Below are 72089 nucleotides of genomic sequence, written 5' to 3' on the forward strand. Positions count from 1 at the left end.
GTCAGATTCGCTATCGGATGCAGGCAGAGCCGATAGAGAAATAACTTGTGCCCTGAACGGGGTACCAATCGCTTTTGGGACATAACCATGTCTAGGTTTGAGAACGACTAAGGAGTCATTGGGCCCAAACTCGAGACAGGAAGCGCTAATGGACAGCGCGTGAAGGTCTCCCACACGTTTTACTGACGCGAGCGCGAGCAGAAAAACTGTTTTGAGCGAAAGGTATTTGAGGTCCACAATATTTAGCGGTTCGAATGGGGGAGCTTTCATAGATTCGAGAACTATGGAAAGGTCCCAAATCGGCACCGAAGGGGAGCGTGGGGGGTTCATCTTTCTAGCTCCCCTGAGGAAGCAGATGACCAAGCCATCTTTGCCCAGTGACTGGCCACGCCGGGGTTCAACGAACGCTGCGACGGCTGCCACATACACCTTGAGAGTGGACGGGGACCTGCCCTTGTCCAACATCTCTTGGAGAAAAACTAGCAAGGAAGGAACCTCGCATGACCGTGGTTCCAAGTTTCTCTCGGTGCACCATTTAGAGAACACAGACCATTTAGACGCATAGAGCCTTCTATTATGAAGCCGCTCTAGCCTGCATGATCGTGTTTAACACTCCCTCTGGCAAGGCAACAGGTAGTTGTTGATCACCCACGCATGTAGCGCCCAGCGCTCTGGGTGGGGCTGCCAGATCGTGCCGCGAGCTTGGGAGAGGAGATCTGCTCTGACTGGAATGGGCCACGGGGCTGTCTGTGACAGCTGAGTGAGCTCCGGAAACCAAGTCTGACCCTCCCAACACGGGGCTATGAGGAGCACCGAGTGGCGTGTTTCCCTGATTCTCTGAAGCACCTGTGGTAGCAGAGAAACTGGAGGGAATGCATAAAGCGGGCGGCTGGGCCAGGTCTGGGCTAGCGCGTCCTCGCTCTTTGAGAAAAATATTGGGCAGTGGGTGTTCTCTTCTGAGGCGAAGAGGTCCACTTCTGCTCTGCCGAATATTCGCCACAGCTTTTGGACTGTAAGAGTGTGCAAGGACCATTCCCCGGGGGGAATGGGGTTCCTGGACAGACTGTCTGGACCGTTGTTCAGATGGCCCGGCACGTGCGTCGCTCTGAGCGAGAGCAGGTGACACTGAGACCAAACTAAGATGCGTTCTGTCAGCCGGAAGAGATTCTTGGATCTGACTCCGCCCTGACGGTTTAGATAGGAGACCACGGCTATATTGTCCGAACGGATCAGCACGTGGTGACCGTGAATGCGCGGAAGAAAGCGCGTGAGCGCGTTCTCGACCGCCAGCTCTCCTGAGCTGACCAGGGGCCGAAGGCCGGTGAGCCCTCGCAGACCGCACCCCAACCCGAGTTGGATGCGTCTGTCGAGATGACTTTTCGGCGAGAAAAGGTCCCCATGGAAACGCCCCGCTGAAACCATTCTGCCACAGTCCATGGCTGCAGAGCTGTGATACAGGTCTGCGTTACTTTTATCAGCTGGCGGCACGTGGTCCACGCACGGTGAGACACACGGCTCTTCAACCAGAGCTGAAGCGGGCGCATGCGCAGTAACCCCACCTGGAGCACCGCGGAGGCTGAGGCCATGTAACCCAACGCCTTCTGAAAAGTTTTCAGAGGTGTGAGTCTGTTCATCTGAAAAGATGCGGCGAGACGCTGAACACGGCGCGCGCGCTGTGTTGACAGACGAGCCGTCATCGTGACCGAATCTAGCTCTATACCCAAGAAGGAGATAGTCTGACTGGGTTGTAGTGCGCTCTTTGTCCAGTTGACAGAGAGGCCCAAAGCTTTCAGATGGTCGAGGAGAACTGTATGATGAGACAGTAGCTCTCTCTGTGATTGTGCCAAAATCAGCCAGTCATCCAAATAGTTCAGTATTCGCAGCCCCTGACTCCGCAGGGGGGCGAGCGCCGCATCCATGCACTTCGTGAACGTACGGGGTGCTAGGGATAGGCCGAACGGAAGGACGGTGTATTGATAAACCTGGCCTTCGAAGGCGAAACGTATGAATGGCCTGTGAAGGGGATTTATCTGAATCTGAAAGTAAGCATCTTTCAGATCTAGTGAAATGAACCAGTCCCCCTGGCGCACATGCGCGAGGAGTTTTCTGATAGTGAGCATTTTGAACGGTCTCTTCATGAGAACTTTGTTCAGAAATCTGAGGTCTAAGATTGGTCTGAGGCCGCCGTCTTTCTTGGGAACCAGAAAATAATGGCCGTAAAACCCCGACTCGCTCATAGACAGAGGAACTCTCTCTATAGCCCTTTTGCACAATAGCTTTGCTATCTTTGAACGGAGCAGCGTCACTGCTTCTGGGTACACAATAGTTTTTAGCCGCGCTCGAAAACGTGGAGGGCGGCGGTGAAACTGTAAGCGATAGCCTAACTTTATTGTGTTTAGCACCCACTGGGAAATTCCCGGAATAGCTTCCCACGCTTTGAAGCGTAAGGCTAGAGGGTGAATGGCTATATGGTTCCCGTCGCTGCACATAGCGGGCTGCGTGTGCGCGCTCATAGTGTTTATAACAGCGGGACTTACACTCGGAGAGGAGTTTATGGGCCGTGTAACCGAGTAAGCAGAGGTGGGACGCGCCCACGGGCTCATGGGCGCGCTTATGCACTCTGAAACTCGAGCGGGTTGGAACCACTTTATGAGAGTGGACTCTGTGTGGGACACGGGAGCTGCAGTGTTTTTGTGTATGAGTGAACACAGTGTTGTGGGCACATTTTCTACACAAGAGGCTTTTATGCTCTTTTTGAGATATCTCTGGGTCGCTGTGAAAACGGCGTTTGTGCACATGCAAGCGGGAAAAGAGACCGGCTTGTTGATGGCGGTGTACACTGCTGCAGTAGCCGTGTGAACGGCGACGGACAGAGGGCGAAACTTTGATGGCGGTTCGGCCGTGGCGAGAAATAGCCGTCCTTTTCTCAGCTGAGGCTGGTCACGTGAGCGGCCTGCAGCGGGATATATATATATAGCCTGAAATCGGCTGCACTTGTGACGCGCGTCGCGTGCAAGTGCGTGTTAGAAACGTGAGCGCTGCAAGTGGGCACGAGCCTGCAGAGGCTGGACTTGTGATGCGCGCGGCATAAAAATTATCTGCGAGAGCCGGAATCGAACGCGGGTCTCTGGCGCGAAAAGCTTTGTGATACACCACTGAGCCACAGGGGTAATGACACAAGCACAGTAGCGCGAGCAGATAAGAGGGCGTGATAGCAGTAACAGGTTCGGCCTCAGCGGAACTAACACACTATAACCCATTTGTCCAGCTTCATGCTCGGAAATGAGAACGTTTCTCATGAGCGCGGGAGAGCGCGGCCGCTTTCTGTCACGTAAGAGAGCTGGGCGCGAGCTCAGAGCTGCATACAGATTATCTGCGAGAGCCGGAATCGAACACGGATCCCTGGCGCGAAAAGCTTTGTGTTCCACCACTGAGCCATGGGGACAAAAAACATAACAGTGCGAGCAGATAAGAGGGCGTGATAGTAGAAACAGGTTCGGCCTCAGCGGAACTGATCCACTATAAACGCTTTATGTAGCGCCGTTATATGCAGGCGGGAGAGCGTGGCCGCTTTCTGTAACGTAAGAAAGCTAGCCGAGAGCTCAGAGCTGCATAAAAAATTATCTGCGAGAGCCGGAATCGAACACGGGTCTCTGGCGCGAAAAGCTTTGTGTTCCACCACTGAGCTAGGGGGAAGACACAGACTTAATAGCGCGAGCAGATAAGAGGGCGTGATAGCAGCGACTAGTTCGGCATCGACGGAACTAACGCACTATAAACCCACTTGCCGGTGACGCGTATGCACGGGGCCGGGCTAGCTCTCTTGTAAAGTAAAGAAAGCTAGCCGCGGTTGGCACAGCTGTAAGCGGCTCGTCCCCCATTCAGCGCTCGTGGGCGGTGAGAGGGGGAGGCGGCTTAACGCTTCGAGTCGAGCCCGCAGGGTCGACAACAGAAGCCCATTCGCAGAGGAAACATCCGCCGTCGGCGAGAGAAAGCTCTGCGTGTTCCAGTCCCAGGCAGAGAGCGCAGAAGAAGGCGGGCTCTGGCGCTGACATGAGCCGCAGGTGTGCGAGGCATCTTAAAAAAGACGCTCGCTGCTCTTTTGTGAAGGTACACAAACAAAATACAATTGTAAAGGATACGTCGTCGGATGGCGCTAGCTTGCAGGACGGCTGAAGGTGGTGAAGACGGCCGGCTTCCTCAGTCTCCCAGATGCTCGCTAGAAGGTGCCTTTTCAACGACGGCGGCTTCTCTCAGGATCAGCAGATGCGTGTAGCCTCGCTGAAGAGATGAAAGAGTCTCAGAGTTTACGGCCTAGGACGCCAGTAATATACTCTGACCACGCCCGTTTCGGCGGGCTCTGACTGAGAGCATGTCAGACTCTCATTGGCCGAGAGTTCATTCGCGTCTCCTCATAGGCTTAAGCAGTTCTCTGTGAGCGAACCAATGAGCTGCTAGCTAGCCCGCTCATGGTCTGCTGCAGCTGAACTGCGTTGACAATGGATACAAAATTATAGGATCATTTTTTGGCTTCAATTTCTCAGAAAAGATTAATCTTTCCCGTAGCGTAAGCTAGCTTACGCAATACGAGAGAACCTCTCGTAAGAGAACCACAGTTTACCTAAGTGAAATGTTTGGCAACTATGGTAAATAGCTGTTGTTAGTACAGATTTTACATTGAGCTATGTTTGTTTGCTTGATTCAATTTAGCATATAGGCCTACCACAAATTCTGTAATGTGACCAGCAATATTAACTTTAACCTATACCTATGATATTAGGGCCTTAATATTGAGATGATAAAAATGTACCGAGACCAAGCAAAAAAAAAGTTAAGGCGCACTTTCTTGTATATCGCTGACATGGTTTTCATGTTACTTGAAAGTAACTTGATTAATTGCCACCCCAGATACTTCGTCTGGACTTTGAGCAGCTTGAGCACATAGAGCTGCATCATGGCCTGCTTGACCTTCAGCGCCCTCTTCAGGATGGGAGGTGATTTGAACACCACCAACATCTGGAAATAAGCTAAATTTGAATTGATCACTAATGGATGGCTCTCTCCAGCTACATTAGATGTTCTTGGTTTGCATGCTTGGTTTGTGTGGTGTCTCACCATGGTCCTGGAGTGCTTCCATTTGGTGAGTTTGAGGATGCTCAAAAGATTAATACAGGAGAACAAGTTCCTCCAGCAGAACTGATTATTATCACCAGCTTCCTGTAATCAAAACTCATCAAACTGATGAAAGACGCAGTGTGAGGGAACATCCAGAGCCCAGATACTGCCGAAGAGAGATGCATGATGTCATATTTCTAATCCCATATCAAATTAACACAAATGACGTGAAGAGAGAAGTGCAATCTTCACACACTTGGTCATTTTGTGAATCTGAAACGAATAGAGGTTGAGTTGAAGTTTCAACTGTTTTTAGCAGACATGATGTTCTGGTTGAAGAACTTCAGGATCAGGATCACGATCAGTTGGGATGCAGTTACCAGATATTTTGCTCAGCATACTCGCATAGTGCTTTTAATTATAGCTGTGTTACTATAATTGTGAAAGTTAAAATGACAATACCCATACTCAGAATTGTTCCTCTGCATTTAGCCCATCAATGTCAGTGCGCATAGATTAGGAGTAGTGAACACACACACACACACGGAGCAGTGGCCAGCCGTTTTTGCTGTGCGATTGGGGGTTAGGTATTGACTTGCTCAAGGACACCTCAGTCATTTCCTGCCAGTATTAAAGGGATAGTTCACTTTGAAATAAATGTTTGATATGTTTTAGCTTACCTCAAGGGCATCCAAGATGTAGGTGTCTTTGTTTCCGCAGTAGTTTCAATTTTGATATTATTTTTAGGTCAAACCGTTCTTGTCTGTCAGTCATATAATGCAGGTCTATGGTCACCACCTCAAAGAGCATGCACAGAGAAGTCCAAATTAAACATGATTTAATGACTCGTAAATGTAAGTACACATTGATGGCCTAAGACACGAAACGAGCGGTTTGTGTGAGAAAACGAACAGTATTTATATCGTTTTATATCGTTTTTTACCTCTTGTAACCACAGCCACGTCCAAGTGTTCTGAGGGCGCGGGCACTTCGGTTTGCACAAGATCGGTCACGGCGGTCACGGTCACGTGACCGATCTGCGAACGATGGACAACAGGCGGATGCTAGACCGGGGTATAAGCAGAGACTGCAGGCTTTTAGGAGGACGCCGGAGGCAAATGACTGATCCAGGGGTTTCCAGGACTTCCTTTTTTTTTCTTTTTTTTCTTCATGTTTTCTTCATGTTTTAATAACAGTTTCTTGTTGAATCCGTCATTGAATTCGTGGAGATTCTGGAAGCTGTCTTCCGTAAAATGCGCAGCACAGAGAGCTAAATTACGATTGTAATTTTCAGGAACATAATCAAACATAAATTTTAGCCATTGTTGACGAACTGCAGCGTCCGTGGTAAGCCCGAACACAGAAGACCTGACAGCTGGGTGAAAATAACACACTTTCGACGGCATAAATGGCTACAGCTCTCCACTATAACTCTTCCTCTTCGACAAAGCCGCAGAAATATGGCCATGCCCCCTTTTTTTTGCATATTCTGGAGGGAGGGTTGATGTAAATGTATGGGTTAGTTACGTATAAAACCCGGGAAGTATCTCGTTGTAGTCCCATTCGAGTCGTTTTTGTAGGCATTAAACTTCCTGATTTTTAAAAGACAATATCTCTGCTTATGTTGAACTTTCAGCACAGCAACTTTGCAGATGCACCAACAGCAACATTACACACTATTTAAAATGAAAAAAGTGAAATCGCAATTAACCACCCCTTTAAAACACTTCAAGGATGCTGTTTTGATAATGTTACTCTTTTATTAGGGAACATTATGCCAATATTTTATAGGTTAAAATAAATCTACAATCTGTTACCTAATCAGCTTCCCTAAAATATTCTTAAAATGTTATGAGCTTTTATTAACACATCATATTATGAGATTGTGTCATCTCAGGCCAATAATGTCCTCAAAACATTTGATGAATGTTGCTTTGATAATGTTCCTCCTTTGTTATTGTGCCAATGATTTATAAAAGATAACAACATCCCTAAAAAATCCTCAAAATGTTTCATGCAAAATGTTCTACTTCTGTTAAAAAGTCAATTGAAAGGAATGTTTTATTAAAAATATTTTATCATCTCAGGACTAAATAATATCCTCAAAACATTTTACGAACGTTGATTTGATAATGTTCCTCCTCTGTCATTATGGAACATTGTGCCAATGTTTTTTTGAGAACATTGTATTATCTGTTATCTCAACAACATGCTCAAAATGTTACATTTAAAATGTTCTTGCTTTGTTAACACGTCACATTACAAGAACGTTTTATAAAAAACATTCCATCATCTCAGGCCTCAATGATATCCTCATAACATTTTGCCAACGTTGATTTGATAATGTTCCTCCACTGTTTTTATGGGACATTGTACCAATGTTTTATTAAGAACATTGTATTATCTGTTAACTCAACAACATTCCCAAAACATCCTGAAAATGTTACATTTAAAATGTTCTTGCTTTGTTAACACGTCACATTACAAGAACGTTTTATAAAAAACACTCCATCATCTCAGGCCTCAATGATATCCTCAAAACATTTTGCAAACGTTGATTTGATAATGTTCCTCTGTTATTATGAAACATTGTACCAATGTTTTATTGAGAACATCGTATAATCTGTTATCTCAACAACATTCCCAAAACAACCTCAAAATGTTACAGTTATAATGTTCTAGTTTTGTCACATTACAAGAACGTTTTATAAAAAACACTATCATCTCAGGCCTCAATGATATCCTCAAAACATTTTGCAAACGTTGATTTGATAATGTTCCTCCTCTGTTACAGTATTTCTGAATTGCTAAAACACTAAAAATCCATTTGCAAAACCAAAGTTGCAAGTGTACAAACCACTTTATTGATTGAATCACACAGTTTGCAGAACTTTAAACACTTCTCATGTGGTTAGACACAACTAGCAAATCGGAATCACTCTTTGTGCAAAACTGTAAACACATTGTCATTCACAAAGCACATGTAGCATTGTGGTGCACTTCAACTCAGAATGCACAACCCAGCCCTCAAAAGTGAAACACAAGCAACACACTGTTGTCATCGGTAACACACAAGCACTCAAAATTTAACACACCTGTTTCAAATCAGTAATGGATATATCTGGATATAAAGCCATGTCAAATCCAAATGGCATGTGTGATTTTCACAATGGAGGGCATGAGAGAAGGAGGAAGTGGAAGTGGAAGAGGAAAAGGAGGAGGAGGAAGAGGAAGAGACAGAGGAGGAAGAGATGGAGTAGGAGGAAGAGACAGAGGAGGAAGAGATGGAGGAGGAGGAGGAAGAAACAGAGGAGGAAGAGACAGAGGAGGAGGAGGAGGAAGAGACAGAGGAGGAGGAAGAGGAAGAGACAGAGGAGGAGGAGGAGGTAGAGACAGAGGAGGAAGAGACAGAGGAGGAAGAGATGGAGGGGGAGGAAGAGGAAGAAACAGGAGGAAGAGACAGAGGAAGAGGAAGAGATGGAGGAGGAGGAAGAGATGGAGGAGGAAGAGACAGGAGGAAGAGATGGAGGAGGAGGAGGAAGAGACAGAGGAGGAGGAAGAGACAGAGGAGGAAGAGATGGAGGAGGAGGAGGAAGAGACAGAGGAGGAAGAGATGGAGGAGGAGGAGGAAGAGACAGAGGAGGAGGAGGAAGAGATGGAGGAGGAGGAGGAAGAGACAGAGGAGGAAGAGATGGAGGAGGAGGAGGAGGAAGAGACAGAGGAGGAGGAGGAGGAAGAGACAGAGGAGGAGGAAGAGGAAGAGACAGAGGAGGAGGAGGAAGAACAAGAGCCATCATTTCCAATGAAATTAAAGAAACAATCATACACCATGTTCTGGTTCATGGAATGAGTAGTTCACGGAATGAGGGAAGCAGGACTCCGTGTTCAACCAAATATAAGCAGGTTCTCTGTGGCCTCTATTGTCAGGACATTTAGAGAAGAGAACAGGGAAGTGTACTATCATTTGTGCTCCCTCAAACTTACAGTACAGTATGTACAGTTGTGGAACGTCTCAGTAAATTACTGTAACATATCTAAAAAAAATGGCCCTTTTCTTGCAGTATTACATTCAAACTAATAGTAGTATTACATAAAAATAATAGTTTTTAATGTATTGTACATATTTGGTGACATTTCAATTTACATAAAAATAATAGTATTTTATGTATTGTATATATTTGGTGACATTTCAATGCATTAGGCCTGTCTGTACAATTCTAACAAGAGGTTTTATTTGCTAGAATTGAAAGACTGCCACATGCCGGTGGAAGGAGAGGTATGTTCTCACAACAGCAGGAGACCATTATTGTCAATATGGTCCTTCATTTGAGAGAAATTTGATTCCAAAACATTGCTTGCTATTGATCTGCTGCATATTTTGTTTGTGACTACATTTATATGTGTGCAGGATTGTGCAAGTACTTCATAATAATTTTTTTTTTTTTAATGCTCTGCCCTGAGTGCAGTGTTTTGCATTTATCTCTGTAGTGTGTAATGACTGCTGTGTAGTGTTTATGCATTAGCTGGATGTGTGTGTTATCTGAAAACAGTGTTTGGTTTTGGGTAAAGATAACATAGTTCTGAAGCAATTGTTTGATATAGCAAGACAAGTCAAAGGTTTTGACAGTGTAGCTTACGTTTGGAGATTTGTGTTTAAGGTTTTGAGAAAGCGAGAGAAACATTCAAAAAATGTGCTTTAGCAATTCAGAAATACTGTATTATGGAACATTGTACCAATGTTTTATTGAGAACATTAAATTATCTGTTATCTCAACAACATTCCAAAAACAACCTCAAAATGTTACAGTTATAATGTTCTAGTTTTGTCACATTACAAGAACGTTTTATAAAAAACACTATCATCTCAGGCCTCAATAATATCCTCAAAACATTTTGCGAACGTTGATTTGATAATGTTCCTCCTCTGTTATTATGGAACATTGTGCCAATGTTTTATTGAGAACATTGTATAATCTGTTATCTCAACAACATTCCAAAAACATCTTTAAAATGTTACAGTTAAAACGTTATATCTTAGTTTACATTTAACCTTATAGGAACATTATTTGAATTGAGAAAACATCCTTAAAACATTCTTTGAACATTACATTCAAATGTTTTTTTAAAAACATTAACCAAACTTGTAGGGAATGTTAGCCGAAGTTCCGAGAACGTTCCCTGCTAGCTGTGGATACTCTGTCTTTCTGTTTTCATTCAGACAAAGAAGCTGAAGCAATCTAATGATAATGAATCAAAACCAACACAGCTGACTTTTCTAAAATCAAATGAATAATGAACAAACATGTTTTTGGAACTATAGTTAAGAGGCCATAGAAAATAATTAGATAGAAGCTATAGGAATATGCAGGGTTTAAAATATCATTTAAACTGTAAAATCTTTTTAGAGAAAAGATAAGAATAAGAAATATGAGCGGTTCATATTTAGATGTATTTGATGGTGATTGCACCTTATATCTTGGTAAGTGCGAGTTTAGATGAGCTATTTCTGTCCGAATAGTGTGTGTGTCATTAACCTCTGGAAAAAGTTTAATCATTACAGATGAGTTAAGGCGAATGACAAATTTGAGAGAGGTTGATAATTCTGAGTCAATTTAATAATCAAGCTTTGTCTGATAATAATACTTTTGTCATATATGATGCAGATTTGAAGTACCTTTTGCATCAGTTGTACTGATGCAAGTTGAAGTCGAAGATGTACGTCAGTAATGGGTTGAGACAAACGAAAAAGTTATAGATTTTATGGCAACAACAAAGCGTCAAATTGGCTAAGTCAAATATCGAATTATCAAGAGAGCCCTTAACACTTATGATTATTGTAAACAAAGGGAGAAAATGATTGACTGACATGGACCAAGTCTGTACAGCACGACCTGAATTGACAGAAACAATTGATGACTTTGGATAGAATGTAAGACTGAGGGCTATTAACCTTCAAATGCTCTGATGAGAGGGCACTATTGTGTTAAATTGATGCAAGAGTGGATTCATGCATCAAAAGGGGGATGATAACAATGGCCAAATATGGCAAAAATATGGTTTACTAGGGGTGTGGTTTTCTCCATAACAAAATTACAGGACTGTTTCGATGGGAAGCGCCAGGGCGAAAATAAACTATGTGTACTTAACCTCGAAATTTGTTTTTCTTTACAGAGCATGCTGATTTTGATACAGGAATGTGCCCAATAAAATAATGACTATGTTGAATTTGCTTGTTTCCTTGGTGGAAAACTCTGCTATTTTCAATATAGCTATAAGACCAGATAAAGGAGCATAGAATGGCCACGTGACTACAATGTGCTTCACAATTGCATTAACCATGAAAATGCTTTCCTCACAACAGGATTCAGTAACTCTGTACTTTGCACTTTTCTCATGCTTCTTAACATTGGTGTTGGAAGATTGAGCCAGATCACACCTCATACATGCTGCCTGTTACAACAACAGAACCAAATTTGCATCACAATTGTAAAAAACCCTCACCTTTGGTTAAGGCATGATGAATTTACACATAGCCACAGTTAAAATGCAGCCACATAATTTGATCTTCACGCACAAAGTCAAATCTGCAGCTGATTCTGCCTCACAAAATGTAATAATAATAATAATAATAATACATTTTATTTGGCCGACGCCTTTCTAAATACCCAAGGACATCTTACATGTTTCGGAGGACATAAAAGAAGGAAATACATTAAAATACATTAAATTCATAGTAGGCTAATACATGTTACAAATGAGACAAATCAGAAAAGTGTTAAGAACGCCAGAAGAAAGCACTATAAAAGAATGCATACAATTTCAATTAAGTCTTTACATCTAGACTGAATTATAACTGTGAATTTCATACAGTAATTGTTTGTTTTGTTTTTCTTTGGATTTACTGTCAGGATCTGGGTATCTTCTCTTTTCTCTCTCACTCTCTTACTACCACACACACTCATTTACACACCCATCTCTCTCACTCTCCAACGCACACACATACTGTCATGTTTTGACTCTGTCTTCACCTGTTGATCATTTCAATCAGCGTTGAGTATAACCAGCACACAGTCCACAGTTAGGGCGGTTATAACTTTTCTTAAAAGAAACCCAATTAGCAAGTAGAATTTAGTTAGAATTAGAATTTTTTTTTTTTTTTTTTTTTAGCTGGAGGAGCTGAACACGCAGCGCCAGCTGAAGTAGGTTTTATTTATTTAATTATTATTACAGTTTTTCTCAATTGCTAAAACACAATTTCTGAATCCTTGCTCCTTTTTCTGAAAACATTAAACACAAAACCTCATCTTCAAGCACTATTTACAAAACCTCTGACTCTTCTTGCAAAATGAAACTTTCGCCTCAAAACAGTTTTACTTGTGTTCAAAATCAAACACTGCTCTCAAATCATAGACAAAGTGATCAAAATGATATACACTATCAAGCAGTCAGTAAACAATACACCAAAAAATAGAAAACACATTGTTCAAAACATACAGTTCTCGAAAGATATCTACGGACGGCTATTCTGTTTGTAGACTTACCCGTGACACATTACTGTACCATCAAAATTTCAGTACATTTTTAATCTTAAAACAAATTTCATATTTGTCCGTCATTGTCTTTTGATGAATGAAAACATCATAGTAGCGCAAAATTGATCAGAAATTACTACTCTGCTTTGCTCTTTGCAATTTTATTTGTTCTTCCTCCTCCTTGTACCCCTATTTTTACAGTACAGTGCCCTGCATCTCACAAACTTCTCCTTTGTCAATTCTATTGTTTGATACTGTAATTCTTGTTCTTTGTTGATATGAACCTGCAAGTGCAACCAGTAAAATCTATTGAGCATTCAGTACTGTAACAAATGGTACTGTTACAGTAACGATGTTCGGGGCCATATAATTTGTTAATTGTACAGTATACAGCCTACAATGCACTGTACTACAGTATACAATACTAAAAGGGACAAAAATCAAAGGAGTAAACGTGATCAGTGTGCTTCTTCTTGTCTTTGGGCATCATTTGAAACAGGTTAAATCAATTTTGAGTGGTTGTGTTCAATCAATGACATTTGTTCTCTATTTGTATTTGATCATTGCCACTTGTGTTTACCAGTATTGATGACGTGTGCATTACAGTGCAGAATATGTTTTGAGAATGAGAATGTGTTTAGCGTTTTGCTGAAATTTGTTTTTTAACCAGCATTTGTTTCGTTTTGTTGTAATGCAATTTATTTAAATGTTTCCAGAAACAGTGTAAGAGCTTGTACGATGTTATTTTATTCTCCCTTGACCATATTTTGAAGTACATCAATTTAAGAAAATTTTAATCTGACCATATCGAACCTCTGACCAATGAAGAATGCCGTATACTTTGTTGGTTGTTGTGCTATGCTTTTTTTTAATTTCAGAATCCATGCTGCCTAAGTTAATATCAAGTGTCCTGTCTAAGAAAGAGACAGCTCCAAGTTTGCTGTCCACTGTCTCACTCGTGTGTTCCAAGATCCAGTGCCTGTTCTTGTGGAGGTGTTAGGTGTGTGATGGATGATTTGCATATCTATGAACGGTGCAACAACATTTGACGGAAGCCTCATAAAGCAGGGCTGAAAGGAAAACAAAGACTGACCAACTGGTATTACAACTGAAGACAACATCTACACAACAGAAAGCATGTCTTGGACTATGGACTGTGCCACCTTTGGACTAAATGCGTGTGGCCACCGGTGCCAAGGGCGGATTTGTAGGATTGAAAATAATCAAAGAAATTTGAAATGAGGGATTTTATTTTGTTTATATTTTTATTTTAACTATTATTTTTCTTTATTCCTACTATGCTGTAACTTATGTCTGAGATGACTGAGGGTCTGATTTTATGTCAGAAATGCGGTAACAGTGTTTACCCGTTTAGCCCGGTTTTAGACAAAGTGTTTACCTATTTGCTACAAACTTTTTATATTTATTTTTTTGTATTACTTTAAAAAAATTCGTTCCAAAATTCAAACAGAGTGATCAAGTACGAAAATCAGACATGAGGAGTACAATAGCACATTTATGGGTTTGATGTAGTGATGATTTTGATGAATATGATCATTTTATTTGATTGAATCAAATTAGTATTGATATAGATTTAATGATTTGATTGGTTCAAATGTTTACAGGAAAAGTAGAAAATCTATTGATCTACAAACTGTTTACTTTTAAAAATTTGTATTACATTGGTTAGTAGAATGGATAAAAATATAAACCCTTTTCCTGGATAGATTTCAAACTGTACTGCCAATTTCAATGTTGTAATGTTTGTTATGCATTGTGATGTGTTTCCAGCTCAGTACAGAGACTGATAGGGAGCTGGGATGTCTGTTCAATTGGATGAACATAACTGTGACGCAATGACTTGAAATTGTTGTGTTTATTAAGTAATCAAAGAGAATGATAAAAAAAGGTTGAATTGTTGTGGAATTTTTATATTCTCATTGATTTTAATTCCTTATCTGTGACTTGAGTACAGAAAATAGAGAAACCTGTTTCTATATTTATACAGTTGGAAGGTTTGTGTGAGACAGGGGGTGGTTGGGCAGTGACCTCAGACCCCCTTGGGCTAGTCATAAAGTTCCTTTGTTATAAGAACTGATAGAAGCCACTGTTCTGGGTCTCTCCAAACCTGCAGCTGGTCTGTGAGGATGGAGGGAACATTTGGGAACACCTATTCTTGCAAGAATAAACCTTTTTCTCTTTATTACAATTTGCTTCCGGAAAGTTTCTTACACTCTTTCTTACACTCTGTTTTTATTAACCTCTGAAAATTGTTATTACACGGTCAGTTCATAAAGTCCAATGTGTTCAGATCTGATGTTTCTGATGGTCAGAGATCCAGTTTGATTGTCCATCTGGAGTCTGTCTCTGAATCTTCCATCATTACTGACAAATATATAGTTCATTTGGTCCCTTTTAAAGATTTCAGCTATTCGAGTGTTTTGAGGTCCAAACGTCCACAGTTTCTGATCATCTCTCTGTACTTGAACATCAGTGTGTAGAGTGACAGAATCTCCCTCAGTCACTGACACTGACTTCACTGCATCTGTTTCACCAAACACACCTGAAACTATAGAGTGCAGTTTGAATTATAGTTTAACTCAAATTAAACAAGTCAAACACATAGAACATAGTTGAACTCCATAAATACATCAAATTAAATGAAAACCACCTACAATTTGTGACACAGACACATAGAAAGAAGACGGCAGCGTTTGACATCATATTCAAAATGTCTCTGAAAGCAACAAACTCCTCAAAGTGCTGTGGTGTGGTGAACAACAGAAATTAATGAAATATCCAACTACACACTCCAATCTCTAAAGGAAAATTAAAATCCGTGTAAAATGTAAAATCCTTCTACATCAAGAACAAAGTAAAACAAACTGAACAACTGCAAACGTCTAATAAGACACAACAAGGTTTGTCGAGTAAAAGGTTACACTGACCTAAAAAACAGACCAAAGGTTTTACCGCAGCTGTTAGCGTCAGGGCATGAAACGTGAAGTGGAAAAAACTGGTAAGACAACAGATACTTTTTCTGATTTTTGAGGTTTAAAATAATACATAATTAAATGTTTTTTAACACAGAAGTGATCTCAAGGTTCTTCAGTGTTTCTGCTTTTCTTGGATACAAAAAAAAAACTCCCCGTGAAATCAACATATATTTAACCCACTGTCAAGTTAACATAGAAACAACAGGTTCACACACCGAAAATAAGGCCCGATGCTGGGATTCATATACAATGGAATTAATATGCCCATGAATAGTCTTGCATGCACTAGATGAAGGCCAATGCGTTATCAACCCCATCCCATCTCATCCCATCTCACCTCACCTCACCTCACCTCACATCACCTCACCTCTTCTTATCTCATCTCATCCCATCTCACCTCACCTCTTCTTAGTTGACTCGCATTCTGATTGCTTAAGCAGAGAGATAGAAAACAAACTTAAAATCAAACTATTATTTGTTTTGAAAGGTGTTGTCCACCGCTTGGTGACCCGTTATGTGCTGTCTTACTGAAATCTTCAAGATAAACTAAGCTTTTCGAAACTTTGAATCAATTGAACAAATTGCTTCGGAAAATGATACACTGTTTCAAAGCGCTCGAAACTCCACACGCTGGTGACCTCTACTGATCAAACAGTATAAATGCAACGAAACCGCAGCCACATCCATCAACTTTTACAAACCAATTGCAAATGTTTTATTGAAAGTGTAATATATTCAATTTACATATCACTTAACAATATGAAATGTCTTTTAGTTGGTGTTATTTCAGCACGTTTCGAAACAGTTAGCACTTAACCAATCCTTGTTCACTGAAATCACGTGACAGGCAATTTATTTGATACACGCTCCAAATCACTGGTTCGAAACAAATGATTCGCAAACGTTTCGAAGATTTACGAAGCATTGGCGTTTCGTAAGCGCCTATTTGATAGGCTAGTTGTTAGAGGTATTTTTGTAACGTGACTCACATTTGGACACTGATTATCTTCTGGATGAAGAAGAACATTGTGAAGTCTCTGCTGAAGGCGGCAACAGGCAGACAAAAACATTAGGAAAACTAATAGCCTGTGTGATTTAAGACAACCTATTATTGATGATACATTTCTAAAGATTGTTGATCATTGAAGTTCAAATGTACAAATATGTATTAAGCCCCGCCTTGATGCAGTGATTGACAGGGCAGGAGGGGGCGTGATCGGCTCGGAATGCATTTTCAATGTGCACATTGAATTTTGCTACATTCATTGCGGGACATTTCATGAAAATGCAATCGCAAGTGTCTTGACTGTGAGTGTAAATGCAATTAAGAAAAATAACATTTGAATGATCATTTTGCCACAGTTTTTGCTTGAACATGCTACACATATCTAATCATTTCTGTAATGCATTTTCATTTTCATTTTGAAACTTATAAAGCGTTTCAATAATGCATATTAAAACTAGTGTATGAAATGGCAAATGTAAATTATGTAATTTCTTTTTCATTTTCATTTTGCACCAAACATTGCTAGAATGGTTATGTAAAATGTAAATTTAAATACAGAATGCAATGCCATTTTAGAAATTGTAATTTCCCTATCAAAATCAGGATTGCATACAATGTTCCTGGATAACAACTCAACAACTAAAATAAAAAGAAAGGGCGAAATAGGGCAACCTTGTCTAACACCCCGCTTTATATCAAATCTAGGAGATGTGTTGAACTGTACTATTACAGAGCTATTAATTCCTTTATAAAACATATCAATCATCTCTACAAATGCCGTTCCAAAACCAAACAACTTGAGACATTTTATAAGAAAGCCATGTTCAATGTTCAAAACCATCAAAATACATTTAAAGTTGTAGGTAAATGTCTAGCCACCCAGTTATACTGGCAAATATCAGCCAGAATTAACTAAAAGTGCCTATCACAATACAATATCAAATGTAAAACACAGAAATTATTTTACCATCCATAGTAAGAGGTGTAACCAGCATGAGTTTCATGTGTCTTTGACTTTGCAAACCTGAAAAATTAGGGACGTATGATTTATATAATTTGCTTACACCTGTGCTTTGGACACGAAAATAATTCTGGGGTTTGATTTAAATAAAATGTACTGGCAGAGTATAGAATAATCTATGTGCAGAATAAAGTAGAACTTATTGCACATGGTATTATTGGACTGTCTATAGTAGTAAACAGTGCACAATGGGAAATGGGAATAAATGTTAAATATTAACATTTCATTTTTGACTTGGTAAGTATAGTGCACTTAAACATCCTGTATGCCAGTGATCGGTTTTTGCAACGCTTTCTGGAAAACACTGATAATAATTATATTTATTAATAAACACCTGTAAAAAAAAAAGACACTAAACTTTAAGTAACACAAACAGACGAAAAATAAAATAGTCGCACCGACGTCATTGCGCGTGCAAGCGAGGGGGAGTTAGATTCTGGCAGGGAGTCGAAATTCGGCGACTAGTGTGGTGACGTCATTGCGCGTGCACGCGAGGGGGAGTCAGATTCTGGCAGGGAGACGAAATTCGGCACAACACCGGTCGCGCGCGCACTCTCACTGTATTCAAACTGCCTTGCTCTCCCTCCATCGCGCATATTAATCAAAAAATCTATTGAGAATTGACACTATAGTAAAAGACCAAAAGACCAAAGTTTCACGTGGAGCATTTTCAGAGATTTTTTTTCCTGAATTACCGCTGGGTGTGAATTGTAGCCTACTAAAATTGCCCTATCCTCTCTAAAAAGCGTTCCATTCAGCTGACATAAACCACATTTTCAATAAACAAAAAACCGATCCAGTGATTAAATGTTTTCTGTGTTGAGACAAATCTTGTGCGATGTCCTAATCTGCTGGGATAATCACACAACGCGTGCCGTGTGTGTCAGCTAATGGCACGTCCGATTCGCGAACTAATGACTCATTTGAACCGATTTACTTTTATGAATGGTTAAAATAACTGATCTGTCCAACATATGTCTCTTCAACAGAGATCTGAATCGGTGTATAACAAATCGATAACACCAAACTAGTTAATATTAACTATTCATAAACTGCACTTCTTAATCTTTATAAATAAATAGCATTTATTAATCTTTGGTAATGTTAATTTCACTATTTACTAGTAGCCTTATTACAATTAAAAGTTCTATTTGTTAACATTAGTTAGCCTAATGCACTGTGAAGCAGTGGCGTCATGCCCATTCAAAGTGAGGGGGCACGTGCCCCCTCAGATTTTTCCTCCCTGATAATTTTTTATTTCTTCAGTCTTGTTATAATCAGATTCAGCGCGTTGTTCATCTTCAATCCGCAGCGGTGCCGAGCAGAGCGCACGTCAGAAACAGAGGACAGTGTGTGTGTGTGTGTGTGCGTGCGTGTTCATCTGAGCCACATTGGTCTGTCACTGCTCGTCAATGTCAGAATATTTGAGATGACCAATCAAATCAAAGTAGGCGGGCTTTATGTTCACAGAAGCTGAGCGCGAATTTTAGCAGTGAGACTCGACGCTTTAGTGTACAGTCAAGTGCGAGATGTAAGTAGCTAAACTAAACATTTCATATTTGACAGTTTTTTTTTAGTTCATAAACGTTAAACGAATGACAAAAATAATCGGGCACACTAATATACTTTTGTCTAATTTCGCCATTTTGAGCTGAAAATAGGCCTATGTAACATGACTCGTAATGTAGGCTAATAATTAGTTTACTGTCATTGTGAGGGGAAAAGACGTTTTCATTGTTAGGCACAAGATTAATAATGAATGTGTACATATTGAGAATTAATATAGTACAATTTGTAGCCTTAAGTAAATTAAAAAAGCTCAGCTTTAGGAGGGGAAGGCAAGATCAGGAGACTGAGAGAAAAAGAAAGAGTGATGGATAAGAAGTGAGAGCAGGTATTGACAAATAATCTGCCCACTGACATGGTTTTAAAGCTATTTCTTATCCTTTTTTGGCCTTCAAACGTATTGAAATGCACAAATCAGAGAAATAAAAATTTTTAACCCCCTACCCACCTCAAATTTAGGACCTCTGTGATTATAAAGCCCTGTCTACGGCCCTGTATTAGGCATAAGATCAATAATGAATGTGTACTGTGAATGAATTTAATAAACTTAGTTAGGCTACCTAGCTTTCCTAGTAGCTTTCAGTAAATAAATTCGTCTGAGAAAATGATTCATAAATCAACCTATCAGTTGACAGACAAAAATGAAAAGCCTATCAGTCAAAGCTCAACTTTAGGAGTTTTTTTGGCCTTCAAAACATCTTATAATGCACATATAAGATACACATATACTTTAACTTAGTCCTCAGATAGAGGAGGGTTGCTGCTAGCTCCGTTATTTCTGTCCCTCCCAAACTGCATTGAAATGGTATGTTTCGCAGCCAGAATTAAAAAAATTTCAGGGGGAGAAACCCCCTGACCCCTCCTAACATGATCCATATCACCCGTCAGAAAACAATTGCAACGTCTCAGATTGTGCCCCCCCAGAATTTTGGCTTGCATGACGCCCCTGCTGTGAAGTAATATGAACAAACAACGAACAGCTGTATTTTTATTAACAAAGAATAATAAATACATTAACAAATGTATTGCTCATCATGGTTCATTTATATTTTACTGCCTTTTTTCTCCTTTGCCAATCCTATGATAATTATATATACAGTAAAGTGTTCATCCAAAACAACATGAACATGAACAAGAAATGTAAGAAGTGTTTAAGTAACCGTTGAAGAAGGATTGATACACAACCATTAACATTATGGTGAACAAATAACGACTAAATAAATGTATATTAAGGCATCATATATTTGATTTGGTATAATAAGAAACAAAATTATAAACTACCTTTCACATAGCCATGTATATGCTACTTATATCAACTTAGTTTAATTATACATATGAACTTAAGGTATTACTTTTAAATTTACTGACTCCTTAGGAGAACATATTGTATAAGGTTAATTAGAGAATTTCAGAACCAAACATTAGGGACAAATAATTACAAATAACCATATTGGCCACGAGCCCATATTTGGGTGAGAACCTTTAATTCGTCTCAGGACAAAAACAAAATACTCTTTTCCTTTTGTTATTTTCTATCCTTTTTTTTATTTTTAATGTAGGCTATATGGTGAGCATATTTTCACAACACTGTTGCCCTATAGCACCAAAAATGGTTTCACCTTACTTTCAAGCCATTATTACACCAGTTTCAAGTCAAAGTAATTAGGTTGTGTTATCAAAAACCTCCACTTTTCTGACAGAAGAGTTCAAAACAGCCTCCTCAGACCAGCGCCATCTTGCCCCCCCCCCCATCCCTTCTCTTTCTTACTCTTATGTGTGACAGCTAACTGCCTCACAATATTGTTAACATCATTCACGTGAACTGCGGGAAGTTCTTGTAAACAGCGAGTGTAGTTTGCCATTATCTCCACAGAATGTAAACACCGCTTACAGCGCAGCACCGGATGTGAGTGGGCGGGCTGAGACAAAACCCGGAAGCGATCGTGCATAGAGCCTATAGGCTACACATTTAGCGTAGCTGGCAATTTGACGATTTCATTGTGCGAATTGTTGTGTTTTTGTTTGTTTGTGTGTATGATTGTTTCAATGTTTGAAGTAAGTTAGTATGTTACTCTTGTACGTTTGATGCATTATTCGTATTTTTCTCGTCTCTGGCTATACGAAATAATACTATTACAGTGCAGTTTTATTGTCTCTTTGTTTATATTAAACAGTAAACAAATAAATAATAACCAGCTAACAAAAATACAGGTAGGTGAAAAGTTTAGTCGAATATTAAACAATTTCATTTATTTTACATTTTTATAGATTGTTAATGGAAAGTAAACGTTACACATAATTGGTTAATGTGTAATTCAATAACTGATTAATTTTTGATTTTTGCAGATCTGATTCTCAACTAGCGTTCAGTGAAGCTCCTCCCACTGGAATTCACCAGTGTTAGATTTGCGGTTGAATGAACAATGACCCAGCGCTGAGGGAGAAAGGTATCTCTCACCTTTATTAGCATCTTTGTCTCAGAAGATATAGAATAAATATGAGGGGAGTTACACAGAGTTAACCAATAAGATTCCTTACGTCATAAGAATAGTCTACATGCATTGAATAACAAGTGCATATATGGTCAGTTAATAAAATCAAATGTTTACAATTTATTATGTCAGGTAAATGTATCTTGCCAATTTCATAATCAATTCAAAGATAATAAATACAAAACATCAAAAGCTCTGTAATAAAGAGAGAAGATTTGAACCTGACATTATGAAATACTAATTTGAGTTACAAAATCTCACCTCTTGTTGCATTTCTTTATATAGAAAGAAAGTTCTTTCACAACATGAAAACTTTTGCTAACAATGGGAATTTGCATTCCGAGGTTACACCTTTTGAGCGCAGGGGGCCATTTGCCTGGAAGATACACCCTCCTGTATGCAAGATATTTCTTATTAACTAAGATAACTTTATTAACTTTTGGTTTACTTCTTTGGGAATGAGACACCAGTTGCACTGTGAGACATTTTTTTTTCAAATGATACCAAACGTATAATACTGTGATGATAATTATTCACATTATACCATATAGATTTTTGGGTGAATTCAGGTAGAGATGGGTGAAGGGAATGATGTGTAAATTGGGAGGTGATCAACTCAAGAGTGAGCTTGTCTCGAATGGGGATGGTAGAGTTAAAATGTTAATTTCCTTTGTTTTCTCAGAGAGTTGGTCGTTCCTCAACCAGACTGCCCGGCATTTTCTAATTTCTCCAGCAGTCTTACAACATGAATGATCCAGAACCCTGCAGAATAAAACACGAAGATACTGAACATCGAATAGGTTAGTGTTTATTCTTGATTCTTGAAGCAAGTTTTATAACTTGAAGCAATTCATCAGATTTAATGGTTGTTGTAAAACACATGGAAAATGTCAAATGGCCTTGGAAAATCTGGTTGGTTTCCTGGAAAATGAAGGTTAGTTGCAGAAAGTGCTATGTTTAGGGATGCTGAGTTTTTAAATGTTAGAGAAGTATTTTGAATGGTGATGTTTACTCTTGAAACATAGAACAGACCTGCAAACTCACAAGAGGTGAAAAAGGTGACATGTTTATGAAGTAAATAGTTGTACGGAGTCTGGGAGCATTGTCCTACAGGAGAACATTGTTGTGTTTTTAACGTGTAAAAGCATTCTTGTAATCTCAAATAAAGGGAAAAGACAACATTTGCTTCAAGTAAATAAAAAGTGTTCGGTTCGGTACGCATTACAAACCGAACGATGCGTTCGACCATTTTTCCTGCCGACCAAAATTCTTGTTAGCAGTTGTGCTGTCGCACACACCACAACATTGCCCAACAAACGTAATGAAGGCGGAACGAAACTTCGCTACTCATTTGTACTTAACGGACTGTTTAATGAGTTTGGACCATAGCCTGTAAAAGGTTTGGACCAATGTTAGTGCAGCGTGAGCCGATCTTGATCAAGCGACACTGTTACCACACAGCGCTAAAAGATCCAGTAAAGAAATTTGTAATTTGTTTAAAAGTAATTTGAATTCGCCAGATAAGTAATAACAGCGCTGCGAGATCTGATGAAAGCATTCAAATTTCTTCGTTATTAACTGTAGATCAGTGTTCGAATTGTCAAAGCTCTTATAGCCCAAAAATGATGGTGAGCACAGTATTTCTTTAAAAGAGAGTGGCAGCATTGCTTCATTCACTGCTGTTTAGAACAACTCAGTCACAAATTGAGAGAATTTGATACGATTACGATGCTGATGACCGTTAAGCACAGTCTGTGAAAATTCGCCATCTGAACAGCCTGAAATCGATCTTACGCGGGACAATCTCTTTTTTTTTTTGTCATATTTTTATTCGTTTGTTTGGAAAAATAATTATTGTCATGATTCATCATCATTCATTTAAAAAAAAGCCTTCACCAAATGATCATTTTCATCAGTAATAATGTCCTTAATGAAATTAACACTGTAATTTAGTAGTTAAGGTTACTAGATTTAAAATTATTTGTTTAATTAAGAAAGGGTTGCTAGCTCAAATCGAGATTTTATTTTTCTAAGAATTACGTTAGATGGCTAATTACAACTGTCCGATAAAAAAAGATTATTTATTTACAGACCTATATTATAATAATAGTGACTGTTCGTTTCTAAGATAAACAGTTATTCAGTATCAGTAAATGATAAATAGTAGTAAAACTATTTTTGGCGTATAAATAGCACGAGAAAGACAATTCGTGCTATAGATATGCATGTGATGAGGTTCAGGTTTAGGAAGGAAGAAGACAGGGTCGGCGTTACGGGACTCGTATGGTTTATTGAAATAAAATAAAACAATCACAAAAACAAAAGGCACGCCCACTGCGCATTCACCATAGCCACGCTATAGCACAAAACAATTTCACAATCAGCACTCTTTCCGCTATATCAGCACTCTTTCCACATTGACGCATGAGTCCCCAGACCTTCTTTCTCTCGCTCCAGAGCGGTTTATTTCCGGTCTCTCCACGCCAATTATTAAAACAAGACACAGGTGTTCATCATTTGCACTTGACCTAATGACGCACCGCTCGTCTCCTTTCTCTCTCTCCCGTTACAGACCTCGCGGAACTTCGCGGAAAATACGCACTTAAGCGTATTTTCAGACGCAAATCTCATTTGGAGTAGCTTCTTATGGGAGCGGCAGCGCAATTCTTAGATTTCATGTGACGTCACACAGTGGTGCTGCCGCCATTTGAAGGACCGAATTGCAACATGCCGTCTATCTGCTGTGCTGTAATAGATTATTAGCTAACTGCGTGATTTGTATACATTTCTGAAATGCATAACTTGGACACCCTAAAGAATTGCAATGTAGACGCATGCATTTTCTGTAAAGTTGCTTTGAAACGATAATGTGAAAAGCGCTATACAAATACATGAGAATTGAAAATAAAGGTGTCCAAACGTCACTGATAATACAAGAGATGTGCTTTACCGACATTATTAGCAATTCAGTTCAGCGATGCAGCGATTACTCGTGTAACGTTAATATCGCTTGATTAACAGAGTGCCACTTACCCATTTTCTTCATCTCCAGATGATAGATTTGGGGATCATTAACCCATCCTGAGGTGAAGTAGCGGTAAGCTTGAGTGCTTTTAAATGCCTTGAGCTTCTCTGGTGTATGGAGAGGGATTGTGGACGAGGTAGATGTAAATGTGAGCAAATGTCAAATTTGGCAAGTTTTTACTAGACTTTAGTGGAGTCAGCAGTTTGTTTGACAGTAAATACGGATCTATACCTAAAGTATCTATTTTATTTAAATGCCGATGCTTTTCGTCTGTAGTGAGGTGTGCTATTTTAGTGTGCGACATCTTTCCGATCACCAAGGAGAGGCCACGCAATTTTACGCAAAAGTCCTAAAGATGGAGGCCACAACAAAAAAAAAAGTCACGTGACCGAAACCATGAATAATAATATCAAAATATATTGCGTCATATATTTTTCTAGTATTTTAGTTTTAATGAAAAAACTAAGGGGAATAATTTTCGATTATCGATACTGATACATTAGCCGCGTTTCCACTGTCGGGCCAGTGCTAGGCTAGGGCTTTAAACGGGCCGTGCCGGGCTAATAGCCTCGGGCCAGTAGCACCTGGCCTGCGTTTCCACTGTCGGGCCAGAAGCTCCACAGCGCATCACTAAAACACGCCCGTAACACGCCTCTCTGGAACAACGTCACACCAACCCATCATTTCACCAACAAATGGAAGTTTTACCAGAAAACTAATCAGAAAGAAATCACTGGAAACAGCGTGCATCGCAAAACAAACATGATAAAAGCGGCCGTTTGCTGGCATTTTTGTTGTTTACTTGAATATTTAAAACCCAAGCATCGATGTTTTACCACAGGTTTACAATAAAAAGTGATACATTGATCATAATGAATTAATTTATGTCAAAATTGCACATTAGTCACACAGAAATAAATGACCGTTAGGTCTATTTCAAAAAAGAAAGAGGACACACTTACATTATTCAGTCGAGGCTGTTTCTGTTTATTTGGTAGTTACAGGACATATATCACATTTAGAAAGAATGATAATTTCTACAAATAATGTTATATGCCACCAAAAATACGACCTGAGGAGCGTTAGCACAGTCTCGACTCCCAGTAGCTACAGATATATTTTCAGTCAGAGAAACAGGAAGCTCCCGAAAAAAAGTAGATAGTCCGGTATAAAGAGACTATAATATGTATGTAGGCTACTGACAGATAAAATAAAAACATGATTGTGATAGCCTTTATGAATGGCCTGACTTCTTCAAGCGTTCACCATGTTTTTTTACTATGTGTATCTTCAAGCGTTTACTATGTTTACTATGGTAATGATTAGCGCGCATAGTCTTTTGCATCGCGTATAAATATTTCTACCTTATACGGTGATCAGAATCCACATCGGATCACAAACAGAAGGCATTAAAACAGGAAAGTGAGTTAAATTATTTTAAAAGTCTTTAATGCTGCCCTTCGGCGCTCCTGTCTCTCGACTCAGGTAATCCCCGCCTCTGTTCGTAACCACTCCTCTAGCCCGAGCTGGCCCGCTTTGGCCCAAGGTATTCGACGGGCCAGAAATCCTGGCCGTTGGCCCCGAGTAAGCCCCGATCAAGCCCCGGAAGTGACAGTGGAAACGCGACTGGCCCTGGCACGCACTAGCACGGCCCGGCCCTGGCCCGGCAGTGGAAACGCGGCTATTGACTTCGATACCAGTTCCTGAACGATACTTTTTCAGATACAAGTAAATAATGAAATCCGCTTTAACTCACGCTCAAGCGTCGAATAAAGCTTGCCGCAAAGCACTGGCAAAAGTTGCCTATGGATTATATACATCCTCCTGATAAAGTACCCTAGGCCTTTGTAATAAAAATAGCCCCCCATCATCACACACCCTTCACCATACCTAGAGATTGGCATGGTTTTATTTCAGTTAGCCTAATAGCTGGTTTGATTTGCATTGAGAGATGCTTTTGAAAAGTAGCCCATGCCAATCTCTAGGTATGGTGAAGGGTATGTGATGATGTGGGGCTATTTTAATTCCAAAGGCCAAGGGAACTTTATCAGGACGCATAGTATCCTGGATCCATGAAATAACTGGCTTTTAAACATAAAAATCTGCCTGCCTCTATGGGAATTTAACATAGGGGTGTCCTGACTTATGCACCCTGTATTTTAAGGAAGAACATTTATTTGTTTACAATACATTATTCATTCACAAAGAAAAGTGGTGTCCTTAAAGGTTGGATTTTTCCTCATTTTTTAAATTAAGGCATTAAGGCATTTCCTCTTTTTAGCCAACTTTAGCATGGGTGTCTATACTTATGCATAGCACTGTAAATCGCCCAAATTGAGGGGCGGCACCAAGCATGCGTTTGAAAATCTCACTGCACGCAATTGGATAACACTACAACCAATCACAACTAATCCCCATACGCTTAACAACCAGCAGAGCTAACTGGTAGATTAGACTCTTGCTGTATCCGGTCGGCAAAACTGCAAAAACGTCCTTCTTCCAAAGGAACGATTCAAGCGCCGTCTTCTGTTCCTCCTTTAGATAAAAGCCAAGTCTAACTCGTTCATTGTAGCGGCCAAAGCCGTTTCGAACAACTGGTGTTCATCCACAGCCATCTTTAAATGTTTACTAATGACTTTGACGTAGCAGCGCTGTCGTCATTGGTTTAGCTTGCCTCTGGCCCGCCTATATCAGATACACCAATGTGTTTCGTGCATTTCGGCAACAAGGGCATAGTTAATGAGCATCATTACTCGATGCCAGAGCAACTCGCTGAGCAAATTCAGGGACAGTGCATGTCAAATTTCAAAGACAAAAATATCTCTCATCTAATGCAGTAAACTATACAGGCAACCACAGTTGGTACATCATTATAATATTAAAGGTTAAAACTGATTCGTCATATATAAATTGCACAAGGAAGCTTTTATAATAAAGTTGTAATACATTTTTAATTACATAATTGTTTCTACTATTTTTTTTAATATTAACATTTAAATGGTGGCTGTCATAAAATGGATTATTCCAATATGCATTCCATTTCAAGATCGTGTGTGATGCAAATATTCCTACTGTTGTCTGTGTCATTAATGTTAATAAAATAGAAAAATACAGCTTTAATAAAGATGAACCTATATTTCATTTCTACAGTGAATAAATAGTGTTATTTTACATATAGGCAGCTTGTAAGTGTGGTGCATAAAGTGTGAGGATCAAGCGACATCTCCATGTTATCCCTTGAGAACCAGACCAAAAAAGTTATGTGCACCCCTAGTTATGTGAGCATAACCCTAATGATTATTTATATTTTAAATTTATAGTGGTTGCCAACTCTCCCCTGGGTTATCTCAACTGGTAAATAACATACCCCTATTCAATGGAATAATTATACATTAGGAAAGTAACAAACAAAACAGTACATGCATAACTGAATTGGTGATCACCTATAATAGCATGTTATGTCACATGCTGACAGCACCATTTTAGTATTAAATCAAAGCAAGTTAACTTATCTGTGAACACTGTATTCTGTGAATCAATCCAGGGTGTTTCCCTGCCTATGGCTTGAGATGCTGATAGACTCCAGGATCACTGGGACCCTACAAAGGACAAGTGATTTGGGAATGGATAGATTTTATATTAAGAAAAAACTTAAATATATGATTTTTTTTGTAAAGGCAATTATTGATTTCTTTCTGATAAAATATCAGGGTTAATTTTATGCTCTTTCCCTTCTTATTGCTCAATTTTTATGATTTACTGAAAATTAAACCTTTCTTTCATTTTAGACCTGATGGAAGACAACAAGGAGAGTGAAGAACTTAGAGAAGCAAAGGAGAAACATCATCTCAATACTGGTGAAAAATCTTCCAGTCCCTCACAGACTGATAGTAATTTGAGAAAATCTTTCACCTGCCCTCAGTCTGGGAAGAGTTTAACAGAAAATGGAATCTTGAAGATAAGCATGATAATCCACACTGGAGAAAAGCCACACACATGTGATCAGTGTGGGAAGAGTTTTGCACAACAAATAGCCCTTAAAAATCACATGAAGTTCCACACTGGAAAGAAGCTGCGCACATGTGATCAATGTGGGAAGAGTTTCACAAAAAGAAGAGGCCTTAATGTACACATGAGAATCCACACTGGGATGAATCTGCACACATGTGATCAGTGTGGGAAGGGTTTCACAAAAAAAAGAAGCCTTAATGTACACATGAGTATCCACACAGGAGAGAAGCCGTACAAATGTGATCAGTGCGGGAAGAGATTTGCACATGTAAGCAATTTTAATTCGCATATGCTTACTCATTCTGGAGAGAGACTATATAGCTGTGATCAATGTGGTAAATCATTTTTTTCAGCATCATCCCTGAAGCGCCACCTGAACGTTCATTCAAAGGAAAAGCCTCACGTGTGCTCTTTGTGTGGAAAGAGTTTTAGTGAGCTGGGTACTTTAAAACGACACCAGAAAAGACACAGTGGTGTGAAGAATCATGTGTGCTTTGATTGTGGGAAGACCTTTCTTACAGATGCTGAAGTGAAAATGCATCAGAGGATCCACACTGGAGAGAAACCTTACAAGTGTTCACACTGTGACAAGAGTTTCATTCACTCAGGAAGCCTGAAGGTACACCAGATGATTCACACTGGAGTGAAACTTTACAAGTGTTCACACTGCGACAAGAGATTCAGAAGGTTCACAAATCTGAAAAGACATGAGAGGATCCACACTGGAGAGAAACCTTACAAGTGTTCACACTGTGACAAAACTTTCATTCACTCAGGAAGCCTGAAGGTACACCAGATGATTCACACTGGAGTGAAACTTTACAAGTGTTCACACTGCGACAAGAGATTCAGAATGTTCGCAAATCTGAAAAGACATGAGAGGATCCACACTGGAGAGAAACCTTTCAAGTGTTCACACTGTGACAAAACTTTCATTCAGTCAGGAAACCTAAAGATACACGAGAGGATCCACACTGGAGAGAAACCTTACAAGTGTTCACACTGTGACAAGAGTTTCAGTCAGTCAGGAATCATGAAGGCACACCAGATGATTCACACTGGAGAGAAACCTTACAAGTGTTCACACTGTGACAAGAGTTTCATTCAGTCAGGAAGCCTGAAGTTACACCAGATGATTCACACTGGAGTGAAACTTTACAAGTGTTCACACTGCGACAAGAGATTCAGAAGGTTCACAAATCTGAAAAGACATGAGAGGATCCACACTGGAGAAGTGTTCACACTGTGACAAAACTTTCATTCAGTCAGGAACCCTGAAGGCACATGAGAGGATCCACACTGGAGAGAATCCGTATCACTGCCCTCCATGAGGGAAGAATTTCACTAATTTATTTTTTTACTCCGTCAAAGTTGTTCCTCTTCAGATTTTTTCAAAGGAGCTTTAGAGTGATAACAGGAAAATAAATGCAACAAATATTGTTTTGGCTGTACAGCAACTCTAGAAGAAAGTCATTGTCTAGTTTAAGTATGTTTGTTTTTCAATTAATTTCCATTGTAAAAAGCATTAGTCATTAACTCAGGGGCTGCTTACATGACACTGTTTTCAACGAAAAAAAACCGTGTAATGTAAATATATGGCCAGAACACATGACAATAGCGTTTTGGTGGCCTGAGGACGCCAACTTTAATGTTGGTTTCAAAGTGCAAGTTTTTGATAATTATTTTTGAAAGCGAAACCATTATCATCTCCGTGTAAAATAAAAAAATGTGAATCTGTTAAAACGGCGACGGCACTATGTGTTCAGTCCATATGCATGCGCTTTTGTATGCATATGTGTGCAAGCGCATAGTCTTTCTTTACAAAGTGACACCACCAATCATCGGTCCAGCATGCACAACACAGCTTTCCCAGTTGCATCCGCAGATCCACGCTGGTATAACCAGAGGAAAAACGTTTGTCGTGAAAATCTCAAAATGAGGCTTTCGCAGGGGATAGTCTGGTTGACATGGTTGACTTCAGGGCTGCGCTGTGGTCGTGTCTAGGTGCAGGTCCTTCATCTGAACTGGATCCGGCTGGTTTTAGCCAGGTTTCTGTCAAACACAGTACATCTGGGTTATGATCTGTAATCATATCCTTTACAATATGTGTTTTTGAAGAAAGGGATAGAATATTTAGTAACCCCAGCTTTATCATTTGTTCATCTGTATTACCGGTATATCTGTTTTTTATTTGTTGATCTTCAATTAAATTTTTACCTTTTAAAGTGGTTTGAGTGTTTTTGTATTTCCTAATTTTGGAAACAGACACAGAGTCTCTATGACTACGTTTACACTTGCCATTAACATGTGATCTGGATAACCGATCAGATTTCTCTTTCCCCATAATATTTAAATTAGGTCTGTATCACGACACCAGATTGAGAGTATAGGCTAAAGATGATACAAATTAAATAATGTCGCAATTGCTTTCACTCACTCACTTTACTTTTCTATGCAATCTCCAGTCTTAGATCAAATTACGTTTTTTGAACTAAGGCAGATTTGATCATACAAAAATAACTGGGTTGATCATAATAATCGATCATCTGGGTTTAAGGTTACAGCATGCAATTTTGACAGAAATGGGAGATTAATAAACATGCTGAAACAATTAAAAACATTCAACATTTAAAAAATAAAAAGTGTATTCCGATTATCAGCTCTTCATTAAGATATCATGACTAAATAAACTCTTTTAAAGATTGACGTTTATTGTAAGTTTCAAATAAGTGTAATTTCCATTATTTTCTGACAGCCATGCGGGGAGACTGGGCGGGGATTTATATGATGTCCTGGTGGCTGGATTGCGTTTACATTACACTGAGATCCGATCACAATGTGTCCTCGCCTCCGAACCTGGACATGCGCGTTTACACTCGTCTTTTCAATGTGTATATGGACAACATCCGGATACAGGTTGCGGTAAGCGCAGCCTATGTGATGATATCTAGGTGAAAGAGTCTGTGTGATGGGATTTATCTGACCTCAGTGACGGGAGACAGCTAGCAGACGGTCGGTTTAGTCAGTCTGTCTGCTTCCTGACCTGAGCCCCAGATTGTCATGTTTGAGGTCTAAGACTATGTGCCATATTAAAGAGCAGCACCATCCCGGAAGGGATGAATACCATCTCTTTTCAACAGGTCAGGTGTGCCCCAAAAACTTTTCCAATTGTCTATGAAGAGGCTGGTTTGTAATAGACAAATCTTTATTCTTTTTAATTTTGTGTTTAATTTATAGTTCTATCTGTTTAATTGTTCATGTTAAAATCTGATTCTCTCATTTTCTTCTTTGAACTGTAGGGGTTGAAAGGATGCTGTTTGAAGAAAGGCAATTTTTTTTCAAAATTTGCAGCGGCCCTAAACTTAAGGCTGGTTCACACGGCAGGATAATTAGGCCGATTTTATCTCCGATTCACCCCTTCCGACAATCTTAAGGATGCTCCGATTATCGTCAAATAATCTGATCAGATATTCCTGCTGTGTGTGGTGTGTTAAGACTGCTCTCGTCTGCTTGGAAGGACGTCGGGACCGCTCCGATCTCAAATCAGGGATATCCAACATGTTGGATTTATTTGGCCCGATTTCTCCTCGTGTGTGGTGTCCCCTGGGGACAAACGAGCACGCAGCCTGTGGACTGTGGCGTGTCGCCAATCAGAAAGCGAGATGACAAGGCGGCAAAACAAAATCAAAACAGCCTGCGGTATGGCGCACCAGAAAGTCCGGTGGACGTCGGAGATTGAGGATAATGTTTTTTTTTTTCGGTTAAAAACAAACGTCTCGGTTACGGATGTAACCCTCGTTCCCTGAGTAGGGAACGGAGACGTTCTGTCGGAGGACGACGAATGGGGTTTCGGTTAGAACACCTATCGACTTCGAGTATTACAAAAAGAGCCAATGGCAAAGAAATGCCATGGGTCTGTGGAATTTCCATGACGTAACTCCACCTCACCTCGTGGGTATAAAAGGAGGAAGTCACGCAACATACAGACATGTTTCTTCGCTGAGGAGCCAAGACTGAGCTCAGGCGATCCCCGCGGTACAGCGGAAGTGGCAGACAGACGGAACGAGGGTTACATCCGTAACCGAGACGTTCCCTTTCGTTGTCACTCCGAGTTCCGTCGGAGGACGACGAATGGGGTACCAGTCTAATAACGCCACCTTCACAGCTGTCTTCCAGTGCCCTGCGTAAATCTGAGATCCCTGTCGTGAGACTAGCACGGACGAAGGACTCCTATTTAACACAGGAATACCAAGGTACACTGGGGAGCATATCCCATAGTTTAGAGGAAATATGCAAAATATTGCCAGCCCAACGGGGGGGACTTAGAGAATACTCATATGACCCGAAAGAAGCATATGGAGAACACTGGGGTGTCCAGCCGCAGGTGGAATATTTCAACCCCAGGGGTGGCAAGGTGGCTTGCCAAGGGAAAGACACATGCTCAAAGAGGCTTACAGTGGGAATACACATGTGGGGGTTGCTCCGGAGAGGGACCATGCACACGGGAGGCACCTAGCCGACGCTCAGGCAAGAGACACTGGCGCCGACGTCAGGAGTGCAGGAGGAACTCAGGGCTTTCGGGGAAGCTCACCTGAGGAAAATATCGCACGTATCCAGTCCATGGAGTGGAATGGCGAGTAAGCGAAGACACCTAACGGGTCCCATGTTAGCTTGAAAAAGACAGTACATGGGAGGAGACTGGCTCCACTCGGAGATTATAGAATCTGGGGAATGTGTTAGGTGTCGCCCAGCCTGCAGCTCTGCAGATGTCTGTTAGCGAGGCGCCATGCGCTAGAGCCCAAGAGGATGCCACACTCCGGGTGGAGTGGGCAGTCACACTAAGGGGGCACGGTTGACCTTGCTGCTGGTATGCCAAAGCAATGGTGTCCACTATCCAGTGAGACAACCTCTGCTTGGAGAGAGCCTTTCCCTTCAGCTTCCCACCATAACAGACAAAGAGCTGGTCTGAGGTTCTGAAACACTGCGTCCTCTCTACATAGGTGCGGAGAGCACGTACTGGACAGAGCAGTGCCAAGGCTGGGTCTGCCTCCTCCCGGGGCAGCGCTTGCAGGTTCACCACCTGGTCCCGGAAGGGAGTGGTAGGAACCTTGGGCACGTATCCAGGCCGGGGTCTCATGATCACGTGAGAGTAAGCCGACCCGAATTCCAGGCATGCTTCGTCAACGGAAAATGCGTGCAGGTCCCCTACCCTCTTGATGGAGGCCAGTGCAACCAGGAGCGCTGTCTTCATCGACAGGATCTTAAGCTCCACTGATTGCAAAGGCTCAAAGGGAGCACTCTGCAGGGCAGTTAGAACCACCGCGATGTCCCAAGAGGGAACGAGAGGAGGGCGAGGAGGATTCAGTCTCCTCGCCCCTCTCAGGAACCTGATGACCAGGTCGTGCTTCCCCAAAGACTTACCTTCTACCAAATCATGGTGTGCGGCGATAGCGGCAACATAGACTTTGAGGGTGGAGGGAGACAGCCTTCGCTCCAACACATCTTGATGGAAGGAAAGCACAACACTGATCGAGCATCTCCGGGGGTCTTCTCGGCGAGAAGAGCACCAGCTGACGAAGAGGTTCCACTTTAGGGCTGTCACTTTTGTGAAAAAATCCTGTTCGATTTTTGAGACATAAAAAAAATACACGCGGATTTAGCGCAAATATGCTACTCGTGAGTCCTCATGATATATTAAATACAGCGTATTGCGCAGAATCTGCGCATTTCTAGCTTACTTGAACACACACGTCACTAAGCAAACAACGGTGCACTTGCTCACTTGCATTGAAGTAATATAAAAAGTAGTATAAAAAATACCCTATTTAAGTGAATAGGGACAATAGAATAATATGACTTGAAACGTAAACCCTAGCTCCCTTTTCCTTTTTTTCCTTTTTTCTTTAATTTATTTAGTGTTTTATTTCTCTTTCTCAGTCGACGACGAGGTGAGCAATTCACAGCGCTTTGTTTATTTACACAATCTTGCAAAAAAAAAAGTTTTTATAAGCAACATTTTAGCGCTCATTTCTGTCTTTTTTCCCACACCGAATTCTGTGCTATACTATTTGTGTCTTCTCTGGCGTCTGCCTGCCTACTCTAAACATTTAACGTAGCTGGTCAAAACTGTTACCCTGCTTTTGTCTGTATGATTGTTTTGATGCAGCTTGATGTAATGTTATTCTTACTCACGTGATCTAAAAGTCAAGTCACGGTGTAAATGTTAAAGAAGTTACTAAAAACGAAGCCAAAACGTTTTGATGTAGCCTATTTTTATGGTTTGCTCGTCTCAGATTGTGGGTGAGAAATAATACTATTACAGTGCAATTTTATCGTCTTTTTGCAGAATATAAACTGACTATTATGTGAAATGATCTGATTATTGATTAAACGATAATCTCTTAATTTCAAATGGTCTCTTGAATTCTCTTGAAAATGGTCTTTAGATCACTTGTAAATGGTCACAAGCCTAATTTAAGTGCAACAGATAACTTCATTAATTTTGTTAGTCTGTGAAAAAAATATTTGTTTCATATAAAACAATATTTAATAACCAATGACAAAAATCATAGCAAGTGCAAAGCTGAATAAAAATTAAATATAAATTTAATATAAATATTTTGGTTATTTTATATTTTGATTGATGTATAGTTAAATGTAGCATAAATGCTTAAAATGTGTAACTTAATAACTGTTTTTTGTTTTGTTTTTAGATCTGCTTCTCCTATTCTCCTCAGGAATTTGCCAATTAAATGCTGGAATATTTTCATCATCTTACAAGTGAAGAAATAGAGTTTAGAGAACATGAATACTGAAAATCAAAGAGGTTGGTGTGTTTATTCTTGATTAATGATTCATTAATGATACTGAAGAACAATAAGGTTATAAAACTTGAAGCAATGCATTAGATTAAGTTGTTAGAAGAACAGTCATAAGAACTGTGAAATAACAGTTAAAGTAGCAAATGCTATATGGGATGCATAGGAAAAATAAATTGAAGGGGTGGATTTACAATACACTCTTTTATTATGTAATGAATAGAATTATTGCTTAAATCCATTTATCCTGTAATTACATGTTACATGTAATGTCTGTGGTTAACATCCAAGACACGACTAAGAATCTCACCCATGTTTTGTTCTGTACTGTTCTCATGATATCTCTATGAGATGTGTAAAGGCAACTGTGCCTGGTGTCTTGAAGGTCAATATACCCACTAACACACATGCATACTTGGCGTATGGAATTCTTTTGGATTTACAGCACCATTGTCCTCATATGTTGAAATGTGACAATGAATCGGATGAATCTCCACATAAAAAATATCCGATCTAGATTCACCCTGACGCCAAATTAATGCCAGAAGATATAATTTTTCTATAAGCCTGTGAGTTTGACTGAGAAAGCCAGAGAAGAGCAGAAGATGAAGTGATGACAATAAATAGAGCAGAGTTTGTTGAATAATCGTAGATGCGTTTGTTTCAATGCTCAGACTTCGTCTAGATGTTACACTACTAAATGCTCTGACTTTGTCTGGCCAGTACAATTCCAACAAGTGTTATCATACCAAGAAAAAAGCATGTAAATTAACTGCTTCACAGCATCATCTTTGAAATTGAGACATTCTCTTATCTCTAACTCATGAAGACAAACATCCCTTCAAACCACACAATCATAAGATTCAAACAGTGCAAAAGCAAAGGTAAAATAAGTATAAAAGCATAAAATTACATAAATGATTAAGAATAATAATACGATGATTAAATTATAAATTTTTTATAATATAATAAAATGAATAAATGATCAATCAAATGACAAATGTTTAATTGCTGCAGTCAATTAAAATAACATATTTTTATAGGCCAAACGCTTATGGAAAATAGAGGACACAGATTGATTTGCTGCATACATGGTACACGAACCAAGTTGTCCGAAACATGAGAATGCTTTATGTAAGTGCGTCAGACGTTTACTGGGTCTTGCCCTGTCTTGCTTTGACAGATGTGTTACTTGGCGCATAACTTTCATTTTATTTTTATATCCTTATGTGTAAATGCTAGAATGTCCTGTGAAAATGTCCATTTTGCATATTCTGACAAGTTTCTTGTTAAACTTCACTGAATTCAATGAACGGGTACCGGTGTGTGTATCCGCATCAAACAGAATAATGGATTGTTGTGACGTATTTAAAAGTGAAACGGTATATTGAACGGAGGGCAGGGTTTTACTCTAGCGCTCCTCTTCTCCATCTCTGCTCATAGCACGGTTTGAGGGGAGTTGCCACGCCCTCGCGCCATAGCACATGACCGGAAGAGAAGAGAAGTCGTTTCGAGGGGGGAGGGAAGGGTAACGTATTTGATTAAAGATTATAAGGCTACATGAATTTTAAAAGAATAATGAAGTGCACAGATAAATCATTTATAATAAACACTACAATATTACATATAAAAATACGAATTGTAAAATCTTACTTCAAGAGCAGGTGAAGCAAGTTCAACAAACAATGTTGAAGACGTTTGCTTGCACTGAGCAATTAGGTACAACTTGCAAACAGCATCTGTGGTTGTCGGTTTAATTCCCACTGGGGCTACCTGTACATGTAGTAGACCTAGATATAAAGTAAAATTTAAGATTGTATACTGCATATATTACAGTCTGAATCCTTAGCCTTTCACATTTTTTATTTATTTATGAGAAGCTTCAGAGAAATGTAATTTGTAACACTTTTTTGGATTTTCAGCTTGGTGTAGGGGATAAAGCATGTTTTAGAGACATGTTCCTGAAGACCATTGTTCAAAGTAAGTTGGATATTTTTTTTTAGATTTAAGTAGATGTGTATGTCCTATTGTCCTCATGCAATTCAAATTAAATGACATATCTGTATTTTCTATATTAGCCATCCGGAAGGACCCGGCAACCCAGGATGCACTGATGAGGCGGTCCAGGTTAACGTTACGCGTTACCTGAAAGGAGCATCTGACCGTGAAGGCAGAAAAAGGCGCCGCACAGCTGAGAGGGACCCACAGCCGACCACTTAAAACTAGACTGACTACTGACACCCCAGAATCACTGACAACTGGAATCCTTTCTTTATCTTGCAGTCAGTAGAATCAAGACCCCTAAAGAAGTCAGAAGTGTCAGACTACACTCACTCACTGTGGAAATTACTTTCTTTTTTTCTTTTTCAAATAAAGCTTGTAAATCCTTGTGCCACAGGTTAGCATTGCCGTTATAATGGCCTATTCTACTCCAGAGCTTTACTATAAATTACTACCACTTATCATATTGTTAGAAATGGCTTGTAAACGTAGTTATACTTTTATTTATTTGGTATCTTGCACATTATTTGGTATCAAATATCCTCTTTACTTGTCATAATGTTTACTGGTAATTTTTTTCCCTAGAGCTGTCCTTTTTAAATGAACACTTATTGTAAGTGTTGTAATTTGCTTGTAAGGCTGTTTAACCAAAATTGAATTGGAAACCTGCATGTTAGTATATTGATTTATTTATTTTTCTGTTGTGTTTCAGTGATCTGAAACATCTTGTTTAAATGACAGTTACTGTACTTTGAAATGTGGAATAAAAATGCCAATTGTAAATTTGTCTGGTTTGAGCAATCATTATTCTTGATAAACTGCATGCTATAAATAAAAAAATATATATATATAGCCAGAATAAGCGGCGGCAGAGCGCTCGAAAATAGCGTTTTCCTCCGGCGGGCCGCGGAAGGACGGCCTTCAATATAAACGCGGCGGAACGGCGGTTGGCCCGCGGGCCGGCCGCTTAACCAAGGCGGTAGGAAGGCGCCGGCGGTGCGCCGTCCAACGTGTTTGCGATGTCGCCATTCTGACGCTTCTACTGCCGCCGGAGAACCGACGGTGGTCCGCCGACTCATTGCTATCTGGGCTCACGAGCGAGGGCGGGTCTGTGTTGAAACGCTGCTGTCAATTAACAATCGTGGGAGGGGCGTCGATTTTGTGACGTCACAAAATCGAACAGCTCAATTTGAGACAGGGTAAAACCATAGACTGTAAAAAAATATGGACGTAGTGTCCGTGACGTCACCCGTAGGTTTCTGAAGAGCATTTTTGAAACCTAAAGTGGGCGGAGCCGGCCATTGCCATCTTGGCTTCGCGTCACCGCTCGTCACTCCCGGATAATAGAATATGGGCAAAGAGGCGGCGCTGAGGAGCCTGGCTATCTGAAACCACGCCCACCTAGCGCGACGTTATGGAGTTAGCGCTAAGCGCAGGCTTGGAAGCTAATGCAATATGCTACTCACAGTACCAAGTCTGTGACTGCACAGGGCCTCGCGCTAAAGTGACAGTTGATGATTAAAATCAGAATGCCAATTAAAAGGTCCTGTTTTTGCCATTCGAAATATTATAATAGTTAAAAGACATAGCTACAAATGAGACTGTGTATCGTGATTCTGTACAGCTAAGTTATTCTGCTAGTTGAAAATGTATTATGCAGTAACTTTACAATATTACTCTGAGAGTGTGTGTGACCGTGATTATGTGCATACATGTCAGTCACTCTTTTTTGCAGTCTATGGTCCGTTAGCGCGGCATCGCTCGTCAAGTTCGTAGAGAGCTTTATTATTCAGTCCATTTTAAATTCTGATTTTGGCCGCATCTCAATTCTCAAATGGGTCAAAACATAGATATATTACCTATGAAGTTCAAGTAAATGCGCTAGAAATCCGCGCTCATTCAAGGATGTGCATTTATTGCATGGACGGATAAACACAGACACCTGCAGGATTTCATCTGACGGTACATAAGCATGTTATAATCTGTTCCAGAGCAATGGCACCGCAGAACGAGTGGAGCCTTTATATCTATAGACGTTTTTAAATCTGAAAACTCCAAAAAGCAACGAAATTGTCAGACATCCATTAGTGCATGTTCACAGAGGAGAACTACTGGAATACAGCGCTGGTTGTTCTCTCGAACGATACTCGACGACAACGGCGGTGTATTAAAAAAAGCACAAACGGCAGAGATGGCAAGTTCAACCGGCTAGCATTGACATCATTGGGAATCCACCTGTCACTCAAAAGTGGACACACCCTTAATTTTGCAGAACTTTAAATATTAATCAACTAAACGGGTGAGTTATAAAAAAAATCACCCCCCTCACAGTTGTTATGAAGGGCAAAATTAGCTGTATAGACCAAAGCCACATAGAGAGCCAGGCTGTAAACATGTTTTTTTCTGCTGTAAAGTTAGGCATTTTAACATGGGGAGATACAGTTTTGACTCACTTCTGCAGCCAGCCTCAGGCGGCCAGTCGATGAATTGCCGTTTAATTCACTTCTGTGTTGGTTTCAAGAGAGAGACAGGGAGGTTGCCGCTTGGGTAAAATATATAAGGAGATTTAAAATAAAACACTGGATGGATTTTTATAATTTTATGATCGTTGTGTACAGGCACTGCCAACACAAATTTCAGTGCAATCAACTTGTAAAAGTGCATGTACCATTATATGACCCCTTTAAGTACTTCAAATTCGCACTTAAATACAGAGTAAATGTATTTCTTTACATTCCACCACTTGTTATTTGGAAAATGAAAGCAACAAAATGTATTATAATTGTTGTAATCAACAAATTGTTGCTAACTGCATTCCGGGAGTTGTTCAATGGGATGGTCTGTTCTCGTCGCCTAGCAACTGTGGCAGCTGCAAACCTATTTAAAAACTATCACCTTGGTCTGTTTATGTATATAATAATAAAAAAAGAAAAATCAACATTTGAACCTTTGTTGCTGTTTTTATTACATTGGATTCTTTGAGTAATTGAAACCCAATACTTACATTTAAAAGTATAATTTGGCATGTTCTCAACAAAAAAATGTCTCATCACAGGCACACAATCAATTCTGTGGTAGGCAAGGCCGTGAAGGGTCCATCTGTTGCATCCTTTATTTCACGGGAAACAAAGGCAGCATTTGAAGGATGCTTTGAATTTGGACAATCTTTGTAGTGCCATGGTGACGCAATCAGCTATACCATCCATAGCTGGGTTTCAGTCACGTGATTATGATTACGCGCGGAATTCAGATGGAGGGCAGGGAGTGAAGAGCGCAATGGACGAGATGGAGGAAAGTCCGTACTGTACTACTTTACACGCTATTACAAGAGAAAGATGTAAACAAACAATCAAACATATGTTGGACGTGATCCTTACGTTATGAAGAGGAGCGATTTTCAACTGAATTGAAAGATTTTCCTGCCATCGAGGTGGTAGATATCAGCAACTACCTCGTCTTACAGACATACTTTGACTTTACAAAGTTCGTAAATGTTACACGTTACACAAACATAGCCACTTAAGTTGTATTAACTCACCATTGACGAAGTGATCACTCCACAAACGGGCATTTTCCCATTCGGCTCCTCCCGACCGCAGACGTAGGTTTGCAAGCCGTTTTTCCGGAGTTTTTCGGCCAATTTCTTGCATTTTCCCCCTTAATGAACAACAACTTTTGGTACACGATAAAAACTCCTCGTGGTTTGATCGATTTAAGTAACCATAAACAACGCAAAACATAGGCATTTTGAGTTTGTTATAGTGCTTTCTAAATACAGCAAATCACTTCCTGCCCTCCATTTGCATTTCGCGCCATGGCAACGCAGTGGTGTGACGTCATATGAAAACAAGCTATTAGCTAGTCTCAGTGCTGCCTTCAAAGGATGCAGCCACTGAATATGGAGACAGCTTTTGAGTTGATCTGAAATCACTTGAAACCGCCTGTCTTAAAGATGAACTCTGTTCACTGTAAAAACTTCAGATGATGTTTCGTTGTCCTGTCGCTTGTTGTAAAGAAGATAAATGAGTGAAACCCTTCCCTCATGGAGGAGTGCAGTGATACGGCTTCTCTCCAGTATGGATCCTCTCATGTGCTTTCAGATGTGCTGACTGAATGAAACTCTTGTCACAGTGTGAACACTTGTATGGCTTCTCTCCAGTGTGGATCCTCTCATGTTTTTTCAGAGATCCTGACTGAATGAAACTCTTGTCACAGTGAGAACACTTGTATGGCTTCTCTCCAGTGTGGATCCTCTCATGGGCCTTCAGGTTTACTGACTGAATGAAAGTTTTGTCACAGTGTGAACACTTGAAAAGTTTTTCTCCAGTGTGGATCCTTTCATGTTTTTTCATGGATTCTGGCCATTTGAATTTCTTGTCACAGTGTGAACACTTATAAGGTTTTTCTTCAGTGTGGATCCTCTCGTGTGATTTCAGATGTACTGACTGAATGAAAGTTTTGTCACAGTGTGAACACTTGAAAACTTTTTCTCCAGTGTGAATCCTCTCGTGTGATTTCAGGATTCCTGACTGACTGAATCTCTTGTCGCAGTGTGAACACTTGTAAGGTTTTTCTCCAGTGTGGATCCTCTGATGCATTTTCACTTCAGCATCTGTAAGAAAGGTCTTCCCACAATCAAAGCACACATGATTCTTCACACCACTGTGTCTTTTCTGGTGTATTTTTAAAGTACCCAGCTCACTAAAACTCTTTCCACACAGAGAACACATGTAAGGCTTTTCCTTTGAATGAATTTTCAGGTGGCTCTTCAGGGATGATGCTGAAAAATATGATTTACCACATTGACCACAGTTATATGGTCTTTCTCCAGAATGAGAAAGCACATGTGATTTAAAATTGCCTACATGTGCAAAACTCTTCCCGCACTGATCACATTTGTACGGCTTCTCTCCAGTGTGGATTATCATGTGACTCTTCAGGCTCTCTTGATACGTAAAACTCTTCCCGCACTGATCACACGTGTGCAGATTCTTTCCAGTGTGGATTTTCATGTGTACATTAAGGCCTATTTTTTTCGTGAAACTCTTCCCACACTGATCACATGTGTGTGGCTTCTTTCCAGTGTGGATTATCATGTGTCTCTTCAAGATTCCATTTTCTGTAAAACTCTTCCCAGACTGAGGGCAGGTGAAAGATTTTCTCAAATTACTATCAGTCTGTGAGGGACTGGAAGATTTTTCACCAGTATTGAGATGATGTTTCTCCTTTGCTTCTCTCAGTTCTTCACTCTCCTTGTTGTCTTCCATCAGGTCTAAAATGAAAGAAGGTTTAATTTTCAGTAAATCATAAAAAAATGGAGAAATGAGAAGGGAAAGAACATAAATTTAACCCTAATATTTTATCAGAAAGAAACCAATAACTGCCTTCACCAACCAAAATAAATCTGATATTTTTAAGTTTTTTTTTCTTAATCTGATATCTATCCATTCCCAAGTCACTTGTCCTTTGTAGGGTCACAGTGATCCTGGAGTCTATCAGCATCTCAAGCCATAGGCAGGGAAAAACCCTGGACTGCTTCACAGAATACAGTGTTCACGGGTAGGTTAACTTGCTTTGATTTAATTACTAAAATGGTGCTGTCAGCATGTGACATAACATATAACATGCTATTAGAGGTGAACACTAATTCAGTTATGCATGTACTGTTTTGTTTGTTACTTTCCTAATGTATAATTATTCCACTATAAATGTTATACTATCATCATGGTTATACTCCCATAACCAAGGGTGCACATAACTTTTTTGGTCTGGTTCTCAAGGGAGCACCTGTAGATTGTGCTCGTTACTCACTTCATGCGGCACACTTATCCTACAAGCTGTCTAAATGTAAAATAACACTATTTGTTCACTGTAGAAATTAAATATTCATCTTTGTCAAAGCTGTATTTTTCTTATTTATTAACATTAAAGGAATGGTTCAGAGTAAAGTCAACCTAGGGTCCTTTGCACCATGACCCTGAGCCAAACACCCCCCCAGAAGCCTTTTTTTCCCTTGGTCGAACATTATTAAAGTTCAAGCTTATTTAGAGTTATCAGCCGAATGGCTTAGTGCAGGCACTAACGGATCCAAGGATGCATCTCGTAAATTACCCCACTAATAATGCCCAGAATGGTACCAAACTTCTACAGTAGTACAAATAGGTTCTGTACTCATAAAACGAGGCATTGGAAAGTTTGTAAGTACATCAGGAGATTATTTAAATAACACTTGCATGACGGCTCCGGCTACTGCTAACCTGACGGTGACGTCACTTCAATGAGTTTGGAAAAGCACGTAAAAGTCCTGACAGAAAGCGATGCATGAGGATGTAGTGTAACGACGAATTATTATTTTTTCTGAAGTCTTGAAAACTTAGTTTTAACTAATAATTGTTGCAAACTGGTACTACCAACAAAATATTAGTGCATTCCTGGAACTGGGCGTTGTTACACTACAGGGGCGTTGCTAGGGTCTTGATACATTGGGGGCTTAGCCCAGACCCCACCACCCACACACCCCCGCTTTTGGTAACTACTTCTACTCATAGGCACATAATAATAAGCAATAATAATATAAATGGGGGGTCTGGGGGACCTCCCCCAGGAAACGTTGGGCATTAAACACTTCGTTTCCTGCATTCAGGTGCATTTTTTTGTAGCATTTTAAATAATAGGTGAAAAGATAGAATGCTTTACAGGGTTTTTCCTGGCTCAAAATGAGGTGGAGGTGGTCAAATCGTAACACTAGGGGGGTCTGGGGGCATGCCCCCCCGGGAGAAAATTTTGAACATTTTAAAGATAAATTCATTAATCTGGTGCACTTTGAGTCACTCGAATCTGTTGTTAAAAATAAATAATAATCCACCCGCCAACCACCCATATTCTTTGATTTAGATATCTGATCATCACATTACAATTAAGCATGATAATATGGTAACATATCACACTGAAGTAGGCTGATTTAAAATTAAAATTTATTTAAATTAAAAGTTCTTCTTTTGGCAAAATTATTACATTTCCCTTATAGCCTACAGAGGCTTTACTCCCTTTAAACTTATTGGCAATGTTTAATTTTTGAAAACACTCTTATCGGAATAATTTTTTGTACCTTTATAAAGGGCATTTTCCCCCTAATTTTATTTAATGTATGCTCTAAATTTCATTTCAAATTCTTACATTTTATCAATACATTCAATTAAAATAATAAGACACTAGGCTGTTACCATTAAAATTAAATAATTTACACTGAAAAATGATATCTGTATTAAATGAGATTATGAGATTGTTTTGAATATTTTTTTTTATATATACAAATAAGGAATGTTGAAAAGAATGATACTTTGACACTAAACGGCCAGTAGGAGGCGGCAGGCGCCGTCTTAATGAGCGAGTCATTGAGTCATTCATTTAAACGATTCGTTCAAACGGCTGATTTATTCAGAATGAGGTGGTTTAATAATGGGTTATTGAATGACTCGAGGCACATGTTTTGCATTAATACCCCAGTGAGTACAGGGCTAGGTAAGTTAGACCAGGGTTTGTTTGCTAAAGAGCCTTCACCGAACTGAGCTTAAAGTCCCTGTAAAGGCAATTTAAAAAAAAAATTCTAAACGCATTATAAATGTTAGAAATGTATTCCTAAAACATATTACAAAGACTGTGAACTTTGAAGTGCTGAATTGTGGAGTTAGACCGTTAAACAGTTTTTCACCATTGCTATTTTCCGTATTTTCTGGGCGGTCTAAACGGGGGCTCGATGACGCACTGGAGCCCTTGAGCTCCTGGACACGCCCCTACTTGATGACGCACTGGAACAAATTCACATCAGTTTGCCGATCAATCGCGTCAGTCTCAGTGTTGCCAACTTAGCGCCTTTGTCGCTATTTTTAGCGACTTTTCAGACCCCTTTAGCGACATTTTTTCAAAAAAGCGACTAGCGACAATTTTAGCGACTTTTTGGACAAACCTCAGTAACCTCCAAATGTTGTCAGTACTGTCCTGCGAGCGCGAGGTCTTGCTTTCTCCCTGTCGTCACTCTCTCTAGCTGCGTCTCCCCTGTTCAGTGAATGGCTGAGAGGAGCGCACGGCCGCTGACAGACGCGAATGAGCAGTGTTTTTCCACGGACTTATCACTTATCTGCTTCTCTTTTAGTTTGACCATTTAAATTTAATTTATTTTATTGTGCTTATTACTTGTAACACTATCACAGAGCTTAGTTCATCCGGTTCCCTAACTCTCTCAATTCAGATAATGTTCCACATAGGCCTATACAAAATGTAATCATTCACTATATTATAGCTACTCGTTCAATTGTCTGACAACAACAAAAATAGGAAATGAGAACAGCTTTATTTGACATTCGGCTATATTATATTGAATAGAGCATTCATTTAGAGAGAAAACGCACTAGGCTGACAGAACGCAAGTACGGCGCGATGACGTCATTAATATGCTAATTGACGTATGACGTCATCTAGCGACATTTAGCGACTTTTAGGGAAGGCCTTAGCTACTTTCCTTTGAAAATAGTTGGCAACACTGGTCAGTCTATTAGATACTACCCTACTGTTTTCTAGCTAGCTATGCCTTCGTCACGGAAATGCGTACTACTAAACCTATAGTAAACAGATCAATGTCCTTATTTACATTTCCGAAAAACGATCACATCAAGAAGAGGTGGATTAATTTTGTGAAGAGACACCTTGATGGAGAGCTGAGGATCACCGACAAAACCCGCCTCTGTAGTGATCATTTTACACGGGATAGTTTTATAAACTTTTGTCGGAGACAACTGGGATTCACTGATAATCCGCTGTTACTGGTGAACGGGGCCGAACCGAATTTCTCTCGCCTCGGCCTTCATCCTCCCGTCGCGCCGACAACTGGTGCCATCATCGACAGTGCGTGCCCACCAATGAGTGTAAGTTGCCTTGTGTGCTTATGTTATAATTATAATAGGTAGTCGGATTCCACACAGTAACTCTATTTAAGCATCCATTCCGGGTGTAGCGGTGACAGTTGAGTGTGGTGGCGATGGCAGCTTTCCCGCGAGTGGGCGTGGTTTCAGCGCAGCCAGCGGACACGCCCCCAGCGTCTGAGAGCAGAGACTACTGCTAATTTTTTAAAGAATTTGATAGCTTATTTTATGTACTTGCCGGCTTTTTTTATCATTCAAATTTGGCTGGGTGACTAATAACACATTTGTCTGTGGTGTGACAAACTCAGAACACATACTTAATTTTGACTTTACAGGGACTTTAATGACGAGGGAGCAATAGCATCTGGCTGCAGACAAGTGACGTCACTTGCACTCTCGGACTTGCACGCTCAGACACGAGCGCTTCCTCTGCAAGTGACGTCACTTGCACTCTCAGACACGAGCGCTTCCGCTGCAAGTGACATCACTTCCAATCGACGCCTGCTCTCTACGGAACGCGATAAACGAAACGCGTGAAATTTGACCGCGTCAACACGCAGTGTTTGTCCGCGGCAATTTTTTACGTGTTTCTTTTGAACGCGTAGACACGCTCGTTTTGGTCGTGTTAAGGTGTCATTTGTCATTTTGTTGGCAGTTTTTTTCAAATTGCTAAAACACTACAAGTGGAATTTGAGGCTCACTCAGTGAAACCATTCACTCATGTACCAAATCTTTAGACCAAGCCTGCAAAAATACAAGGACATTATATGCTTTGCACTCAGTTTGCATTTGAAAAACAAACTATTCGCAAAACTCTAAACAAATTTCTCTACATTACACACATCATTCAAAACTAACAGCTCTTGTGTTTCATCTGGGAAACACTGGCATTTAAATGCCACATTACCAAATTACCACATTTACTGATGACCTACAGCCAATAATCATGTGGGAAAACACTTGTACATAAATTGATCACTTAGAAATCAAAACTCAGTTATGAGAAAGAAAGAAATTATTTTTACTATTATAATATATTTAATTATTTTTTAATTATTTTCAAGAGATTTTGGACAATTTCATGCTCCCAACTTTGTGGGAACAGTTTGTAGATGAAAAACATCAAGATATGATTTTTTTTTTCTTTATATTGTAAATGTCAATTTACAGTTATTACACACAGTTAATGTGCAAAACAGACAAATACAAGGTACAAATAGACAATATACAACATATATAAAAACACATTAGCACATTATTCACTTTGCTCTAGTGTAGTTCGACAGTTTAGCTTTAATTTCATGACATCGACTGCATGTTCAAGAAACATTTGCATGTCATTCATTACAGTAAAGATGAAGCAAAAGGGTTCCAGAGCATCGATTCTGTCCTGTGGAAACTCAGCCTTCTCTAATCTCTCAATGGCTTCCGCAACGTCTTGTTCCTCCATACACTCTACTTTGGGCAAATGAACAGAACCATGCAGTGCACTAGATTGATCCAAACACCACTTGCTGGCTATCTTCAAATCTGGCATCAATCGACTCTGTGAAATAACACGGAGAACAAGGGATTGCAAGTGACGCCACAGCCGGTAGCGGAGAGCAGGTGTCGACTGCAAGTGACGTCACTTGCAGCGGAAGCGCTCGTGTCTGAGCGTGCAAGTCTGAGCGTGCAAGTCTGAGAGTGCAAGTCTGAGCGTGCAAGTCTGAGAGTGCAAGTCTGCAGCCAGACCCTTCTCCGAGGGAGCGGCGCCAGTAGATAACTCTTCTTGCCTCTCATCCGCCTCGTATCGTTCATGACTCCTTATTTTACTTTTTAAAAAGTGTCTAATGTCCATAATAGCTACCACCAGAAGCCACAAACAACAATGACAGTCAAGCCCTAAAGTTTTAAGTTAACCGATGGCTCTCTCTCTCTCTCTCTCTCCTCTGGTGCGCACTCTAAATGCAAGCATGCTGTAACCATAGTAACCATAGTAACTTTGATCTGCTTGAACACATTTTAATCGTCTTTAATACATGATTCCGAAGGACAGGTTAAAAGACCCGGTCAATTGTTTTAAAGGTGCTATCAGCGATCTCAGGTCCAAAAATAAATGATCACATTCATCTAATTCTTTTCTAACGATCCGCTAGCTGCCCGCCCCATAAGCAGGCTGTCCAAAAACCGCGTCTCTGTTGGCAGCCTAGGCTCTGAGATCTGGGGCCTCATTTATAAAACTTTGCGTAGGATTTGCGTCAGAAGTGGCGTACGGATGAAACATAGGACGTGCGTACGCACAGAAATATTCGGATTTATAAAACCATGCGCACGCACATCCTACGCAGTTTTCCCTTAATAAATCACAATCAATTCTAAATGTTGCGCAGCTTTTGCGGCTTCATGTCACGCCCATAGTTGCCCATAAATAGTCCGTGAAACGCCCACAATTTAATATGCATCGATTGCGAAATCATGGCAAATACAGAGAGGAAAACAAAGAAACGTAACTTCACTCAATGTGAAGTAGAAATGATCGTTGGCGAGGTGGAAAAGAGGAGTAAAATGTTGTTTGGAGGGCATGCAGTGTGGGCATTACTATAGTAAAAAGGCACTTGAGTGGCAAAAGGTTGCAGACGCCGTTAATGCTGCAGCCTCACAACCGTGGACCGTGAAAAAATAAATAGTCGGACATCAAAGTCGATGCAAAAAAGCGTCTAGCGCTCCATTACGTATTGTGATGGCATCATGACATTTTATTACCATCCATTTGATTGCATCTGACAAGCTACAGATGTGTTATGAGGATGAATTGCATAACAAGCCAATATTATTGCAGAACAATTTTCTTTTTGCAAATATGTGTTAATTTGCATTTCTGTTGTTATGTAATCTTTGTTTGATTTTGTTTGTTTTACACTGCAGATCAATCAAACGGGTGTTCGTGTAGGCTGTTAATTGTAAGACTTGCTTTGTGAAGTCTTCATTTTATTTATGAGAGGCAGTATTGCCATTTCTTTTACACAACGGTCTACACTTTCACACACTTACACGTGTTTTTTCCATCTGCCGACGGTGTCGCCATTTCTCATTTCACCCGTTTTTGTGCGTACGCCTGGGTCAGAGCTTGCGTGAAGGACCGCACAAGTTTGCTTTTTATAAATACCAATTATTGCGTAGAGAGCGGTGTACGCCTTCTTTTGTGCGTACACAACGTTTATAAATGAGGCCCCTGCACACAAAAACAAACGGATAAAACCACCACCAAAACCGAAATAAACAGTGTTCCTACCAATCACGGACAGGGGCGGGTTTTGCTCTGACTTCGCATCCAACCTGTGCACGAGCGCAAAACCTCACAACACCCGCCCCTGTCCGTGATTGGTTGGAACACTATTTATTTAGGTGGTTTTATCTGTTTGTTTTTGTGTGCAGATCTCAGAGCCTAGGCTGCCTACAGAGACGCGGTTTTTGGACAGCATGCTTATGGGGCGGGCAGCTAGCGGATCGTTAGGAAAAAATAGATGAATGTGATCATTTTTGTTTCGGCCTTTTCTGGACCTGAAATCGCTGATAGCACCTTTAAATAAATACAAAATTATTTAAAAAAAATAAATAATTATCAATAAATTAAATTTTTGGAGATCCGGGGCTATAAAAAAAACACCCGGGGCTGAAGCCCCGGATGCCCATGTCTAACGACGCGCCTGTTACACTACATCCTTATGCATCGCTTTCTGTCAGGACTTTTACGTGCTTTTCCCAAATCACGGAAGTGACCTCGACGTCCAGGTTAGCAGTAGCCGGAGCCGTCAGGCAAGTGTTATTTAAATAAACTCCTGATGTACTTTCAAACTTTCCAATGCCTCGTTTTATGAGTACAGAACCTATTTGTACTACTGTAGAAGTTCGGTACCATTCCGGGCATTATTAGTGGGGTAATTTACGAGATGCATCCTTGGATCCCTTAGCGCCTGCACTAAGCCATTCAGCTGATATCTCTAAATAAGCTCTAACTTTAATAATGTTCGACCAAGGGAAAAAAGGCTTCTGGTGGGGTGTTTGGCTTGAGGTCATGGTGCAAAGGACCCTAGGTTGATTTTACTCCGAACCATTCCTTTAATGACACAGACAACAGAAGGAATATTAGGCTGCCGTTACTTTCTGAAAAACAGGTAACGTAGACTAACCATGTTCCGTAGACTCACTTTCCGCCAATCACCGCACGTCAGCGACCACTCCTCCGTTTCTGAGAGCAAGACTAGCATGTTTGTGTGATCATTCTCCAGGGGAATACCCATTGATTGGTCCACACTTTGATTGATGTCTTTTGGACCAATCGTTTTTGAGAAAAGTGGGGAAAACTACCTCCTCCACCTGTGTACGGAAGATGATAAGCGTTAACTATGTTCCGTACAGGCTTATAATGGTGTTCCGTACAGAGCGCATAACCTGATTTCAACGGCGAAAATGGAAAATTAACTGATCAACTGATCAATTTTAATGTTAAAATATTCAATTCATGTAACAATTCATGTTAATATTAACTTAATTGACCCTTTATGAATATAAACATCATCACTGCACTGCTGACAGACGTGCTGCCTTTTTTGCTGCCTGAGAGGGGCGCCAAACGGTCATCGGCCGCAATCGGGAAAAAAAATCCCATTTCACAGCATTTAGTCAACAAAAGGGTACTATATTTAACAATTTGTGATAACATAATATTCATTTAATAAAGACTGTAATACTGGGAAAAGCATAAATGAATTTCAAAAGTACATTTTCGCTGCTCTAGTTGTCTCCCCACCCAAGCCGCTGTCTGAAGTATAGCTCGCCCACGGTCCATTTTCAAGCGAAGTGGGCGCACCTGGCAAACTTACTGAAATATCACTGGAACAAACAGCTGGAGTGTCTCTGTTTTGATCGGGGATGAAAGAGGGATAAATGAAGACGACACAGATATGCTTTTTGTGTATAACCTAGAAGTATTTATTCAGCGATCGGCGGTTAAAGTTAATCTGTACGGAACATCGTTGTTGTACGGAACATGGTTAGTCTACGTTAACTGTTAAGTTGCATCACACACAATCTTGGAACGAAATGTATATTTGAACAAATCCATTTTATGACAGCCACCATTTAAATATTAATATTAAAAAACTAGTAGAATCATAATTATGGAATTAAAAATGTATTACAACATTATTATAAAAACTTCCTTATGTAATTTATAAATTACGAATAATTTAATTGTAACCTTTAATACTATAAGGATGTACCAACTGTGGTTGCCTGTATAGTTTACTGCATTAGATGAGATATTTTTGTCTTTGAGGAAATTTGCCATGCACTGTACCTGATAGGCCCCAAATTAATCAATATTGAATCAAAATTGGATTGCAAGCTTATGAATCAAAATCGAATCCAATTGAGAAATTTATGTCAGTGCCCAGCCCTAGTATCAATAAATATTTGTATCTATTTTTACTTGAAGCAAATGTTGTCTTTTCCCTTTATTTGAGTGGACCAGAATGCTTCGTTTGTAAAAACAAACATTTTCTCTTGTGGGACGATGCTGATCCCAGACTCCGTACAACTATTTACTTCATAAACATGTCACCCTTTTCACCTTGCAGGTCTGTTCTAGGTTTCAAGAGTAAACATCACCGTTCAAAATACTTCTCTAACATGTCAAAACTCAGCATCCCTAAACATAGGCTACTACTTTCTGCAACTGACATTAATTGTTAATTTTCCAGGACACCAACAAGATTTTCCAAGGCCATTTTACATGTGTTTTCCAGGACTGGAAACAGAGCGCATGAGAACCTTCACACTTCTAATGACTGTTCTAACAACAACCATTAAATCAGATGAACTGCTTCAAGTTTTATAACCTTATGGTTCTTCAGCGTCATTAATGAAGAATCAAGAATAAACACCAACCTATTAGATTTTCAGTATCTTCATGTTTTATTCTGCAGGGTTCTGGATCATTCATGTTCCCAACTCTATTTCTTCACTTGTAAGATGATGAAAATATTCCAGCATTTAGGACTTTTGGTGTATTCCTGTGGGAGGAGCTTCACTGAACGCTAGTTGCTGTATAATGGGAGAATCAGATCTGCAAAAATCAAAAATAAATCAGTTATTAAATTACACATTAAGCATTATGTTACGTTTAACCATCCACTAACAATTTAACAAAATGTAAAATAAATGAAATAGTTTTATATTTGACTCAACTATTAAACTTCTCATATTTTTCTTAGCTGGTTATTTATTTGTTTAATGCTTTATATAAACATGTTTACCACCCCATATACGGTACTAGTGGATGTGACTTATTTTTCACAAAATTAATTAAGTTAAGAGAGGTTTATCTTTAAGATCTCAAAAGAGTTCACTTTGCCTCAGACCCGTCCACCAATGGAATTACTTTAAGGGACAGATTAAAGTGATTAAAGTCAATTTTCAAGAGATCTAACAAATGAGAAAACAGAAGCTGTTGACATTAAATAAAGAAAAAATAATTTTTATAAATAATCAGATAATATGCATCAGTATTCTGAAAAAGACGATAAAACTGCACTAGTATTATTCCTCACAGCCTAAAACGAGAAAAACATTAATAATGCATCAAATGTACAAGAGTAATAACATTCCTACTTCAAACATCGAAACAATCATACACACAAACAAACAAAAACAAACACAAAAACCGCACAAAGAAGCCGTCGAATTGACAGCTACGCTAAATGTGTAATGTTATTCAAGCAGGCAGAGACCCCAGAAAAAGGTAAACAAATAGCGCAGAATCAAATGAAAACAAGACAGAAAGGACAGCAAAAAAGTTGCTTATACAAACTTTTGTCATGATTGTGTTAATATACAAAGCGCTGTGAGTAGCTCACCTCAGAAGACTTCTTTGACTGAGTGAGAACCTTACTGTCTATGGTGAGAACGCGCCAGTGGTGACGTCATCACTCCGCAACGAAAATGTACATGTAATGGAAGGCTGAAAAGACAAATATTTCCTCAGACGAATGGAAGGCCATACAGACAGCTATTTATTTAGACCTAATGTGTACAGACGATACAACGCGAAGACGCGTTATTGCGTGTAGAGTGCAGACCTTAGACCTACGGTGCAGACGTTTAAACCCAGGATTTCCATTGTCAAAATAAAAGTCACATCCACTAGTACCGCCTTTCTGGAGTTTTATTTCAGGTTTTAATGTCCTTAATGTATTTTTCAAGAGACAACAAATAAAGATCAAAGAAATGGCTGGTACGTACTTATTCCACGTGAATTACAACTCTCTTCCTTCTTCTTCTTCTTCTTCTTCTTCTTCTTCTTCTTCTTCTTCTTCTTCTTCTTCTTCTTCTTCTTCTATTCCTTTCCGGCAGACTATCACTGTTAGTGCATTGCTGCCTCCCACTAGTGATAGAGACAGACTACATTAAGGCTCCTAGGGATGGCTGACGTGAAACAGTCGTATAGTATGGCAAGCCGTTTTAACTTTTATTCATTTCCAAGATATGAATTGTTGATATCAACAATTCAATTTTCACTAGTTAAAATAATAGTTATTGATATCGGGAATTAGATTTCTTCTAGTAACAATGGGAATATTTAGCCTGGCTCCGCCCTTCTACGCACTTCCGCTCAATTTTATTTTCCTTCAGTACTACGTCTGGGATTGTGCTGTAGACTTTGGTTTCCAGAAATAATTTTTTTACCGGTCCAATCAGCGAACACAGGGAGTGGCTGAGAACGATGACGTTGATGTAGCGCGTCAGTTTGAGTTGGAGTTCAGTAATGGCAGCGGAGAAAGACGTGAGAAAATCTATTCGGTCCGTTGTTGCAAAACTGCCGAATATACAGAAGTTAAAGCCGGAGCAAGATCAATGTTTGCTAAGTGTTGTTGGTGGCCATGATGTTGTGGCCCTCCTCCCCACGGGGTTCGGGAAAAGTTTAATTTTCCAGCTCACTCCGCTAGTGGTGAATGAGTTAGCTAAGGCGAACGATAGGATGCAAAGCCGATAGTTGTTGTCGTCTCCTCTTGTTGCACTAATGGAGGACCAAGTGAGGGAGGCAGAAAGGTTAGGAGTTGGTGCTGGGCAGCTCGGCGTGCACGATGATCACTGTACAGCATTTGCGGCAGATCCGAAACGACCGCAGCGGCGTATTGTTAATGATTACACCCAGCTTCGACAGTTGACTGAATACATCACTGTCCTTAGTGTCAAATATACATTTAGAATTTAGAATTGTTCCTTGAACTCTTAAATTCGATGAACAAAACATGCAGCTCTCGTTGACAGACATCTTATTCTAAACATAATCCTCTGATCATTCGGACTTGTTTTTTTTTATTGTTTAAAACAATACACAAGTAATAACAGAAAACATAATACAAAAACAAACAAAAAATAATAATAAAAACAAAACAAAAATAAAACAGTAGGGGGATAATATAAAATAAACATGAACAAGTTAAGAGAATTACATGACACTGAAAAAAGGAAAATAATTACAAACAGATAATGTTTTTAAGGCTTTTTTTGTTCTCAGACAACTTAATTGAAAAGAGGTATTTTTAAAATTCTTTCACAAATATAAGAAAGAGAGGTTTAGCATTTAGATATTTAGATTTATGAATATGGAATTCGGACTTGTTGTTTCCAGCCGGTTTCGGCGCATGACATACGTCACGACCACACGTTAGCGATTGGCTATGGCAGATCCTGAGTGACGCTGGGCAGATCCAATAGTTTTGAACTTTAACAGAGAACCCGCCTACAAGGAAGTAAACGTTTCTCAATGGAGCGAGGCCAGACTCTCTGTACAAATGAAATGTACGAGAGTCTGGTAGAACCAGGCTAGGAATTTTTGATATCAGAAATTACATTTCCACTAGTAACAATGCTAATTCTTGATATCCACAATACAATTTTCACTAGTTAAAATGATCATTCTTGATATCAACAATTTAATTTCAACTAGTAAAAACTATAATTCTTGATATCTATAATTGTATTTTCACTAGTGAAATGTCACCATAGGCTGCCATTCAAAATCAATTGTTGATATCAAGAATTGATTTCTTACTAGTTGAAATTCCAATTTCACATATCAGAAATACAATTGTTACTAGTAAAAACCTTTATTTTTGATATCAATAATTCAATTGTTACTAGTTGAAATGTCTATTCTTGATATCAACAATTGAATTGCTACTAGTAACAATGTTCATTTTTGATATCAATAATTACATTTTCACTAGTGACAATGTTAATTTCTGATATCATGAATGTGATTGTTACTAGTAAGAAAGACATTTTAGATATCTGAAATAATATTGATATCAGAAATACATTTTCAGATATCAAAAATTGAAAAATTTTACTATTAGCAATTCAATTGTTGATATCAAGAATAGACATTTCAAAATGTAATTGTTGATATCAACAATTGATTTTGAATGGCAGCCTATGGTGACATTTCACTAGTGAAAATACAATTACAGATATCAACAATGTAATTCTTGATATCAACAATTACATTTTTGATATCAAGAATTGCATTCTTGATATCAAAAATGTAATTCTTGATATCAACAATTGCATTCTTGATATCAACAATTGAATTGTTGATATCAAGAATTAAATTGTTGATATCAACAATAAAATTGTTGATATCAAGAATTCAATTGTTGATATCAAGAACGCAATTGTTGATATCAAGAATTCAATTGTTGATATCAAGAATTACATTGTTGATATAAAAAAATTTAATTGTTGATATCAACAATTGAATTCTTGATATCAACAATACATATCCTGGAAATGAATAAAAGTTAAAACGGCTTGCCATAGTTCCGAAGCTTTGCGAGATCCCGAAGCGCAGATGTTTCGAAACACTGATTCGAAGCGTGATTCAAAACACCCATGTCACGTGACTATGGCCAAACGAAGCCTCGAAGTGTTTCACAAGTGTTTCATCAGGTGTGATCCGCCGAATCAGCGTTTGATTGACACGGTCGAAAACAGACCACACAATCGCACATCATTCTGTATAAAAGTGAAATCAACGCATATTGACCTCGTGGGTTTTTGTGAGAGGAGTTTGTACGGTGGCCGAGAGGTGCAAAACAAATTACAATTCAGAAAACAAAATAACAATTCAGAAAACACAACGACAATTCAGAAAACACAACAACAATTCAGAAAACAAAATAACAATTCAGAAAACACAACGACAATACAGAAAACACAACGACAATTCAGAAAACACAACGACAATTCAGAAAACACAACAACAATTCAGAAAACAAAATTACAATTCAGAAAACACAACGACAATTCAGAAAACACAACGACAATTCAGAAAACAAAATAACAATTCAGAAAACAAAATAACAATTCAGAAAACACAACGACAATTCAGAAAACACAACGACAATTCATTCAAAACGGAAAAGGTAGGTATATTTTGAGAATGGCATACTTGTCGCTGATTGGACGAGACACCTGTCAATCAAGCCAGAACCGGAATCAAGCGATTACTGGAAGTACCGAGGATAGAAAAGCGATTCGTTTTTACATTGAAGTCTTCACGGTTACTTTTGTACATGCAGCTTTCTCTACCGTGAACGAGATTATAATGTTATTCCCCGATGCTGATGTACAGATCAAACGTTCAATCTGAAGTAGTAGACATATATTTCTCTCTGTTTTTTAGTTTCCTTAACTTTATATCTCGGCGCTGTGCTGCAGAATTGGGGATTCCCTCAATACGTCATTGTCCAGGATTGATCACCCTGCGGTCAGGACACTTAAAGTAACTCAATGGACAAAACACAGTACAATAAAAGACCTTTACCTCACACCTTATTGGGCATTTAGGCTATATTAATAGGCTACATGTAAGCAGATGGACCAGAATATGAACGTAACGCACAGCGTGCCGTACCGAACTGTGCCGTACCATGCAGTGGAAAAGCCCAAAAGTTTCACGCTAAGTGATTCCCTGTGAAGTAGGATTGGCTAACGTTACTGGCATAAGCTGGCCTAGATATTCGTACATTTAGGGACCGTGACCATCTCTACAGTTACATATGACATTGGTACACACGTTTCTAACTTCAATCAATTAGACATTCTCTGCTTCAATAGCATTTTAATGACTTACAGTCATAAAACCATCTGTAAATTGTTCATGATGTAGATGTCAGGCATGATGCACACTTTTTAGATAGTTGATATTAAAATTAATATGAGCTCATGCGGTACGGTACTGTACACATGATTTGACAGTTTATTTGATAAAAATACCAAAAACGAATCGCTTTTCTACCCTCGGTACTTCCAGTAATCGCTTGATTCCGGTTCTGGCTTGATTGACAGGTGTCTCGTCCAATCAGCGACAAGTATGCCATTCTCAAAATATACCTACCTTTTCCGTTTTGAATGAATTGTCGTTGTGTTTTCTGAATTGTCGTTGTGTTTTCTGAATTGTTATTTTGTTTTCTGAATTGTCGTTGTGTTTTCTGAATTGTTATTTTGTTTTCTGAATTGTCGTTGTGTTTTCTGAATTGTTATTTTGTTTTCTGAATTGTCGTTGTGTTTTCTGAATTGTTATTTTGTTTTCTGAATTGTCGTTGTGTTTTCTGAATTGTTATTTTGTCTTCTGAATTGTAATTTGTTTTGCACCTCTCGGCCACCGTAAGTTTGATTTTGAGATAGCGGATTTTTGGTGATATATTGACATTTATAGTGCGATTTGTTTAGTTATATTTAGGCTTACACAACACATTGACTGATAGGCTAGAGACACAGAGTATACATATAGTGACACATTAATAGATACATAGATATCAGTGGTGGGCCGTCAGGGCCAGCAAGGCCTTCTCTGCTGGCCTAAACACTATCAGAATCACTGACTTGCACTTTAATATATTTTTTCCATGAATGAGTATTAAATTATTCCCAATAGTTCATTCTCTTAATTTTATAGCTTTTCTCTTGGTTGCGCTGCTTCCAGTAGTGTATGTTTATTTTAGCGCTTTTATCCAGCCAGGGTCAAAGAAATCTGCCTTCAGGCCTTCAGAATCGACAGTGCGGGCGCCTGTAGCTTACAATGAATGGCAATGAAACCGTTGCTTTAACCAATCAGATAAGCAGTCAGATTTAATCAGCCAATCAGATTTCGATTTGACTGCAGCGGGGCCATCTAGCAGGCATACAATAACGTCGGCATTTTCACGTTCTTTGATTGGATGCTCAGAGCGCGTACTATTACTGGTAGTCAGTAGCCCCTTTCACACAGCGCTTTGAACCCGGCAAATTGCCGGCAAATTCCCAGAGTGCCTTCTGTGTGAACGCAAACACGACCCGGGACTGATGCCGGGATCGATGCCGGGTTGGGGACCTAGTAACATTGCCGTGTTCAGACCCGGAACGCGCGCTGTGTGAACAAAAGCCGTAACCAATGCCGTGTCGTAATGATGACGCTGAAGTGAAGTGAAAGCAGGCTAGTGAAACGGTACGTAATGCGCTAGTTTATGATCGAATCAGAGAAAAAATGCACAAGCGTGGTTTCTCCAGAGAGAAATCGCAGCTCATAAGCAAACTATACACGTTGCTGAGACATTACATGTCACATCGATGTCACGTGTCTTTCCGGAACATACATGGGTTGTGTGTGAACGCACTCTCTGATTCCGGCAAATCACTGGCAGTGTGAATGAAGCAAAATCAAACGAACCCGGGTCAAATCCCGGGTCGCTTTATCCGTGTATTTTCCGGAATCTCTGTGTGAAAGGGGCTAGTAGGCTATCCGCATCTGTAGCGAACTGCAAACTAAAATATATTCCTGTAGATTTAATAGTTTTTCAACCCACAAATGAATGTTTCTTTCCCTCCTGGACCCCCAGCAGGATCAAACCTACCGGAAAAAATCCCTTATTCAGCCTGAGCTTAACGCAGAGTCACGGAACACTGCTCGATCTGTTCTGTCCGGGTAAAAACTGACTAATGTAAGTTATGCCACGAATGATTTTGAAGGCAAAAGTCCCGCTGATCTCATTGCTTTCGTTCAAAACTCTGTGTGAGAGCAGTGTTCGAATTACGGGGGAGCTAAGGGGAGCTCGGCTCCCCTGAAAAGGACCTGGGCTCCCCTGAAAGCCTACTTTGAGACATTTAGGGGGAGCTCTAAAACACTGTCCATTTTTTGTCGCATATAGATTTTGATTTTCTGTACATTAAGGTTCCTGAAATAAATGATGATATTAAAAATGTGTCCGTGTTTATTCGCTCATTACATTACTATTTCCGAACATCTGTCTCCACTAATAAATGCAATGCTGTGTCTCCTGCTGTGACCATCCATGCGTGGCGGCGCTGCACTGAAATTACTACGTTTACGTCACCACTTGAACTTCTCACTGAGTTGGTATTTGAATGTTAGCTTAGCTTCAAGTTCAAAACATACTTATTAGTTTTTTGGAACACTCTGTGGATACTAAGAATGTCAAAAAGAAAGCAGCCAAACCTCAGTCAATTTGGATTTACAAAACATACAAAGAGGAGTGATGACAGCGCACCAGCTACAACTAGCTTGCCGGTGTTACCGCCGCCGCCGCTAAAAGTTGCTGCTAGTGACAGCACCGAGGATAGCGAGACTTGGGCGCCAGAAACCACCGCTTGCTATGTGAGTTATTCTGTTTTTATCATGATTTGCATGATGTAGGCCTAAGCGCGGTTGATTCAGAACCGTGGACAGAGCTGTTTGCCCTAACACTGACAACACTGACTGACGCTTGCGTTTTGAAGTAAACGGTTTACTAAGTAAACAATAGGTTTACTGTAAAGCTATTGTTTTAAATGCCCGAACATGCACCAAAAGCGTTAAAGTCAGTCAGGGTCCGGGAGGATCGGAAAATAGGGCTCCCCCGAAAGCCACTTTGTAATTCGAACCCTGTGTGAGAGCATGGGACAGCTGTAACGTTACACATCGGCAGGTTATGCGGTGACTGTGTCCACTGCTTCTGTCGAGCAGACACTCTCTAAAGCAAATTAAAACTTATGCTAGAAATATGACGGGACTCGACTTTCAGGATTAGACTCGTCATTGTTGGAACTGAAACGCACAGATAACCTGTACAACAGAGTACCGGTAATTTAGTCTTCTTGAGGAAAGAAATAAGGATGGGTTTTGTGTAAAAAACAATCAGTAGTTTTGGTGAGTATAATGCTTTTTTCCCCGTGGTGAATATGATTTTCTTCTTAATTTTTATTTTAAATGTATGATCGAAACGTATTTTTTTTTCAAACATCCATACTATTGTAACGTCTGAAAAAGGACTATTGTAACCATTGAACGACAAGATAAGGGAGGCTCCGTTTCTGAACTTATAATCAGAACGCAAGAACAACTTTACACAAACGCACCAGCCGAACTCACGCGCTCGTTTCTCTCTACCGGCCTTTTCCAAACTCACCGCATTAACCCAATAACTGCCGTGCCCGGTGCAAAATAAAAACAACAATTATAGAGAGTCTATGCGCTGCTACACTATTAAAAGTTATTAATTCAGGTAGGACAGAAGGCCTAGGTGTGAAATGCACGGCCCGCCACTGATAGATATAAATATATATATAGACAGCTAGATTAATAGATAGATAGATACATATATAGATAGATTAAAGATAGGCTACATATGGCGCTTTTCCACTGCATAGTACGGTACGGTTCGGTACGGCACGCTTTGGCGCTTTTCCACTGCATAGTACGGTACGGTTCGGTTCGGTACGGCTCACTTGTGGTGCTTTTCCACTGCATGGTCCGGTACGGTACGGCTCGCTTTAAATGGTACCTGGTCTGTTGAGGTTCCAAGCGTACCGTACCGGTACTAAAATGTGACGTAAAACACTGCAGATCACTGATTGGTCAGACAGAATCGTCACTACCAGCGTCATTGGACACTAAACCCGCTAGATTTAAATAACCAGTAGACAACAGCCAACGCGGTAGCATCTGTTTTTTAAACTTTAAAAAGAAATGACGAGGTGCAGACGTTCCTCTCGTTGGTTGCCGAGGAGCGGATCTAGCGAGAGCTGGATGGGGCAAAACGGAATGAAAAAGTGTTCCAAGAAGTAGCTCAGCTCTTAGCCGCACACGGCTATCACCGGACCTACAACAGTGTAGGGACAAAATAACGATCAGTCCCACCCACTTTGAAGAGGTACTTACTGCGGTGGAAAAGCAACCGATCTAAAGCGAACCGAACCGTGCGGTACCGAGTCGAGTCGTACCACGCAGTGGAAAAGCGAAGCGAGCCGAACCGTTCCGCGCCGAGTCGAACCGTACCGAGCCGAACCGAGCCGTACCAGCAGTGGAAAAGCGCCAATAGCCTATATAAATAAATAGATAGATTATAGATACATAGATTATAGACACATATCTAAATACATAGATTATAGATAGCCTACATATGATTTATACATAGGCCTATCTAAATACATAGATAGATTGTAGATACATATATCTAATTACATAGATAGATTAGAGATACATATCTAGATAGATTTGGATAGATAGATAAAATGGAGGCTCCCCAGAAGAGATGCCGTACATCTGTGGTGTGTGAGCATTTCCATTTAGAAACCCCAAATAAAGTGAGATGTGTGTATTGTGATCGGCAGCTCGCCTACTGCAACAATACATCATCCATGATGCGCCATTTGAGGAGCACTCATCCTGCCATTTGACACTGACACTGGAGTGTGCTTCACTGATGCGTTCAAACACAAATCCTGGTGAGCAGTCCTTCCACAGCAGAGAAATTAATATTTTTCAATAAAAATATGTAAAAAAGTGAGACATTGTAGCTTGATTTATTTTATTAATATTCATTTTGCAGGACCAAAATAACATTATGCACAGTGAGGAGCCTATAGGTTACAAGATTCACATATTAGAAAAGTACAATAATAAAAAAAGAAAAACAATTTTCATGGCTCGTCAAGGTTGTTTCAGATCAACACCTGCAAGTGACCACTAGGTGTCACCGTGGAGACGGGTGTCGGATTGATTCGAAGCCTCGAAACGATATGAACCATTTGGTTCAACTGTTTCATTGCTTCACGAAGCCTCGATCTGCCCATCACTAAAGGCTCCCCTAGTCTATATTTTCCAATATATGCCCGCTGTCTTCAGAAAATGAAATAATTCCAGTGCTCTCTCTGTTTGATTAGGATCATTACCCATCAGAGATTTAACAGAGATTATATCAACTCCCAGAACGTTTAATCCAATGAACAACAGTCTCCTTTCCTCAGCATATCTCAGGCAGAACATGATGACATGTTTGACAGATTCCTGAACTCCACAGACTTGACACTTGCTGTCCTTGGGTTTTCCCACCAGAAATAGCCCACTTGCCAATCCACAATGACCCAGTCTTAATCTGGCCAATTTTATCTGATCCATCCGAGGAAGGGTAATTATATTCCCAGGGTTGACTAATGGTTTTACATCATATAACTTCCTCCCGCTAGCGTTTTTACTCCACTCATACTGCCATTGCTGTATCAATCTTTCATTAATGATGCTATGGCACTCCAGTCTACCAAATGGCACCTCCACCTCAACTCTCTTCCTTAGCAAATGCACTTCATCTTATACAACACATTACTGCCACCTGCTGGAGTAAATCAGTACTCCTCACATAATAGGCTTGTTTGACATGCGCCTTGCCTCTTTTTCTTTTCTGTAATGCACTTTTGCAACTGTTCCTCTCTTCATATTGTAATTATATATTTTTATTGCAATATTGTTTGTACATGATATTGAAAAAAAAAATAGACCATAAAAAAAGTGTATAAAGGGTTTTCACCGTAGACTGTATATAAACTGGACACAGCGGCCCGGGACCCATAGGTTTCAACGGAGAAAAGTGAAGTCAAATAGAAGCACTCGCTTCCTGATCGCCAGACGTAGTGCGCAGCCTCAAACTGAGCTTGACAACGTATGTGAAGTGAGAAACTTGTCTGAAAGCTGTCAGTCTTCTAGTAGCTGTGCTGAGAGAAATCTGAATCATTAGGCTTGTTTGAGATGAGCAAAATCTGTGCAGAACCGTTCACCGGCAAGGGGGTAATCCATCTGCCGGAAACTGAATCCTCCCCGGGAGCCGCCATTGTAGCAGAACTTCACATGCTGTTAGCATTCCATTGACTCCCATTCATTTTGGCGTCACTTTGACAGCGAATAACTTTACATCTGAGGCGTCCTAAGACTCCATTTGTTTATTATTTATTTCTAAAGAAACACAACAATGTGAGGAGTTCTTTTCAAAAACGCTATAAATCCATTTCAGTAGTTTTCAGGAAAATGACATTTTTTACCTAAACCCACACATTTTGTGAATATTCATTTTATTCTGCTAAAATATGTTTTTAGGCTCAGTCTGAACATGTTGAACAATGATTATTAAATCAAACAACAATATTGTTTATGATAAATTCAAAGTTAATTTTATTTTTTTTCCAAAACGCTATAAATCCATCAATTTTTCTCCAAAACGCTATAAATCCATCAATCTTTTTTACCAAAATTGTATGGTTTGTCTTTAAAAAAAAAAAAAAAGAAGAAAAAAAAATAGAACATGCAACATATTATCAGGGACTCATATAAATTAATATGAATACAATTTTGTAACACATTTAGGCTAATAGTCAATAAGTCAAGCCAACATGACACGAGTACTGTAGAGTTGTACAAGCCTACTGATAGATAAACTGGCCTTTTATTGATCATGATAAGGTGCTATGGTAGATTGTGTGTAGTGATGGTAGTGCAAAAAGTTAACATTGGATTCTTTTATTTTTTTATTATGCAGTAAACAGTGGATTCTGTAAACAGCTGTGCTTGTTGTTAAAACATGATGTGCTTGTAGCTTGTTGCTAGAGAGAGAGAGAGAGAGAGAGAGAGAGAGAGAGAGAGAGAGAGAGAGAGAGAGAGAGAGAGAGAGAGAGAGAGAGAGAGAGAGAGAGAGAGAGAGAGAGAGAGAGAGAGAGAGAGAGAGAGAGAGAGAGAAGGACTAGGGGAGCAGAGATAGAGAGAGAGAGAGAGAGAGAGAGAGAGAGAGAGAGAGAGAGAGAGAGAGAGAGAGTTTTGAGTTTTTCACAACAACTTTATTTGACCCACAGAACTTCATATTATAAATGTTACATTTACATTATAAATAATCACTTGGGTTGGGTTCTCCACACCCAACCACTTATTCCAATACTAAAGCAAAAAACAACATTCCATCCACAACAGTGCAAATAGCTTCACTATATCCCCACCTTTGCAAAAAGCCTTCATAATCATTAACCAACTTATAAAACTTAAAATCAATCAGAACCCGACTTTTCACCAAATTTTTAAAAACCATCTCAACTTTTTGCCCTACTAAACCTTCTAACTTCTTTTTCCTTGAGATATAAATAGCTCTTTTAGCTTGTCCAATCAAGAAGTTTAGCAACTGACATTTACTTCTTTGTGCCGCTCTATAACATGGGCCGAGAATAAAGCTTTGAGTGGAGAAGTTTTCACCAAAACTTAAAAACATTAATTTAAGTATACTAAACAAATTGTTCAACCTTAAACATTCTAAAAAGCAGTGAAAAATCGTTTCCCTTATTTCACAGAAAGGGCATTCATCAGACACATTAGAATTAATCGTATTCACAAAAGCATTTACAGCAACTGTGCCGTGCAATATTTTCCACTGAAGATCACCTGTGGACTTTTCTAATGGTGATTTATACAGAATTCTCCATACAGGTTTTACATCATCTTCCAACCCCAGTTTTTGTCTCCACACTGTATCCTTTCGTTCCTTAAGAATTGTTTTATTTAACACCTTTACACAGCATTTATATAACACTTTACTTTGGACCTCTTGAAAGTTCAGATTCTCCAGACTTTCCAATTCCAAAAAACATCCATTTAAGCCCTTTAAATCAGGAGTAATTAAAATGACTGGAAATGGATCTAAAATAATAGAAGCCACTCTACCATTATAATAATCTTTCAATAAATTTTTTTCTTCTACGGTCAAGCTTTGCATTAATAAATCTAACATTTTTCCAACCTGTCGTACAGACTGAACTCTCAAATGAGAGGCCACAGCTTGAGAATTGCTTAGCTCAGGACCACCAATCTCCATTAAATTATGCAATTTTAATGTTTTGGATGAACACAATATTTGAGATAGTCCTGGTGTGACTTCACAAGCCACATCCAACCTCGCTCCATGAACAAGAGGTTCATCGAGCAGCCAGTACAGAGATGTTGTGTCTTGCCTCTGTTTTCTAAAAAGTTGCCAGACATTAAAAAGTCCTTTGTAGAATTGAATCGACGTGTTAAACTGTAGTTTGCTGAAGTCTGTTAAAAAGAGTCCAGAGTTCAAGTTCAATCCACTCACTTGATTAAAGATAATATCGGCTACTTTCCTCCAGACCAACTCCACTGGTCCCGTCAAGTATCTCTGTATAAACAACAGTCGAAAGGCCGCTCTTCTGCTGGCCAGATGTATGAGTCCTTGTCCGCCCTTCTCCGTGGGCAGAAACAGTACGCTCTGGGCTATCCAGTGAAAGCCATTCCAGAAAAAGTCTACTATAATGGCTTGTAATTTAGCCAAAAGCCCAACGGGAGGATCAATACAAGTCAAACGGTGCCAAAACATTGATGCAACCAAATTATTAATAACTATAACTCTCCCCCTGAATGACATCTTCGGCAAAAGCCACTTCCATTTTTCAAATGTTCCTTTTACTTTTTCTAAAATACCTTCCCAATTTTTTTGTAATACAGATTCATTCCCAAGATAAACTCCCAGATATCTTATGCCATCACTTTCCAGGACAGGCCTCCTGGTAATTTAGGAGGATCTCCATCCCACTCACCACACATCAATGCCTCACTTTTTGACCAATTTACTTTGGCTGAAGAAATAATGCCAAATTCATCAATAATTTCTTTTAATACCATTATGTCATTTTGATCATTAATCATAACAATAATGTCATCAGCATAAGCTGATAGCTTCACTTTTTCACCTGAGTGTGGTATAGACCATCCTTCAATACTATTTCTAATTTTTACCAGCAAAGGTTCAATAGCCAAGGCATAAAGCATTCCTGATAATGCACATCCCTGTCTGATCCCTCTTTTTACTTTAAAAGGTGCACACAAACCTCCATTTATTTTCAGCACACTCTCAATGTCCTGGTATAAAACCCTGATCATAGCAATAAAACCTGAGCTGAACCCAAACTCCTCCAGTGTACACCAGAGATAGCCGTGCTCAACCCGATCAAACGCCTTTTCCTGATCTATTGAAATCAGACCAGTGTTTAAACTCAATAACCTAGAGACTTCCAAAATATCTCGAATTAAAAATATGTTATCAAAGATGGACCTATTAGGCACACAGTATGTTTGATCATGATGAATGACCCTACCAACTACCTCCCTCAGTCTTATTGCCAAAACCTTAGATAAAATTTTTAAATCAGTGCACAGAAGTGAAACGGGTCACCAATTCTTTATATCTTTTAAATCTCCCTTCTTTGGCAGCAGAGTTATGACTGCCCTTCTGCAGCTCAACGGTAGCAAGCCATCAGCCAGACTCTCATTGAGGACTGCAAGCAAATCATCCCCCATTACTGACCAAAACATCTTATAAAAGTCGATGGGGAGACCATCCATTCCAGGTGCCCTGCCACATTCCATGCTCTGCAGTGCAATCTGCAATTCTCCTGTGGAAATGGGCTTCTGAAGTTCAACATTAACTTCATCTGGCACTTTCGGCAACCCTGTATGAAACGAATTGACTGGCTCATCCACTTCTGGGCTCTCACTCCTATACAATTCTGAATAAAAAGACACCGCCCTTTTTCTAATTTCCTTAGGCTCTGTTATCTCTATTCCAGTTGTTGAGTATAGCGAGTGAATAAAACGACTTTGACCATTCTTTTTTTCTAGACCAAAGAAGAACTTAGTCGGGCCATCCATCTGCTCAATACTCTGAAATCGAGAGCGGACCAACGCACCCTGTGCTTTAACACCTAACAGCTCATCTAAAATCTTCTTTTTGGATTTGAGGAGCTCAGTATGCCCTCGATTTCCTGTGGACGCTGCTGAGTTTTGCAGTTCCACAATTTCGATCTCTAGGTTTCTCATTGACCGGGAAATTTCCCTAAAAACATTGAGTGTGTACTGCCGGCACAGTTGCTGTATTTCCACTTTACCATAATCCCACCACTGTCGTAAAGATCTATATTCATGCTTCTTCAACCCAAACTGTTTCCAAAAATATGTAAATGTCTCAATAAAAGCCTTATCTTGTAACAATAAGACATTAAAGTGCCAATAAGCACTCTTGGGTTTTATATTTGCTATATAAATACTACATTCTACTAAACAGTGATCAGAAAAACTTACAGGTAAAATCACACATTTCTTTATAACATTGAAATGATGTTTAAAACAATAAAATCTATCCAGTCTAGCCAAAGTAATAAAATTATCTCTTGCTTGTGCCCATGTATATTGTCTTTCATTCTTATGCAAGACTTTCCAAATATCATACAGATCATTTTCAACAATGAGTTTCACTATTTCATGCTGGGATGCAATATGAGGCTCTTTATGGTTCCTATCTACTTTATTATCTTCTGTACAATTAAAGTCTCCTCCCATAAACATATACTCTTCTTGTTCAAAGCTAGAAAGAGCATCATTCACTTTTTTTAATAAAATAAACCCTCTCAGGACCACAAACAGAAGCATAAATGTTTACAAAAACTAAAACAAACTTTTCAAATTTTGCTCTGACTTTCAATAGTCGCCCTTCAACAATGTGTTCAACCTCATATGATAAAGGTTTTATGTGCTTTTGAAACAGAACAGCTACACCACCACTAGATGAACTTTTATGACTTAAAATAACTTCTCCATCCCATTCCATTTTCCAGTCACTCTCATTTTTAGCATCACTATGGGTTTCTTGAACCAACATCACATCATATTTCTTTTGTCTTATTAATTCATAAAGCATTGTTCTCTTCCCACTTTCTCGTGCACCATTTATATTGAGTGTGCCCAGTCTTAGCGTACTCATAAGTGAATGAATATAAACCAAAAAAGGGCAAAACAACCAAAAATACAACACAAGAAGAATAAAAAATCATTCTGCTTCAAATTCATCACTCAATATATTCAATTTCAGCTTTTGCACAATCTTTTTCAATCTGTAAATTTCTTGATCAGTTAAATTATTTGCACCCTTCTCTTTCATTGACATTCTAGCTGAATTAATAAACAGCTCTCGATCTGGGAAATAATCTTCCACTCTCACTCCTTTCATTCCTTTAGTTGTTTGAAGGAATATTCTAATTTTCTCAAGTGTATAGTCGCTTCTAGCAGATCTTTTTTGAGAGACTGAACTCACAGACCCTGAAGAATCATCTCCACTTTCTGAGGCAGACTGAGGCTCGTCAATATTGCTCGTATCTGATTCCATCTGAATCCCAGAATTTTCAACATCTTTTCCTGAATTTTCATCTCCCGTTTCTTTCCTAACTCTCTTCCCATTGCCTTTTTTCTTCAATTTCCGTTTTATTGCAGGTGTTTTAAAAACACTTTCATCCTCTATCACTTCCATGTCTTCCTCACCTTCTATTGCAACTAAGTTAGAATCAGTTACCTCACACTCTTTCATGATACTGCTTGCTTTTCTAGCATCATTCACAACATCTTCCAACTTTTCCTTGCCAACTTCTCCATTATTACTTCCATCTCCCCTCTCCGTGTTAATCCTTGATCCTTCGGGTTCTGGCTGTCTCTGCTCTTCACTTCTTCCTACATTTGTCTGCTCCTTTTTCCTATTCTCATTCAGAGGCACTACCGAATCATCCTTCTCAGGACAAGCACGAATTATATGTCCCTCCTGTCCACAACCAAAGCACTTCATACTTTCTGACGTTGCATAAATCACATACTCATAGTTATCCACCTTAAATTTCATGGCCAAACTTAGCTCTTCATTTTCATTTTTTAGAATCATGTGTGTCTGTCATCTAAATGAAACCACATGTTTCAGCTGAGGTAGCTTGCAACCTAACGAAATCTTCCTGATTTTAGACACAATTTTACCATGTCTCATTAATTCCCTTTCAATCACGTCATCTCTGATAAATGGTGGTACATTCGACAGTGTAATCCTTTTAGCCGGCTGGACCAAAGGCATTACTGGGGTAAACGCACTGTTGACAACAATCCCTTTCACTACAACGTCATTGACTTTCTCTACACTACTCAAAAAAATCACTATAGCACTATTCATTCTGGCTGCAGACAAAATACTAGAGTATCCAACTACTTCAGCGACTGCAATAGTGCAATCCTCAACAGAACAACGCTCCGCGGGGATAACTTTAATGCCATGTTTCCGCGTCAAATTATCCAAACTTTGAGACGCTGCCATATCGGCCAGCGTCTCTTACTCAACAATATTCTTGTCAAATAAAAGATTTACACAAACAAGCCGCAAAAAAAGACAGAAAAAGATAGAAAAACTCACTCATTCAACAGCGTTCTCTCCCACTCACGCGCGTCGCGCGCTAACTCCGCCCACTCACTCACAACATCCGCTCAGAGAGAGAGAGAGAGAGAGAGAGAGAGAGAGAGAGAGAGAGAGAGAGAGAGAGAGAGAGAGAGAGAGAGAGAGAGAGAGAGAGAGAGAGAGAGAGAGAGAGAGAGAGAGAGAGAGAGAGAGAGAGAGAGAGAGAGAGAGAGGAGAGAGAGAGAGAGAAAGGACTAGGGGAGCAGAGAGAGAGAGAGAGAGAGAGAGAGAGAGAGAGAGAGAAGAGGTGGTGCACGACACAGTGAGGAGCATGCAAGGAGAAGGCAACTCATTGTTGAGCACATACAGACTTTCACCTGCAGGGCCAGCCATTATGGCCGGAGAGGAGCACCAGGCCGCAACTATCTCCCCAGTGACCTGAGTGTGCGCAAGATGCATGAGCTCTTTGAAGCTCAGAGCCATGCTCAAACCAGCTATTCCCTCTTTTATTCTGTGTTTTCAAAGGAATTCAATCTTGGCTTCGGTCACCCAGCTACAGATGCATGTGCTGATTGTGCCAAGTACAAGATTAGGATAACAGACCCAAACCTGACTGACACAGAGAAGAAGATGGAATCAGCATCATTTATCTTGCATCGTCGCAGAGGGCGCTTTTTTATGACATGTTAGGCAGGGTTGCTGAAGGTCATATTACCCTTTGTTTTGATATGATGCAAAACCTGGTCCTTCCAAAAACCGCAATAGGACAGGCCTATTACTCACGGCAGATGTATTATGTACCTGTTTGGTGTGGTTGTGCACCACGGGGAGAACAGCTGTCAGGCAAAAGATGATGTCCATCTGTATGTGTGGCAGGAGAATGAGGGTAGCAAAGACAGCAATATTAAAAAAAAAAGGTCTGAATTTTTTTTTATATATAAAGAACAAAATTATATGATGTGGCAGGAAGCTAAAACGCACATGTGTGTTCTTTTTATGTTTCTTAGAGATTGAAATCATATAAAAATCTGCCAAACTTCTCATATTACTTCTGAATAGGATGTCTACTTCATAAATTGAATGAAAATTGTGGAAATAATGGTTCATATCACTCAAAACACATATGGAAATGGAGGCGCCCTTAAAGGGTCACTTCACCCATTTGCATTAAGGTTTGTATTGTTAGAAACCCAGTCATATATTATAATGATGGTGGAATTTTGCTTGTTTTTTTTTGAGATGGGAGAAAAAATGATTTAAGTGTTTTACTTCCGTCCTATCGTGACGTTAATATCGTCATTTTGCGTCACGATAGGACGGAAGATAAATTTCATTGCATATTAAGAAAACTACAGCCTTTAGCTCATTATTATTCAAGGGCGTGGGACCCACTCACCCCACCGGCCTATTACAGATCAGTGGGTGGGACTAAACCTGAAGAAACTAAACTATTAATCCGCCATCTTGCTTGGAAGACCGCAAGCTGAAGCTAAGCTAACAAGCACTCAAGGAGTTAGATTTACCATAATGCCTGAATTTACGACACACGATATGGAAGACGAGGATTTTGAAAATCTTTTGCTCGAAACTGATGTTCGTGGCTATTTATACGAGCCACAATATAGCGAAGAGCAGCTGAGGCTGATGGAGGAACAAGAGGCGGCGGCGTCGGCTGCAGCCGCCGCAGGAGACCAGCCCGGCGCAGACGAGAAGCCCGGACTGGCTCGAGCTGGGCGGACTGCTGGTGCCTGTGCTCTCGGCTCTCGCTGTGCGCTACGGACACAGATAGAGTCTGTCTGCTGCAGAGAATTTCAACGATCGCAATATCTCCTGGACGAAATCTCTGAATCAGACGAGCACACGGACGTTTGTGTTGTGATCCATCCAAGTTTCGCACCGCATATGTTCTGACTGAACATCCAGGTAACGTTATCATGCAATAATTCACCATATAGAAAGAAATACAAACGAGGAGTAAT

The 72089-nt window shown here is 39.7% G+C and overlaps 2 protein-coding genes across 2 annotated transcripts; one reads left to right on the top strand and one right to left on the bottom strand.

The window, feature by feature from the left end:
• The first annotated feature begins 28801 nt into the window (after positions 1 to 28801).
• LOC130076019 (zinc finger protein 98-like) lies at positions 28802 to 30013 on the top strand. The gene is made up of 3 exons (XM_056240904.1): positions 28802 to 29003; positions 29118 to 29204; positions 29373 to 30013. Exons 1-3 carry the CDS (start codon positions 28802 to 28804, stop codon positions 30011 to 30013), a joined length of 930 nt encoding a protein of 309 aa, XP_056096879.1.
• An 11516-nt stretch (positions 30014 to 41529) lies between these two features.
• On the bottom strand, positions 41530 to 52514 carry LOC130076021 (zinc finger protein 664-like). The gene is made up of 2 exons (XM_056240907.1): positions 52433 to 52514; positions 41530 to 42855 (listed from the first exon to the last, which is right to left on the bottom strand). The coding sequence occupies exons 1-2, from the start codon at positions 52485 to 52487 to the stop codon at positions 41624 to 41626; spliced, it is 1287 nt and encodes a 428-aa protein (XP_056096882.1). The 5' UTR covers positions 52488 to 52514; the 3' UTR covers positions 41530 to 41623.
• Between the last annotated feature and the right edge of the window lie 19575 nt (positions 52515 to 72089).

This window comes from Rhinichthys klamathensis, unplaced genomic scaffold (genome assembly GCF_029890125.1).
Source record: "Rhinichthys klamathensis goyatoka isolate OS25496 unplaced genomic scaffold, OSU_Roscu_1.1 h1tg000619l_1, whole genome shotgun sequence".
Classification (NCBI taxonomy): domain Eukaryota; kingdom Metazoa; phylum Chordata; class Actinopteri; order Cypriniformes; family Leuciscidae; genus Rhinichthys; species Rhinichthys klamathensis.

What these genes read in the sequence shown, in the direction of transcription:
- LOC130076019 (XM_056240904.1), top strand. Translation starts at nt 28,802, where the DNA reads ATGAAGTTCCACACTGGAAAGAAGCTGCGCACATGTGATCAATGTGGG. An exon ending in AGGAGAGAAGCCGTACAAAT is followed by an intron (nt 29,004 to 29,117) that starts GTGATCAGTGCG and finishes CATTTTTTTCAG; the next exon opens with CATCATCCCTGAAGCGCCAC. An exon ending in AAAGAGTTTTAGTGAGCTGG is followed by an intron (nt 29,205 to 29,372) that starts GTACTTTAAAAC and finishes TCATTCACTCAG; the next exon opens with GAAGCCTGAAGGTACACCAG.
- LOC130076021 (XM_056240907.1), bottom strand. Translation starts at nt 52,487, where the DNA reads ATGAATGATCCAGAACCCTGCAGAATAAAACATGAAGATACTGAAAAT. An exon ending in AGATACTGAAAATCTAATAG is followed by an intron (nt 42,856 to 52,432) that starts GTTGGTGTTTAT and finishes CTTTCATTTTAG; the next exon opens with ACCTGATGGAAGACAACAAG.